Consider the following 72,089-nt stretch of genomic DNA (forward strand, 5'->3'; position numbering starts at 1 on the left):
GGAAAAAGTCACTAAGAAGGTCACTCTCACCAACAAAACGCCCAACGTGGATAAACATCTCTTACACCTCTGGGATGCTAGACGGGGGTTGCTAAAGAGATGAAAAAGGCAGAAGCACAACAGAAAGCTCAAGCTAAAGATCGCCGAGGTCACAAAACAAGCCAAAGAATATGCGATGGAGCTCTCAAAACGGGACTGGGACCAGAAATGCAACGATCTACAGGGGACTCTAGGTTTGGCCAAGACGTGGGCATTGCTAAGGGCTCTCATAGACCCAACTACCCAACCCAACTGGTAGAAGTAACTACCAGTAATGGGATAATGGCTGGCACCGACTTAGCCACAGCTATGAATGAGTTCTTTGTTAACGTTGGCAGCGCAGCTTTCAATAATCCAGTCTCATGTACAACGTACTCAAATTTAATTAATCCTTTACCAAATTCTGTTAACTTTTATTCTGCAACTACAAAAGAAGTCAATGATTTAATTAAAAACTTGAAAGATAACGCATCGGCAGGGCATGATGATATCAAAGCATCGCCACTAAAACACGTATCAATGCTTATATGTGATGTCCTGACGTATATCATTAATCTAATGCTTCAAACTGGAACGTTCCCTAATCAGTTAAAGATAGCTAGAGTATGCCCGGTACATAAAGGTGAAAATAAGAATGAAATTTCTAATTATCGTCCAATTTCCATATTGCCCGTATTATCCAAAGTGTTCGAGGGAGTAATCAATACTAGGCTCGAAAAGTTCTTTCACAAATACAGCATTATAACCAGCTCTCAGTATGGGTTTGTGAAGCAAAGGTGCGCTGAACAAGCATTGTTAACCATAAAAGAAAAAATAATTGATAACATTGAATGTCGGAAATATACCCTTGGCTTATTCCTGGATTTTCGAAAAGCATTTGATTGTGTACAACATGATATTTTATTAAGTAAATTGGCTGATTATGGAGTCCGTGGTGTGCCACTAGATTTATTAAGAAGTTATCTGTGGAACAGGCTACAGTTTGTACGAGTTAATAACTGCTGCTCTACTAACATGGTTATACGGCAAGGTGTTCCCCAAGGATCAATTTTGGGACCATTGTTATTTATAGTGTATATTAATGATATCACAAATATTCCTAACTCACCTGATTTGATCATGTACGCGGATGATACCAATATTTTTTTTACCGACTGTGCCTTGTCTAGATTAGAAATTACGGTCAATGAATATTTAAACAATTTAGAGATTTGGTTGACGGCAAATAAACTCAGTTTGAATCTTAATAAGACTACCTACATTATATTTAGGCCAATCAACACCACTCTTCATTGTAGTATAGTAATTAAATATAACAGCAACGTTATAAAGCAAGTTACGAATCACAAGTTTCTAGGCGTTTGGTTCAATGAAAACCTTTCATGGAATACGCACATTTTAAATTTAGTAAAATACTTGAGTAGAATTGTAGGATGTCTTTACAGAATTTCTAATTTGGTACCCGTTTGGTTAAAAATTTCAATTTATTATGCTCTTTTTTATTCCAAACTAACATACTGTATTCTCATATGGGGAACCACAACTTCTACAAATATTAATAAGTTGCTTGTTCTTCAAAAAAAAGCTCTTCGAGCTATTGAAGGTTATTACGGTATACCGCGCGACTTGCCTACAGAACCCTTATTTAAAAAATATGCCATATTAGCCGCCAGTCAGATTTACTACTTTCGTCTTCTGCAGTACATTCACCATAATAGGCTGTATACTACTCTACCTGATAGATCTACAGTAACGTATGACCTGCGAACACGAAAAAAACTTGTACCTATTACCCGAACCAACTATGGAAAACAGAAATTAACTTTTCAGGTGCCATCCCTAATCAACAACACACCAAATGTGGAATTTTCATTGGCACCTAGGGTATTTAAAAAGAACTTAAAACAATATTTAAATGAATATCCCTTATAATTGCAATGGTGGTAGTAACTGTATTTTTCTCATATGTAATCTTTTTTGTGTAAATATTTTTTGCTTTTAGTGTAAATATTTATGTTATTGACAGCGTGATCTGTTGATTTGTATATATCCAATGAATACTGCATGTATGCATATATTTTACATATCGTATATAAGTGTTGCATAATGTTTTTTTTTATTTTGTATACACTAGAGGTGTGTGCTGTTGCCTGTTGTTATCTGTTTTGGGAGCCAAGGCCCAGTCAGGCTTGCCGCCTTTTGCCTTGGCTTCCCCTTTCTTGTAAAAGAAAGAAAGAAAATAAACTCCAACTCCAACTCCAACTAAGACCAAATGTGAAAACCATAAGACAATCCAAAGGATCGCGCACCAATTCCAAGGTAGAGACTGGGAACTGCTAGAGAACATCAAGGAACGATACATCGGTGACGAAACGAGCGCCGACTACAGCTCGCCGTACACGGGAGAAGCAAATCCCACTCTTGACGAACCCATTACTATAGAAGAAGTCAGACAAGCTGTTATGTCTGCCACAAAAAACACCACCCCATGCAAGGATGGCATTACCAACGCCATGATTAGGAGCTTGGACGAGAATGCAATCCACACACACTGGGAGCAGGGGACCATCCCGAAAGACTGGTCTCATGCGGAAATAGTAATGATTCCTAAATCCGGAAAAACTCCCAGCCTGGAAAATCTACGACCCATTTCATTGACGTTATGTTTGGGAAAGGTATACGAAAGAATTGTGCTTCAGAGGTTGCAGACCCACCTGGAGGACAATGACCTCATGCCGCACACTATGTTCGGATTCCGAAAACATCTATCAACACAGGACATCCTCCTGCAGATCAAGGAGGAGGTGCTTAACACGGTCCCGAAATACGGAGAAAACATCTTGCTCGCGCTCGACCTCAAAGCGGCATTCGACAATGTCAGTCACAGGGCAGTGCTAGACGGGCTCTGCAACTTAGATTGCGGGCAGAGAATACACAGCTACATGAAAGCCTTCTTGAGTAACAGAACCGCCACCATTGGAACAGGCGGCATCAGGACAGACATCTTCCCGACCCCCAAAAAGGGAACACCGCAAGGCTCAGTGATATCCCCTATGCTCTTTAACATTGTTATGATCTGCTTAGCAAAAAAACTCGAAGAAATTGAAGGAGCCAGACATGCTATCTATGCTGATGACATCACGATCTGGGTGACCAGGGGATCTTTAGGAGAAAGCAAGACTGTCTGCAGGGAGCAGCAGACGCTGTCAACGCATACGCTCGACATTGCGGCCTTGAATGTTCCCCGGAGAAATCTGAGGTGCTCAGAGTCCACAGAAGAGGGTACGATCTGCACAACTCCATAGACATCTACATAGGGGAAAAGAAGATCCCGGAAGTGTCGCAAATAAAAATCCTAGGCATGCGGATACAAAGCAACTGCCGTTTAGATCAAACAATCAGGCAACTAGCAAGTACCACCGCGCAGATCACGCGAATGATAGCAAGAATCTCCAACAGAAGACGAGGCATGTCCGAGGAGGACACATGTAGGCTGGTACAGGCCCTCGTTGTAAGCCGAATTGTATATGGCGTCCCCTACCAAACTCCGCGAGAACAGGAAAACGAGCAACTGGAGGCAATCCTGAGGAAAGCCTACAAATGCGCTCTTGGACCACCGGTCAACACCTCGACCGAAAAATTCAATAAACTGGGCATAAACAACACAGTGCAAGAGCACATCGAGGCCCAACTTCTCGCGCAGAAAATAAGACTCATGCAGACGCAAACGGGAAGGAACACGCTAAATATACTGGGCATGAGATGCTTGCACAGAAATAAACAGCACGGGCAGAATACTGAATGAAATAAGAGAGATCATTAAGGTCAACCCGGTTCCGAAAAACATGCATTCGAAAATACACAAGGCCAGAAGAGAGGCAAGATCCGAGGCACACGAAAGAAGCCTCGCAGGGAAAAAAACATATTGTACGTCGACGCGACCACATACAAAGAACAACGCGGAGCGGTAGCCAGTGTGGTTGATCACCAGCTTAAAGAAGTCAACTGCGCCTCGATCAAGAGCAACAACATTCTCGAGGCTGAGGAAGCGGCAATCGCTCTCGCTATCACCCACCAGGGTGAGGAGGCTACCACAAAAATAATTACGGACTCGCAAGAAGCATGCAGAAGGTATAGCAGCGGACGCATATCCACTGTGGCCATCCGCATACTCAAGGCAAGAAAAATCAGCTTTTCGAGATGCTTCATAACGTGGACACCAGGCCATGAGACTGTCAAAGGTAACCAACGTGCCGACGCCAATGCCCGAGCATACGCCAACCGGGGGGCGCACAATGACGGGGAACCGGACGCAGTCACTAGACGCTATGGAGCCATCCTTGAACATCAAAGAGCCTTAAGGAGGATCTGTCCACCTCCCCACGAAGACCTCAATAGAGAGCAGTCGGTTGCCTGGAGACAGCTACAGACTAACACATACCCCAATCTGAGTCTACTCAGTAAAATCCACCCCACTACATAAGAAAATAAATGCCCACTATGCGGAGAACCCCCTTCACTCTACCATGTTACATGGGCCTGTCAAGAAACACAGGTAGCACCAATAAACACCACACCAACATCGGAGCAGTGGGAGGCTGCGCTGTCCTGCTCGGCGCCTGACGACCAGCTCAAGCTGACTGACAGAGCGCGCAAGACGGCAAAGGCCACTGGGGCCCTGGACGCGTATTTGGGTTTGCTCGGCACGGTGGCTCCGCAAGGGACAAAACGACAGAAGAGACGAAGAAAGCGGGCTGTTCCGACTCGCATCTACCGCCCCCAGGAGCCGAGCGGCCTAGCGATTAGCGGCGCATGCTTTTTCAATGGGCGTCATGTTGGACGCGGCACTAGCTTGAGAAAGCCTATACTACTACTACTACTATTATTATTATTATTATTATTATTATTATTATTATTATTATTATTATTATTATTATTAGTAGTAGTAGTAGTAGTAGTAGTAGCAGTAGTAGTAGTAGTAGTAGTAGTAGCAGTAGTAGTAGTAGTAGTAGTAGTAGTAGTATAGAGGAAGACTCGTTTCACTAGTTGGCACTGAATTGTCTGTAGGTAACGGCCAAATAAACTGGCTAAATATTATCTTCACAGTTTTAATTATTAATGATAATAATATTAATTGGTTCACAGGAAGGGAAAGGCGCATAATCTGTCACACGTGTCTGTAGACACCTGAACTACACCGTAGCCCTCCGCTACGGCTCCTCTTTCTCTCCCTCCCTTCTGTCTGCGGACACCTTCATCCCTTGGTGTCCACAGACACAAGTGTGACAGATACTGCACCTTTCCCTTCCTGTGAAAGAATTATTATTATTATTAATTAAAATTGTGAAGATAATATTTAGCCAGTTAATTCGGCCGTTAACTAGACAATTCAGTGCCAACTTCGTGAAACGAGTCTTCCTCTATACTACTACTACTACTAATGATAATAATATAATTAGCAGAGAAATATTACTGTGTAATATTATTATTATTATTATTATTATTATTATTATTATTATTATTATTATTATTATTATTATTATTATTATTATTATTATTATTATTATTATTATTATTATATTTAGTAGTAGTTGTAGTAGTAGTAGTAGTAATAGTATTATAGCCTCTCTCAAGCTAGTGCCGCGTCCAACGTGACGCCTATTGAAAAAGCATGCGCCGCTAATCGCTAGGCTGCTCGGCTCCTGGGGGCGGTAGATGCTAGTCGGAACAGCCCGTTTTCTTCGTCTCTTCTGTTGCTTTGTCCCTTGCGGAGCCACCGTACCGAGCAAACCCAAATACGCGCCCTGGACTGAGGGCCCCACCAACGCCAGAAGAATTCCCTTTGCGTAAATAAAGTTTTTCATTCATTTATTCATTCATTAGAGGTACCCATGGGCAGTCCTAGCGCCTTCGTAACGCATCTTCGGATCAGGCAGTCTAATTTTTCTTTTTCTCTGGCCTTGATGTCAAGGTAGGGCGTGCACCGTAACTGAGTCTGTTTATTACGTACGACTGAATTACTTTTAATAAATTTCTCTCCGCTACCACAGGTCATTCCGTCACCACGTGATTCATGCATATACGAAGCAGACTCCGCCAAGTGTTCGATCCAGGCGTCCGTGCAGCGCCCTTCACTTGCCGCTTCCTCGAACGCCGCACCACACAGCAAACAGAAGTAGACCAAGATGTCTAGGAGGCGTTAGTACATCAGGCAATAGCAGCGTTTGAAATTTATTTACAGGAGAGAAAAGGCGCAGTACCTGTCACAATTCTCCGCGGACAAATGTATCACGCCGTAAAGGAAGGAAGAAAGGTGGGAGTGAAAGAAGAGTGGGAGGTGCCGTAGTTGAGATCTACTATCCTCCGCGCTATAATGGCTCTCGCCTCATCGCAATTTACAGGTCCAAAGTGTACTCTGGAATTCTCACTTTAGCTTTGTCGGCGTCTCTGTCGGCCGCAGGCATAAGGCAACTCAAAGAGAAGAAAATCAATCTCCTTGATCTCCTGCCGCCTCCTGCTAAGCTTATGTTCCCTTGGAACCTAATTTGTTATCCTAAGCGATTATGGACTACCCTCCCTTCGCTCCACATGCCCGGCCCATTCCGAATTTCTTTATTTCTACTAGAATGTCATTGACTCGAATTACTGCTTCGACCCGCTCTAAATGCTTCCTATCTCTTAACGTTACAGCTATCAATATTCCTTCAGTATCTCTCTGCATTGTGCACAAATTAGGTACAGTCCAATCACAAGCTTTACCGAAATAGAATATGGGAGTATGCAGGAGCCAAAATGGGGCATAAAAGACCCATAAGGAAGCATGTAGGAAAAGTAGGAGGACGCTCAGGATATGCATAAAGGTCCTGTTTCTCCTTTGCGGACTCCTTTAACTCCTGTATATCACACATGGGATATATATTAGGAGTCATTGGAGTTGTGAATAGGTACTGTGCGCCATGATACACGAAATGGATGGGCGCCTTAATCAGGATTTGTTTATGCAAGGTTGAAAAGGCAAAGTTTGATATACGCATGCGGTGTCCCAGCTAAATTGTATCAATAATTAATAACAAGAAAGCTTTTTTCAAATTTGAATGAAATGAACATGAAAGGTTATTTTACATTTCGAAATCTGCATGCGCTCCTGTGAGAGCATTCGGTAATTAAAATTAACAATCGCTGCACGTCTTCTGACCTTATGGCGCACGTTCATATCTGTAACTGATGACGAGTCTGAAATACGGAAGTGCAGGGAATAAATTCGCCTTTCCACATTAACATAAGTATGCTCGAGCATAGCTCAAAACACACGTCGCCGCCCATCGAACTATTCATTGATAGCTGCATATCAGAGCGATGTTTATTTAAGGGTTTGCGTATGCAAAAGTCGCGATGGGAAGTGAAATACTGCCGCCGCTGCTCCGCCGGCAGCATGTGAAGTTAAAAGGTGATATATGACAAGCGGCTCCGTACGAGATATCTCGGTAGTTGAAAGAAAAATGCGCTCTAAGACAGCGAAAAAAATAGCCAGTACGTAACATATTCGCATATTCTTAGGTGTACGTGCAAAAAACTGATACGTTTCAATGATAGATGATATTGCGTATCTGCGGTGATAGAAAAGAAAATGGTTCAGCGTGTTTACAGGGCAATTGTCGAAGGACGACCGCACTTGAGAAAAAGATGCAATGCGAAACAGCAAAGTAGCAATACAGAAGGGCGAATACAGGCACACTAACCATCGGTCGCTTTTTACCTATTGGATATGATGATGGGCTACCGCTGGACAGGATCATGGTATTGGGCCTGCACAGTATCTGGCGATCCAGAATGGTTCTCTGGCATGCAGACGTTCATGCGAGGAAAATAAGGCAGTATTTTCTCGAAGCCATTGCGAGTGTTATTGAAGTTCTCAAGACACAAGACGAAGTGCCTGAGTGGCTTCCGAGAATGGAAGTGCTGCTGCAAATGGCTGATTTGGAATGGATCACGCAGCCCAAATCGCGTGGTTTTAACCCATGTAGTGTATTTGTCGCGTAATATTCACTCTCTGTGTGTGTGCGTGTATGTGTGTTAGGTTCTATATGTGTAAAATGTGATAATAAATTAGGCAATAAAGAAAAAAAAGCCTTGGTTCAGGGGTTAGCGTGCTGGGCTGGTATGCGGTGTGGTCCGTGAGATCATGGTTCGATTCCTGGCGCGGCAAGCAGCTTTTTTTACGTACATTTGTTTATTTACATAAATGTCTTTTTAGCCTGCATCCGCATTTTACCCACAACGAGGGGCGTTGACCACATTCTACAACGCACATATCCTGATAGTCCTACCACTCCTACCACTCCCACAACTCCCATGTCCAATAACCCGATATGAATAGGTCATATATATATATAGCTTTTTTCGATAGGAAAACATTTCGAAAAAATCCCAATTAGTGTCCAACGACACAACCGTAGGCTCCTCTCGGAAATTCAAACCTGTCCCGATTGTGGTTTGAACACAGGCCCTCTGCATGCGAGGCGGGTAAGCAATATTTTAGCCATAAAACCGTATTTTATGCATGGCACCTTTTCACGCTTTTAGGTATAAAAATGACTGAACATACGCAATATTTACAAAGCTCTCAGCCTTTGCTGAGCTGCACTTTATTCATAGAAAAGGCAGCTACAAGGGCGGTAAAGATAACTGCTGTTAGATTGTCTTTTTAACAAACTTATTAAGAAAATGCACGCACTCAATTTTCAACTGCACGTTGCTGTTTTGGCCTCAGGTGTTGGCGCTTTCCTTATATTCACCTTAGCATCGTCGGTGTCTCTGTCTGTAGCAGGCATGTGGCAAATCGGTGAGAAAATCTCTGTAATTTCTGTAGAGAAAAAGAGACCGGAAGTCAGGAGAGAAGGCAAGGGGGTGGGATCTAAAGGGTAGGTAACAAGCTTCGTAAGCTTACGCAATTGTGGAGAAGTCAGAATCCGAAGGTTGCTTGGATAGAACTCCAAATGCGGATATTAGGGCGCAGGGCTTTGACGCCCATTCCTGCGCTTCGCGGCGCGCCGAATTGTCCCATAAATAAATAAATAAACTCCTGATTCCACTGGGAATCGAAGCTTTATGCCTTGGATCCCCGGCCGAGCACTTTCATTCACTGCGCCACGGCCGGGACAGTGAAACGCACATCACAATTCTCCTTATCTACCATCAGAATAAGTACAGCGATGACAATGACGCTGAAAATAGTGATAATGATAATGATGACATTAGTAATAATAATTACGGCACATTTAGCTGATAATGGTAATAAGAGCAAACATGATGTCCCTTCTGTACCAGAACATTTAGGCTTTCGCATCTCTGCAGTGTTCTTTTATGCCCATTCCTGCATTTCCCGGCGTCGCCGTTGTGCCTCGTAACCAGCTCTGCAGCCAAAAACGTATAGTACCGTAGGATAGAGCGTTAAGCAAAGGTGTGCATGTCTTTGCCGGTGCTGCGAAAGAGGAACTAGTAACTGACTAGTAACTTGTAACGTAATCGTCAGCATCGCCGTTGTCCCTCGTAACCAGCTCCGCAGCCAAAAAATAATGGTGCCACAGGATAGAGTGTCAAGGGTGCATGACTTTGTCGGCACTGTAAAAGAGGAGATATTTGGTATATAGCAAGAACGCCTAGAAAATTTGTGCTTTTTACAAAATGCTTAATGTGGAATATTTACGTAATTATAGCTAATAACAATAATAATTGGTTCACAGAAAGGGAAGGGCACAATGACTCACACCTGTTCTTGGGGCACCTTAACCGAACCGTAAAGGAAGGGATTGGGCCACCTTAACCGAACCATAAAGGAAGGAATGAAGATTAGAGTGAAAGCGGGAAGATTGAAAAAGGTTCCGTAGTGAAGGGCTCCGTAGTAATTTCGACTATCTAGTGACCTTTAACGGGCACTGACATCCCACAGCATACGGATGCCACTTAGATAATTGGTCTAAATTTCAGCAGTACGCGGATGTCGTACAACTCTGGATTAACCAGGGCACACAATCTCCAGGGATAGGACAAAATATTACAAGTAGAGAAGCCTGGGATACCCTGCTGCGAAGCGCGGACCCTGCGATTCAGCACCGCACCGTCCATCTGGCGGAAGAGGCCTCAACAAGCCAAGGGCTACCTGCCAGCCTCTAGTCCACGGGCGCACGACTCCCCGTCTTCCCCGGCACGCGTGCAGGGGGCGGGGAAGAGGACGCCCATTTCCGATGGAGATAAAAAATTCTGCAGCCAACCAAACAGGGGAACGACACGAGAATACAAGAGTGCTTGCAGGACGTAGCGGACACGGCGCGAGCATAGAAGAGCATTTACAGGAGGCAGCGGACACGGTAGTTGCCGGGGGAGGGGGTGAAGGGTGGCTGTTCCTGGCCCTACGGGACTGGGACTGGTAGGTCAACGCCGCTTGCGGCGGGGCTAGCCTGCCACCGAATTTTTATCTGTTGTAGGCCGTCATTGCGCCGGCCACCGCTTCAGTTGTGCACGACGGCTGTTGTTGCGGCGCGCATCCTTCTCTCCCTCTCCCTCTTCCTTTTCTTTCTTTATTTTCTGTTCTGTCTGCACGAGGGAGCGGAGGTGGCTCAGCTACAGAGCCATTAGGAGGCCCATGCATTTTTTTCCATCTTCCTACAGCCACAACAACAGCTACATAGCCAGTCGCAGGCCCGTGCATTTTTTCTTTCTTCCTACAGCCACAACACGGTAGTTGCATACGCCGCCGATAGGGGCCTCTCGTGCTCATCGCAAACATTGGAACTATTTGTCTAACCTAGATCCCTTATGAGAAACACAGACTCAAAATTCGAAATTAAATTCGAAGGTAAAATCGCTCCTAATGTAGAACAAAGAAGAAAGCGAATGCAATAACATCGTCATAAAAAGCTAGACGACTATGCGTCACAAGTTCTAGGCATCTTTAGGAGAATCTCCCTTGGGGCATAGGTCTTAAAGAGAGAAGCCTATTGAAGCTAGTACAGGCTTACATCTTTGGCCTAGTGTGGTATGTATACACCCTTCCTAAATCTTAGAGCGGATGAAGAGAGGAAATCAGGCTCGCTCATCCGAAGATGTATCAAGAGAGCCCTAGAACTCCCGAGCCCTAGGACTCGGAGAAACTCATTTTCATGGGGGTGTGTAATAACTGGGAAGAATACGCAAATGCAATTCGCATGTCGCAGATAGAGAGACTTAACAGCACCACCACCGGCAGAGCCATCTTGCAGATGGCAGGCTTGCAGTTTGACCGCGGGCTTCACCCTAAAACTAACGTCCCCCTTAAATATATGGAAAAAATAGTGATATCCCCACCCCCGAGGAATATGCGTCCGGAGCATAATACCGAGAGCAGGAATAAGAGAGCCGAATCGCTAACAAGACGCTTCGGAAAAATGGATCCCGGAGAGGTCGCCTACGTGGACGCGGCTAGGGGGAAGTCTGGCGAGGCGATTGCCTCAATAGTCAACGGACTTAGGAGCCCCCAAGTCGGCAGCAAGTCGCAGCCGCAACATGGAGACGGCTGAAGAAGGTTCTATAGCGCTCGCAATTGCGTTGTAACAAAAGCAAAATTTATAGTCAGCGATATTAAAACTGCTAACTGGAATTTCATGAAAGGCAGAATCTCGCCTGAAGCGACGAGGATCCTGGCCGGCGAAGGGTTGACCTGCAAAGTCAGCCTAATATGGACCCCAGTGCATGCGTCCGTTCTCGGCGGTGAAGCGGCCCACGAGTTAGCCCAAGTTTCCGGGTAACCGTAGAATAGGCGGATTGTCAGAAACTGGATGAACGCGCTTAAAGATATTGCCAAATCGTTGAGAATTAAAAATTAAACAGAAAAATACTGCCACCACCGGATATTCCACTAAGTAATAGAGAGGCGACCGCATGATGGCGACTTCTAGCTGTAAATTTCGTAAACCCAGTATTGGCCTTTCACGTATTACCAGGGGAAGAGGAAAATGATCTTTCTAAAGCATGTGGGGAGAGGGGTACTCTTAACCACATTATATGGGAATGCGTCGACTCCCATGGAGTCGAGGAAGATATCGACAGCAGAGAGAGCTGGGAAGCCCTACTGCGGAGCAAAGACCCCGCTCGGCAGCAAAATACCGTCCGCCTGGGGGCCGAGGCCGCGAAGAGACAGACAAAATCTCTGTTAGCCTTTAGTCGCGGACGCTCCAGCCCACATCCCCTAGGCCTGCGTGCCGGTGGTACGGAGTAAGGGGGCTCCATTTAAGGTGGCCACTAAAAGTTGTCTATCTATCTATCTATCTATCTATCTATCTATCTATCTATCTATCTATCTATCTATCTATCTATCTATCTATCTATCTATCTATCTATCTATCTATCTATCTATCTATCTATCTATCTATCTATCTATCTATCTATCTATCTATCTATCTATCTATCTATCTATCTATCTATCTATCTATCTATCTATCTATCTATCTATCTATCTATCTATCTATCTATCTATCTATCTATCTATCTATCTATCTATCTATCTATCTATCTATCTATCTATCTATCTATCTATCTATCTATCTATCTATCTATCTATCTATCTATCTATCTATCTATCTATCTATCTATCTATCTATCTATCTATCTATCTATCTATCTATCTATCTATCTATCTATCTATCTATCTATCTATCTATCTATCTATCTATCTATCTATCTATCTATCTATCTATCTATCTATCTATCTATCTATCTATCTATCTATCTATCTATCTATCTATCTATCTATCTATCTATCTATCTATCTATCTATCTATCTATCTATCTATCTATCTATCTATCTATCTATCTATCTATCTATCTATCTATCTATCTATCTATCTATCTATCTATCTATCTATCTATCTAATCTATCTAATCTATCTAATCTATCTAATCTATCTAATCTATCTATCTATCTATCTATCTATCTATCTATCTATCTATCTATCTATCTATCTGTCTGTCTGTCTGTCTGTCTGTCTGTCTGTCTGTCTGTCTGTCTCTGTCTGTCTATCTCTGTCTGTCTGTCTGTCTGTCTGTCTGTCTGTCTGTCTGTCTGTCTGTCTGTCCGTCCGTCCGTCCGTTCGTCCGTCCGTCCGTCCGTCCGTCCGTCCGTCCGTCCGTCCGTCCGTCCGTCCGTCTGTCTGTCTGTCTGTCTGTCTGTCTGTCTGTCTGTCTGTCTGTCTGTCTGTCTGTCTGCCTGTCTGTCTTTCTATATCGCCTCCATCGAAACTCAATTGAGGCAGCTTAGTGGGTATAGTCAGGCTGATGATAATGATAGTGAAGTGTTTTACAGGAATAAAGGTTCAGTATCCTGTAAGAACTATTTTGTTAGCGGTAAAAACACGGACACAAAGAACACGATACACAAGGGACACCCGCTAGACTATTCTCTATCCATGATAACCTACAAGGTGGCTATCATTAATAGAGGAAGTAAAGAAGAGGGAAGGTATGTGCAAACAATACCGAGAATTTAAACATGTTTTGTGCTGAAAGGTTTTTTAACATAACTGTGTCGCAAATTATTAAACCGATGACAGCAATCAATAAACCCTGGGACCCTATTGACAGGTTTCTACGTTTTTGTCAAATGCCTTTCAAACACGCGCCATTTTGTTTTTCATGTCTGTCTTATTGTTTCAAATTGAGTGCGAGATAAATTTCCGAAGATGAAACTTGTATCCGATATAATCTGAGTACTACTAAACTTGTTGAGGGTATCTTGCAAACGTTCAAAGTTGCGCCACTGTTACAGGAGTTAACTGCCATTAGTTGTATCTAAATAGTCTGCATTACTCATTTCAAAAGGAGGACTATTATGAAGCAATAGTTAGCTACGAAATAAAGCTTAGAACGTTTTACCAATATTGTGGCCGGGAAACGCGTGACCGAAGTGATGTGCTCAGAGGCAACGATGACGACCGAGGAACGCATATGAGCGGCCTCCCGCGTCTGTTAGATGATATCCCACACATACATCATTCCATATACGCCGACGACATCACCATATGGACCAATTCTGGCTCCGATGGAGATATTACAGATTCATTACAACGAGCTATCGACACGGTACAGTCTTATGTGCAGGAAAACGGCCTTACCTGTTCACCGGCTAAATCAGAACTATTAGTTATAAGGAACAAACAAGCTTCACAGGTAAAGCCTGATTCTCGAGAACCTATCCAGTTACACATTGACAACCATCCGATACCCCCGGTAGCCACGATCAGAGTTCTCGGAATGTTGATTCAGAATAATACGCAGAACACAGAAGCTATACGCCGGCTACGCGTCACGGCGCACCAGATAGGTGGGCTGGTGAGACGCATTGCCACACGTCGCAGGGGTATGAGAGAAGCCGACCTGTGCAGGATTATCCAAGCCTTTATGATAAGCAGAATCATGTACGCTTGCCCGTACTATCATCTGCGTCGTAGGAACGAACATGCACTTAATAGCATAATTAGAACAGCATACAAAGCGGCCCTTAGCTTACCAGTATACGCTAACTCAGATCGACTACTGCAGTTAGGAATTTTTAACACACTATCTGAACTAATTGAAGCCCATAAGACAGCACAAGTGACCCGCCTGTCACGCAGCCTTGCGGGACGCGTAATTCTCGACAAGCTCCACATCCACCCCACTGAGGAGGTGTGCGCAACATCCCATTTATCGGCTGACATAACTAGTAGACTAGTTGTTAAACCAATAGCCAAAAACATGCTACCAGGTAGACATGATGCCCGCAGGAAGACAAGGGCACAGACCCTTGAGAAACAGTACGAGGACGATCCACAAGCAGTGTACGTGGATGCAGCTCAGCACATCAAAAACCGAGCATACGTGGCATGTATGGCCACTCCAAAGTCAACCTTCATTAACGCTATAACATTTCATGCAAGCTCCATATGCGAGGCAGAGGAAGTAGCTATCGCACTGGCCATCGCGGATCCCCACACCAAAACTATTCTAAGCGACTCAAAAAGCGCCGTTCAAAATTTCGCCAAAAATTCTGTAAGCGCACTCGCGGCGCGAATTCTGCGCAACCGATCTCTCAATCACAACATCAATCTCGTATGGGTTCCGGCTCACGCGGGTAACTCCGGAAACGAAGGGGTCGACCGTCTAGCCCGAGGCTTAACAAACCGGGAGACGGGAGATCTATCGGGAACGGACGCGCCTGTGGAGGCACCGCGCACATACGCGGAGGTAACAAACTTTTATCGCGAGCTAAGATGCACGTACCCCGCCCCTCACCCCGACCTCGACCGGGCGCAAGCCACGACACTCAGACGCCTACAAACAAAGGCCATTCTTAGCCCCTACCGACTATCGTTAATTACAAACGGAGAATTCAACCCTGCATGCCGGCACTGCGGTGACGGGACGCAGGCCACTCAAGACCATATACTGTGGGAATGCGCCAGCAATCCCCCTCCAAAGACACTCTTGCCAGCTCCCTCAGCGGAGGAATGGGACAAGCTGTTGGCCAGCCCAAGGAAAACTACGCAACTGGCCCTCGTCACGCGAGCTCAAGAGGTCGCTCCCGACTGGAGGCCACCCTAGACTCGCCCCAGCCCGAAATAATTCCTTTCATTTCGTGGCAATAAAAGTTGTTACCACCACCATATGACGAAAAAAACTGATTGATTTACAGGAAGGGAAAGGTGCGGAAACTGTCCCACTTGTTTTAATGTGGACACCTCAACCGAGCCGTAAGAAAGGGAGGAAGGTGGGAGTGAAAGTGGAAAGAGAGAAAGAGGAGCCGTAGTGGAGGGCTTCGGAGTAATTGACCACCTGGGGATCTTTAACGTGCGCCGTATATGACGAAGTGTTCTGAACGACTGGCGGAACTCGGTGCAAAGACTTAAGGACTGTTGATTAATCGAACATTATTTTCGCTTTTGTTAACCTTTAACTGACTTAGTAATATTGCTTTCGCTGTGTTTTCTCCCTTCCCCATACTTATTATATCTAGAATACTTGCTTTATTACCTTATAATCTTGTTTTTATCGCGGCGTTTTGTGAATTGTCGGGTTTTCTTCTTGTGATTTAACTAGTCGTTTTTATCAATATCTAGTCGTGGCGTTTTATTTTATTTTGTTGTACTCTAATGTTATGCAGTGTAATTCGAACTACTATTTATAAACATTCAATTGTTTGTAGAAGAACGTGACCTTTTTGGAACTTAGTCCTCAATAGCACAGCGACACACGTACTTCATGGGTTGACCGGCCTAACTTCTAAATGGGTTCCCAAATATCATAGAGGGACGGTGGGTAACCGTAAAGGGAGTCCCGCGCCTCTTTTGACCGTAAAGGCGGGGGCTTGTGACAATATCCGACTTTTCCCTAATCTCCGACAAACAGCGCTTGGACCCAATCATCGGTTCTCTCATCGACCGGCTCCGCACAGACAGCCGTGGCCCTTCCCTCGCCCTGTTCTTCCGTCATGGCAACACGCTGTACCACCGCAACATGCGACCTGATGGCGCTGAGCGCTTGCTGGTCGTTCCCCAACACCTATGCTCTGCCGCTCTCGAAAAAATGCAGGACGCCCCTAAAGCTGGTCATCTTGGCCTCTCACGCATATACGATCGCGTGAGTCGGCGTTTCTTCTGGCCTGTACTCTACCACTCCGTCCAACGTTATGTAGCCACTTGCGACCTCTGTCAACGCCGGAAGAAATTTCCTGTGCTGCCACCGGGAAACCTGCGGCCGATTACTATCCCGGCTGAGCCGTATTCTCGTGTTGGCCTTGATCTCATAGGGCCCTTCCAGGATTCCTCGTTAGGAAACAAATGGATTGCTGTGGCCACCGACTATGCCACGCGGTACGTGATCACTCGCGCCATTCCAACTATGGCTGTGCCACTGACGTTGCTGACTCTTTTGTACGACGTCGTACGTCACCATGGTACTCCCCGTCAACTACTTACCGACCGTGGCCGCTGTTTCCTTTCCCGAGTTGTTGATGAAATACTTCGTTCTTGCTCTGTTCGGCACAAGTTCATCACGGCGTATCACCCTCAGACGAATGGCCTTACAGAACATCTTAACCGCACACTCACCGACATGCTCGCCATGTATGTATCCGATAGTCACCGTGACTGGGACATTAGTCTGCCATATGTCACCTTTGCATATAACTCTTCGCGGCATGACACTACTGGGTGCACTCCATTCTATCTTCTCTTTGGAATAGACCTCTTACTGCCCTTTGACACTTTGCTTCCCGCCGCTATCCCCGTCACAACTTATGCCCGCAAAACCATTGCCCGAACCGATGCTTCTCGCCAGATTGCTCGTCACAAGCTCTCTAGCTCTCAAGAAGCTCAAAAACGCTGCTACGACGCTTACCACCATGATATTCACTATCATCCCGGATCTCTGGTGTTGCTCTGGCTTCCATGCCGTCGTGTGGGGTTGTGTGAAAAACTTCTGCCGCAATACAAAGGTCCTTATCGTGTACTACGCCCAGTGACCAAGGTCACTTATGAGATTACACCGCTCCGCCCAAGGTCACCGTCCACTACACCCACTTCCGAAATCGTGCATGTGGTCTACCTCAAGCCGTATTATTCCCCCTCCACACCGCATGCTTAATACGCACCGGGACGTTGGCTTTTGCCGAGGGGGATAGTGTTACCGGTAAACGCGTGACCGATGTGCTGTGCTCACAGCCAACAACGACATCCGAGAAACGCGTGAACGACTAAGTGTTCTGAAAGACGACGACGCTGACAATAGATGCTGCACTGCTCCTGAAGTCTGCACACAGTTCCGCCCGTCGCAGCACCAATTACATTAAATACATCCCCGTAAAAATATATTTAAAAACGCTATTACAATTTTTGACCCTTGCGAGCGTAGTTTTAAAAACGCTGTCCCCTATTCTTCTACGGCAGCGTCCAGTTGTCGCTACGAGATAAAGAGTATTTTAAAAGCAACCTTATTCAACGCAATAATTGCCTGGACCCTGGCGATCAACTTGTGCAAATCAGTATGCTAGAATGTTGCACAGATTCTTCAGAATTGAAATGTATTTCGGAATCCTAGACCTGGAAGTCTTATCTTTAGAGGAAACATCAAACGTGGCTACCAAAAAAGTTAGAGGGAGTGGTAAGGGCAGAGCAGTATGGAGGAACGACCCAGGTGGCACAGTCAACCGTCCCGATATTGCCAATGTACTGGCAAAATACGGCCCAAAGGCGGCACATTGTTACCAGTATGTTTCTGATATTGGTCATGCTATTCTATAAGTTGGTTACAACGGGCCAGATATGCCACTGTGCTGATATTGGCACTATGTCTGGAAAACTGTGATAAATATTGTCCAGCTATGCGTGTGGCTTGCCAATATTTCGCATATGCTGGTGTGAGCTCGGCAACATCGTCCTTGAGATCGATCGGTCTTCCAACGTTTCATATAGGTTCATGTGCTTTGGCAAATATTGGTCACTCGTTTAGATTAGAATGCGAACATTTGATATTCGTTCGTGCACGTTTGCAAATATTGTTCGCTAATCTAGGTATATCTGCCAACATGTGATATACATATGTTTATGTATGCTGGCAAATATTGTTTGCTCATTAAGATTGGGCTGCGAACATGAGGTAAATCTTGCCATATATTGATCAACATTACCTGGTTATTTAGTCAGACTGCTGCCGAGCGTTGGCCAACATTTTTGCCTTTGACTGCCAAAACTCACCTATTTTGGCATGTACTTTTTAACAATACTGTTTCGTTGGTTAAGATATGGCTTTTAACAATGAGACCTTCCTCTACGAACTCCGGTGTTCCAAATTAGTCTTTACAGCTTTTCGGTAAACAATAAGCAACACACTGAACTTGCTCGTGTGTGTAGGTTATGCAAAGAGGCGTACACAAACTGCAGAAATAATTCTCGCCCACCTTGTATGAAAGTGGCTCATGAACATTCAGGCAGCATTAGCGAAAGCGCATTGTTATGTTATAAAACAGGAGGCAGTCGCGTCCCTTAGCTACTCGGTCCATTCGATTGCACTCTAAATGTACGTGCGGTTTTCAAGACATACGTCCCGAACTTTACCATTATATTCATGTGAATACGCACGCAAGAGATAGACTGCCCATGAAAAACATCCTTATTGTGGTTAGCGTTTGATCCGAATGTTTCTTCCACTTCGGCGTCCAAAAGAGAAAGGTAAAGACCTGCCTATTATGCCAATGGCACATGGAATGTCGTTAAATACCTCGTCATAGCTGAAGCCGTTTAGGCGGCCATCGGGACACTTACGCATGAATACGAGAACCCAAATTGAATATTTAAAGCTGAATCTCTGGTAAAACACGCACTCTAGAGAAGTTCTGCAAATTGCAGCTGTCTAGAAATGTGACCGTCTCCAAGTTTACATACTAATAATATAAGATGCTAAATATTTTATTACTGCATATATTATTTAAATAAAGGGCTGACAACAGCAATTATAGTTGTTTTCTGTCCGCCTGTCCGCAATAGCTTTGATGTACTTGCCATTATTTATTGTTTAAAACATGCAAACAGTGTAGATGAGGCACACCAAACTGTTTTACAGACAGAGTTGTATGTTTTTACATGCCGATAAACCACAGCAGCCTACATTTGACGACGCACTTCACAAGAATGGCGCTGGACTACACACAGAAAAAATAACACAATGGGCATAGTTTAAAATAGAGGGAAAGTTGACAACGGGAAGTGACTTTAATAAAGATTAAAACCAGCAACGTTCACACAATTTAAAATTTGTGACAACAAATCAGGCAAAAAATATCACTATTTCTGTGCTTTGATTTATGTGGAAAGAGAGCATGTTGGCTTGATTAGGGTGGAAAGTTCGTATCGAACAAGCTCACACGTAACGTCACTCTGATAAAATTTATCAGTTGCATCTCAGCTGCATATCATAAAGAGAAGCGACGCCCGGTTTTCTCTGGGTACATTTGGCTGTGCGCTATCCCGCTTTTCTTTTTTATTTAGCTTGCAAAAAATACAGATTACAATATTGCTGGATGCATCCATATACTTGGGCTGGATAACTTATCAAAATACAGCAAATGTGTTTATATTCATAGGCATATAATTTTCTTTTGCTCACTGCTGCAACCAAGAGCGCAGATAACGATAAGCCCATTCACGAAAATTTTGTCAAGGAATTTTATTCTTGTCACTCGTTAGCAGATAGGTGCATGTAAAATGAAACGACGAAGTGCACTAAACCGGGCTCTAGCCCATTGCTTTATATCTAAGCCTCACAATTTCGCGGAAATTATATAGAGCGCAAATTTTCTACGTTAACTTAATGCGCTCTACAGCGGTAATGTAACAGCGTCCCAGTCTTCAATTATTTTGATAAATATATTTCTAATTCGCCAGCACGATGGAACCAAGAAGCTTGCCCGGTTCCGGGCGCACTGTGTTGGCCATCTCAAGCATAAGCTGTGCCAAGACACATGCGACGCATGCACTTGAAATTGCCACATGAAAAATATTGTTGTGCATGCTCAGAAAAGACTGGGTGCAAACAATTTACTCGTCGCCAATGCGCGATGGACACCTTCTTCTTCTCTGCACCCCCCCTCCCCCCTTATTCAACCTCAAGCTGTTGAATGTTGAAGCAATGAAGACACTTGACAGCAGTACTGGCTCCCCGAAACCCCCTGCTTTGTCCGTGTTACTCCTTACGGAATGCGCTTGCCTCGTTCGACGGTTTACTGACCCTCGCTGCATTCTTTGCTCCGTTCACCCCTCTCATCCTCTACAACGATCCCCACGCTGCGCTCTCCCCGCGCCAGCCCTCGTGCACGCCGCGGCCGACTGAAAAAATGGACGGTGGAAGACCCATGTGCCTTTTCGACCCAAGACTTTCTTCTCTCAGCACGACAAATGTTCACATTCCATCAATACACTTATCAGCATTAGCTTGCAAACGAGTGAGTATATTTCCTGGTTCTGTTCTAAATGTTTCATTTTGTACGCACATTTATGGCCTTAAGTTATGCGAGCTGCAGAATGCAAAACAAAAATAAAATAATTTATCCCTGCTTAGTCTCCAAGGCTACCCAAAAGGTCGCTTATTATTTCAGCAGCTGAAACACTCATATCTAACTATTTAGTTCTGCTTTTCATCAGCACTTTGCCTGATTGGAACATGTTTCTTTTTTTTTTTTAAGATCCCGAGCATACCTTTTTTTTCCATGTGCGCGTAGATATGCTCTTAAGCTGGAATAGTTGAAATTTTCCCAGGGAAGACCCCCATATATATTTGCTTGTACTAAATTTTCGTGCTGCACGCTCTTTTACACCCTTCCTGAGGGGCCACATACAAAAGCAAGCGATATCTAAGTTAACATGGAGCAGTTTTTCATTTTGACGCCATTGCCGTAAAGGCCATCGCTAACGATGCTCGACAGAGCTGCTTTTCGCTGAGCCTCAGCCGACTTAAGTTCGGTGTATTCAACTTTTGAAGCCAAAATTAGGGCTCTATTTGCGGTACACAATAGTATTGTTTGTTATAATAATTTGCGTTCTTGACAGACGCAGAAATGAGCAGATTTTATTGAATGAACATTATGATATTCTGGAATAAAATGCTGTAATGGCAGTAGAATTTCCCAGCCTCATGGCTGTTCTGTGCGACATTTGTTTTCACGTCTGCTTTGCAAAAGAAAACTACTCCTACTATTCTAATCAGACTCGAAGCGTACACATAAGCGAAGTGTTGCTGCTTCGCACTCTTGATCAATCAGTATATATTTGACGAACGCATAGAATGCTGTTAGCTCCATCCTCATTTTTCATGACCAGAAATATTTAGTCTGATCCGTTTCTGCATGAAAGTTATATTTCTTTTTGCTTGCAATGTATATCTAATCTTAAATTCTACTTTAATGATCAGCAACATTTGCAATTGCGCTGACCATCCTTCCGGCGATCGCAATACAATACCTTGAGTATCATCAGCATCGATGTTGTAATGAAGCATGGAGAGAAAGAAAACAAGCATATAGGCACTTGGAAGCTGTCTGAAGCGGGAGCGGGTAATGCATTATATAAGCTAGCTTATAGCAGTCCTGATATTTTTTTTTATTGGCCAGCGCTTAATACCTTCCATTAGCCCTTTTTCTCTTCTTTAAAGCATAACAGGTGTCCAATGCCTCTTACCAGTCGAGCTGTCTCAGTGTATCTCTTTTCCATGAAACTACGCAATATTATGGATCTCTTCCCATTTTTATGGCCGTAAATTCCTTTGCTGGACACGAACTTTGCCATGCGCATGAAAGAAATTACGTCAATCGATCCTGCATTTTGTTCCCACTAAATGTCTGGTGTTGCACGACGTTCGATATGGCTTGTTCTCGAGCCGGAAAGCCCTCCGCTTTCTGAATTAGTGGAAATAAAGCAGGAATGTAACCTGCCGCATAAATTCGCAGGCGCATGACTTTAATATGAAGCGCAAGAGGCCATTTTTTGCAAGAAGAGAGCTTTCCTTGATGCTTACTGTATTACGAGCTTCCCATATCTCGATCATTGTTCCCATGCAGGCCTGGCTTATAACGCCAAAACGCAAAAAAAAAAAATTCCTGGTAGTATGGTTAAAAACTTAGAAACGTCGCTGCAAAAGAAAATGATTAAGCAAATATTACCCGCCTACAAGGCTGTGACAGGTAGACTGCTGCTGAGATCTCCCCGACGGAGCTATAACACACGATAACTGTGCCTGAGGAGCAGCGCTAACAGTGTATTTCTTTTGATTTTCTCTGTTTCTGCAGACGTCAGATCTATTAATTGGACGACATCGACATCGCGGAAATGCAGGTGTTCATTATCAGATGGAGTACCGGAGAAATCAACCAAAGGAGAGGCTGGAGGAGCTCTGGTTGAGGTTTCTCAGGCGGCATCTGAAGCTACCAACCGTTTCGTGCCTTGCCCTGCTCTTGGACAATACCGGCGCCGCCTTTCGGAAATTTCACCAGCGACCTAAACACAGATGCTTCTTCCCTTACATCGCCACTGGGCCTTCCAGTGAGCCTGGAACCGGTCACAACTTCTGCACCCGATCTTACTCGAACCTCTGGGCCACATGCACGCTCGTTTATTACTAAATAAAGAAATCTCATCCACAATATATATTTCTGGTTTTGCTTCAGTGCATTTTCCCAATGAGTTGCAAAAAACAGCTCTATGCATGTGAATGGCTACAAGCAGCGTATTGGCAAAACAACAACAACATGAAACAAATATATAAATCCCGATACTAACAGTATGCATGTCAGTAGGTAGGCTTGGCTTAAAAATATTGCGGTGCCATTGAGTATGAGAGCATGAAAATATTCAGAAGCCAATGAAGAACATCCGATGCTAAATATTAGACAGCCGACAAATATGGTTGGGTTGCCAATATAGAACAGCCAGTGAATAAGAATATATATATTTATAGGTTTGAAACTGGAAAACCAGCATCGTAGGCATGCCGGCTTTTTCAATGGCTTAATATAGGCCCTCCATCTATTTTTAGCCCGGCTATATATTTGCTCGGGTTGCATTTGGGTCGAACGCCGATAAAGGTACGACATCTGCGCCAGTCTTTTTTTTCCAATGCTGAGCCGGTATTGGTCCAATGCTGTTGTGCTACTTAGAGGATACCCATCATGCACAAAATAAAGCAAATGGCAAATCTCACTGCTATAAGCTAATTTTCGAACGAGATTATCTTCATCATATTATTGCTGGCATGGCCCAAGGTACATTATCCTACATCGTGCGATTTCACTGAAATCAGGAAGCACAATTTTCAAACACTATTGTAAATTTTGGTAAAGCACAGTTCCCAATTAAACACACAAATTGTTAAGTCGTATTGATGATTTTGCCTTCAATATCTTTGTCTTCAATATCTCAAGAAGCTGACACCATTGACAGAGAGCTGATTGTTTCGTTTTGCTTTGTGTTTCTTTTCTAGGAGGACATACAGAGGGCTCTCCGGGTAAGCATTTAAACCCCACGTTTAGGAAATATAGGATGGACCTTCTTCAATAAATATCCTTTTCAAGAAAATAACTAAGCAAGATGTCGTTTAAACATGCTATTGAAATTTCCAATCCTCAGAGCTACATTGAATTCGTTTACTGTTATTCATTTACTGCTCTTTCTTCCAGGCTACTCTTATGAGCCTATTACAGGTAAGTTTATTTTCCTTGTGAGTAATTGAGAGCATGTGAGCAATGAAAGAGGTTACATATAGTAAGGTATATTCAGTATCATAACAAGCAGACTACAATCTGTCGTTTCACAGTGTGCATAAGATGTATTCTACTGGCGTAAAAAAAGACGCCATTGAGGATAACATAGAATAGGGCAATTCTATAGTGACATCTTCCATTGCGAACAAATAATATATTAAAAGCTAGAATAAGCGGATATATGAATATGTTTGAGTAAGTATTAATGAATGAGGCCTTAAGGATTTGTAGAATATAATGATATTGTTTATCTCCCATTTTATTCGCAAGTTTAAAAATTTTATTCATATGCTGTGAGAACGATATACACCTTTATTGCCCTTTTTAGTATTTTTTACTTTTGAGAAGATGAATTTGGATTGTAGGCGTTGGACTCTTGCTGTGGTCAGTTTAGCAGTTCACCTGTTACTTAAAAATTGTCTTTTAGGCAATATGCGTTACTAAGCCATAAAAACCAGAAGTGCTAAGCAGAATATCTGAATTGCTTGAAGAAACGTACTTACGGCATAAAGCTGATAAGATTTGTCCCTTATCTCACGACATGTACTGACATGTAGTTACTTCGATCTAACTATTTATGTTGAAGTCATTTGGGTAAAAAAGAAAATATTTTTTTAATAAAATTCAGTTGTGTTTCTATCTAATTATTAAAATGAAGCGCAAACGACAGGAGAAAGAAGACAAAAGGACAAGCGCTTGCAGTCAACTGAGGTGTTTACTTCAAACGGTAGAAAGATATAGGCTTGAAGGTTTGAGATCACTAGAGAGAAGCACACTTGCCGCAATCGCATCTACAGGGACGGCTCATGCTCAGCACAGCTGCTAAAAACGGGGCGGGTGGGCGAGAGGGTGTGAGTGGTAATGAAAAGTAGCGGAAAAGGTTTATAACAACACAAAAATAGTGGCTGCACAGCAACCATAGTTCTGCATAAAGAAAGTAACAAAATTCCCATAAAGAAAGGTGTTAGGCAAGGAGACACAATCTCCCCAGTACTATTCACAGCTTGTTTAGAGGAAGTATTCAGAGACTTGGAATGGGAGTAGTTAGGGATAAGGGTAGATGGAGAATACCTCAGTAATCTGCGATTTGCTGATGACATTGCCTTGCTGAGCAACTCGGGAGATGAACTGCAAATAATGATTGATGACCTAGACAGACAAAGTAGAAAGGTAGGCTTGAAAATCAATATGCAGAAGACTAAGGTAATGTTCAACAGCCTCGGGAAGGAACAGCAGTTTGCATTAGGTAGCGAAATACTGGAAGTAGTGGACGAATATGTCTACTTAGGACAGTTAGTAACCGCAGATCCGGACCATGAAAAGGAAATAACAAGAATAAGATTGGGATGGAGCGCATTTGGCAAGCACTCGCAGATTATGACTAGCAGCTTACCGGTATCGCAACGTGGAGGCGAAGCAAGAGAGTTATACTTAAGTTGAGGACAACCCAGAGGGCTATGGAACGAAAAATGGTAGGGGTAACATTAAGAGAAAGAAAGCGTGCAGAGTGGGTCAGAGAAATAACTCAAGTTACCGACATTCTAGTAGAAATTAAGAAGAAGAAATGGACATGGGCAGGACATATAGTGCGAAGAGATGATAACCGATGGTCGCTGACCGTAACAAACTGGATTCCAAGGGAAGAAAAGCGTAGCAGGGGGCGGCAGAAAGTTAGGTGGGCGGATGAGATTAAGAAGTTCGCAGGGGTCAAGTGGATGCAGCTAGCACAGAACCGGGTTAATTGGAGAAATATGGGAGAGGCCTTCGCCCTGCAGTGGGTATAATCAGGCTGATGATGATGATGAATTAAACAAAATGGCTTGTAAAAGGCGATAAAGCTAACGTGCTGTCTAGCGCATCCAGAAGGGCAGGTGACAAAGAAGCATTTGCTCGATAACGGCAAATGCTTTAGATCGACAACAGGTTGTAACCTCGCCATTCATTGCATCAAACGTAGATTGTTATCCTCTGCTCATATTGCCACGTGCCTAGCGCCGATCTGCCCAGAGGGGCAGCGTTTCCGCAGTGTGCACAACTACCTCAGGTGGAATGTAAGGCGAAGGAGTAGGAAGCAGGGCTGGGCGACGGATGACGCTGGCCGAAGAAGCCGCGCCAGAGGGAGATGTTCAGTGAAGTTGCTGCAGCTCTTCGCGAACGACGGTGCGAATGAGGTCGCCAAGAGAGCTCAGATCTGCCCCGGGATTGTAGCCGGTGCGGTCAGTCGGTGGTAGGGGGGAGAGGGAACTCAGTGGCTTAGAGTACTGGCTGCATCGCTGCTGTAGCAGTTTCTCCATAATCACAGCTTCAGCTAGAAACACCGCGACGGTGGTGGGCGGGTTTCGCGCGAGGCCTGAAAAAGCTGGTATTTGGCTCCGTGCATCAGGTACCGCACCTTCTCCTCTTCACTCTTGGATGGGTCGGCGCGATGGCAAAGTCGCATGACGTCTTCAACGTACATTGCGACCCCTTCGTTCGGAAGCTAGACTCGAGAAGTCAGGGCACGCTCTGCGTTCTCTTGGCGGTCACTGTTGGCGTACGTACCGATAAGCTGGTTTCGGAAGGCCGGCTACGTAGAGAATGTGGCCTCGCGGTTTTCGAGCCACGTCCGAACAGTGTCTTCAAGGCTGAAGTAGACGTTGAGCATTTTTGCAGCATCATCTCAGGCATAAAACGTCGCGATCTTTTCGTAGTGAGCTAGACAGTCCTCAGCGTCTTCAAACTGCTCACCGTGAAAGGGCTTAGGGGTACGTGGGGTCTGAAGGATGAGACAGGACGAAGGGGTGGAAGGGACAGTCGTGGTATGGCCGGGCGGTGTCGTTCCTCGGAGCAGTCCGTACGTCCGACCTCGTTCCAAACAGCATGCCGACGCTGACCGGTGACTGATCACGGACCGTTTCGAAGGTAGGCACCCTAATACCACGGTACCTTGCTCGGGGGCTGTCATCGTTCTGCCTCCGCAATGGGGTGCTTTACAGGAAGAATTCTACTTCGAGTGCAAAACATATTTGCTAGTCATACCGGCTGATGTAAGGCACGAGATCCTCCTGGCCTACCACTATGAACCAACTTCCGGTCATCTTGGCTTTACACGCACCCTAAGCCGAGTCCGGCAGAGCTATTTCTGGCCACATCTTACTCCGAGCGGTAAACGTTACGTCCAGACGTCGACAATGCCAGTGGAGAAAAAAACCCGCGCTCAAGCGTCCCGCATGTTGTAATCTATTGAGCCAACCCTCACACCATTCGAGCAAGTTGGCATGGACCTTGTAGGCCCGTTTCTTTTATCCTCGAACGGACACAAGTGGATCGTAGTCGCCGCAGACTACTTGACACGCTACGCAAAACAAGGTCATTGCCCGAGGTACTGTCGGCGAAGCTTCCCTCTTCTTTATGAACGACATTGTGCTTAGACACGGTGCACCGTCGAAAAGCATTACTGGCCGAGGCAAGGCGTTTACAGCTTGGCTACTGCGGGACACCTTAACTCTCAGCCATACCGATAATCGCACAACAGTGTATCACCCTCAAACAAATGGCCTAACGGAATGGCTCAACAAAACATTGGCGTACATGATCTCAATGTACGTGTATGTTGAACATAAAATGTGGGATGAGATCATGTCGTATGTCACCTTCGCCTACAATACGGTGCTGCAGGAAACCACGCAGTTTACACCGTTCTGTCTCGTCTTGGCAGGGAGGCCCGCACAATGTTCGACGTAATGCTTCCGTGCGGGGATGAAGCGGTCAAACCCGATGCCGCCCACTTCGCGGAACAAGCAGAGCAAGCCCGTCCGCTGGACGCTTGCACATCAAGGAGCACCATGCCACCGGCGCTCGACACTATGATCTTCGGCACAGGGAACTTCAAACCAGGGAACCAAGTATAGGTGTGGGCCCCCGTGCGCCACAAAAACTTGTGCGAAGAGCTTCTACACCGGTATTTCGGACCCTATAAAGTCCTGCGCTGCTTAAACAGCGTTAATTACGAAGTTGTTACAAATGGAAGTGTGGCCATCAGTGTTCGGTGTCAGCGGCCTGAAATTGTGCACGCGGTGCGCCTAAAGCCGTACTTTTCGCAATGTCGTGTTTCGTAACCTTGATGCGTCTTGCAAGTGACACCTTGGCTTATTCTACAGTTCACCTCACGTCTAACGTTTTTTTCTCCCTCTCACCTCGTCACCGGGACGATGCATTCTTTTCGCGGGGGGGGGGGGGGGGGGGTTGATAATGCCACGTTTCCGGGACTTCGCGACCGCCGTGCTTGGTGACGACGACGACGACGAAGTGGTGGTTTGTTCCAGAGGCGCGTTAGTGCTGGACTCTGCTATCGGAGCTTGAAGCCGACCTCATTCTCGGGCTCTCGCCTACGTGTACCTTCCCAGCTCCCTGATGCTTGAGTCGGGACAATATAAACACGTATCCCGAAGATATATCACGGCCAGCGCGCAAGCGAAGTTGGGATGCTTTACATAATAAAGATCAAGCGTGTGTCAACATATTATCGCTCATCCCCCTGCTTCCAAAGCATATTCCAAAGAAACTTCCAAAGAAACCAGCTCCTTGACACGTGGTAGGGCGCAAGCTAGTGTTTTGTTACCGTCTTTTACAAACCCTTTTGAAAGCCTGTCTCGTTATTCATCACCTATTCCTTGACACGCACAAGACCGCACATTAGCTTTTTATTAACTCTTTTTACAAACACTTTTTGTTGAACCGCCTTGTAATAAAACATTCTTGCTGTTTATTTATCCCGGGTAATAGCGCTCGAGCGCTGAAATTCAACTGATGATTGTGTGTGCTAGCATCCTCGTATTTTTTTCGCGCTGTTAAATAATGGATAACAACCAGCTCGCCCAGCTTTCTGTTCTTCTTTCTCGAAGACATGTAATCCTCATCATATCGTTATGTTGCTTTTTCTTCCCCGGTCTTATGCTCATATATAAGGTCTATCCTGAAAGTAATGAGAATAGCCGTGGCCTTACGCGCGTATCAGCGTGGTTTTGAAACCAATTTCGGGGGATGTAGATGGGAGCTTTCTAAATTACATTGTGACGAGTTCAGTTGGCTTAGAAGAGGTTAAGTGAGTGGGCAGCCATGATCGTGTACCCCGTGTCTCTAGCTGCGTCCAGAAAACGAGTGAACGCCGGAACTGCGGTACGCAGTGAAGCTTTGCAATAAACTGAGGAAGTCGCCTACAGAGGTACTCGTCATGATCAAGGCAATGATGCGGTGTGCTGACTGCGACTGTTTATATGGCAAAATATTTACAGCCGGCTGTGAAGTCGTGGAGCCTAGCAGGGGTCCGGGTGCGTTCGACAACAATACGGACGCTGATAACGACTGTCAGCGCATCTTATTGAAAATGAATTTGCGTGCCATCCTTATGATTGCAGAAGAGTGAGAGATCATAGAATCATGATGACACTTATACGCAGATACCTTTTTAGTAAAATACGCACTCAATCATTATCGGCGTCCTCAGTCGCATCAACTGGCAGGAGTACTGTTCTTGGGCTGGACCTCCTTATTGCAGTATAAAAATGCTTTATGCCATTTGAGCAACCGCAATTCGTACAACGCATCATTGCCTTCATCAGGTGAGCGTCTCAATAGGTGAGTTCTTCAGTGTATGGAAACCTTCAACGCGTGTCGCTGCTGCGAGGTCCGGTCCAGTTTCTTCGATGCAGCTACCAAAAGAGGATAGGAAAACAAAACAGCGCACTTCTGACGCATGGACAAAGAGAGAGACTACAACACAGCGCTGACTTCAACTGCTTATTTTATTGCAGACAGATCACAATATACATGTTCGAAAATTGGGTGGGAAAGCATGGGTAACAAATGCTGAGTTAGCACGGGACAGAAAGATAAGGTACCAAATGTTAAAAAGATGCGAGATAAGAAAGCTTAACATAACAAAGCGAGACAACAAGCTGGACAAAATAAAGGAATTGCGATAAAATTATGAAGCCAAAAGGAAAAACGAATAGCAAATAACAATATGCGATGACACGGAAACAAGACGCAGAAAAAGCCAAAAAGGTAAATAAAGGAATGAAAATTGAAACCGATAATAGCTAATAGGGGCATTAAAAGCCGAATACCTAAAACAACCAATGCCAAAAGGCCACTAAGAGCAAAAATATGTAAAATCCAGAATCCTAACACAGCAGCTACTCTGTGCATGGCTCAAATAGTCTAACTCACATTTTGTTATTACAATCGAGGGTGTGCGAACGCAATCTTGACCCAACTTTAGAATGTGGTCGGTTTCTATTAATTCCCGTGTGATCTGATGGGCATTTCTCGAAATGACAGTGCATGCGCACAGGACGGAGAGGGGCACTGTAGGCAGTGGCACCCAACTTGGTTTACAGTGTTGTACACATTATTTGAGATTTCCCTAAGACGTTCGTAGAGGCAGCGTCAGTTTTCCCCACGTAGGCCGCGCCACACCTCAGAGTAATTTTACAAACCACACCAACGTCTCATGGAACGAAAGGTGTCTGGTGCCTAACAGGATAGTCTGTATCTCGCACAGCTGGAGCATTCACTCTGCGACAAAGTTTGGATAGCTTGTCGGGCGCCGAGAACAAAACACGGACACCTGCCTTCTGTCCCATCTTTTTGAGCCTGTGAGAAATAGAATGCAGGTAAGGCACCACAGCAAGCTTGTGTTGGTGTCAGGAGCAGAACGCACTTGACTTCCTTTGAGTTTTTTTGACAAGGAGCCAGCTACTGAGATCAGCAAATGCTCAACGTAGCCAGTTTTTATCAGACGCGGAGTGTGCTCTTCGAGGCTATGGTCCATAGAGTGGACATGGACATCATTCGGGCATTTGCGAAACATTTATTCACAATGCCTCTCTTAACATTCTTAGAGTGGGCTGAGCTGTAATCAACAAGGACTTGCCCCCTCTCGGCTCATACCATCAGACAGGTGGTTTTCTGGCCTGGATAGCCTTACATCGAGAAAGCGTAAGGACCCCTTATCGAGTAAGTCATGGGTAAAAACGAGGGGCGCAAGGCACTGTTCAAAGGAAGAAAGCACTTCTGAAACTGAGCCCTGGAAGCACATTCCTTACTGGCTAAAAGGATTAAATAATCGTCGACGAATCTGAAAACCTTTACAGCAGCTGACGAAGATACCTCCTGTTCTAAAGGTCGTTCATGATGGGCGAGACAGATATTGCTTAGGATTGGAGCAATGCCTCTTCCGATGCCCACACACCGCTGTTTTGAATAAAATTACTTTCATCACATGAAATGAAAGGGAAGCTAAGACAAACAGTGGTGCTCTTACGCCTTTTTCGGTCTAAATTAAGGGCCTTTTACTTATCTCCACATGAAAGCTCCATTTGTGCGTTGAAAGTTGCATTGACGCGCTCGGATCCGTCACTTTTCAGAATTCTTGTGGCATATCGGTGGGCGGCTTCTTAAGAAACAGATCCCTGAGGAACACCCTCGATTAATAGGCTTATCTAGAGAAGTGCTTCCATTGATTGATGATATTTTTTCCAGTTGTAGATGTAAAGCACTGTATAGTGAAACCAAAAATCTGTGGTGTAGCCTATTACTGAAAAAGCAATATTTTTTATGAACTGCTCCCTGAATTTATTGTTTTAAGCCCTTCCTACGACTCACTTTTTCTTCAGGCAAATGCATTCTTCTTTGGCGTGATTTATCGAATCAAATCAAATCAACATTATTCAGCATTTTTACACTGAACAGGAGATGAAATGCCAGGGTAAGAACAAAAAGCTACAAACACAGCTTGACGAGGCTCCTACCTTTATTTAGCATGCGTCACAGACTGCCATATTATTACATATCATCATCAGCAGCAGCAGCCTGACTATACCCATAGCAGGGCGAAGGCCTCTCCCATATTTCTCAAATTAACCCAGTTCTGTGCTAGCTGCATCCACTTGACCCCTGCGAACTTCTTAACCTAATCCTCCCACCTAACTTTCTGCCGCCCCCTGCTACCCTTTCCTTCCCTTGGAATCCAGTTTGTTACCCTAAGCGACCATCGGTTATTCTCTCTTCGCCCTACATGTCCTGCCCATGCCCATTTCTTCTTAATTTCCACTAGAATGTCGGTAACTTGAGTTATTTCTCTGACCCACTCTGCACGCTTCCTATCTCTTCATGTTACCCCTAACATTTTTCGTTCCATAGCTTTCTGGGTAGTCCTCAACTTAAGTAGAACTATCTTGGTTAGCCTCCACGTTTCAGCCCCATAGGTGAGTACAGGTAAGATGCAACTGTTGTATACTTTCCTCTTGAGTGATACCGGTAAGCTGCTAGTCATAATCTGCGAGTGCTTGCCAAATGCGCTCCATCCCAATCTTATTCTTCTTGTTATTTCCTTTTCATGGTCCGGATCTGCGGTTACTACCTGTCCTAAGCAGACATATTCGCCTACTACTTCCAGTACTTCGCTACCTAATGTAAACTGCTGTTCCTTCCCTAGGCTGTTGAACATTACCTTAGTCTTCTGCATATTGATTTTCAAGCCTACCTTTCTACATTTCCTACTTTTTATTACATATATTTGCAAGTAAAAACAAACGAAACTGCACGCAAAACTTCGTACAATGTAACCATGTGCTATGCCTCAAATATTGTTATTGGGGAACGCGTGGCCGACGAAGTGGTGCGGTCGCCGCCGACGACGACGACCGAGGAGCACGTGAAAGATGAAGGGCTGTTCCAGAAGACGACGACGCTGTCAGTATGGATGCTCGAGGACCCTTGAAGACCATGCACTGAGTTATGCTCCTCGCAGCGCAAGTCTTAACAAATACATCCTGGTAACATCTTTGGTGGAGGTCACGGGTTTGAGATGACTCCACGCTGGATCTCTGCAGCGGTAATCACCTCGGAACCGTCACAATGACTACCGATGCGGCTCTGTCTCTACCTCTGCAACGCCCACTGTCGCCATGGCCCACTTCCGAGACTCTGGCCCATTCGTCAGTAAAGATGAGGTGGATGTCGAGGACTGGCTGTCGCTTTATGAGCGTGTTAGCGAGCACAACAGGTGGGACGCCGCGCTGGGGCTGATCAATGTCACTTTCTACCTCAACGGCACCGCACGCGTGCAGTCCGAAACACACGAAACAGATATTCCCTCCTCTGATGTTTGCAAGGGAAGACTGCATGACCTGTTCGGAAAACCTCTAGGCCGTCACCTCGCCGCCAAGAGGGACCTTGCCACTCGCACCCAGACATCTACCGAGTCTTACATCACCAATATCCAAAACGTTTTCGCCCTGTGCCGTAAGGTTGATAAAGACATGACCGAAGCTGATAAGGTACTGCACACCATCAAAGGCATAGCCCACGATGCATTTAACCTACTACTCTGTCGGGAATGCTCCACGGTTGACTACGTTCTACAGGTTTGTTCCCACTTAAGCAGGCCAAGCACCGACGCATTACGCACAGCTTCGACCGTCTCCCAAACACCGCCGCAAACTTCATATGCGATGATCTTCCGACCCTGCGGCAGCTTTCATATCCTGAAAACGTCACTCACATTATGCGTCATGAACTGAAAGCTCTCGCTCCTGCTACATACAACCCCCCCTTCTTGGACATCAATATGGCAACTATACCTCTTATTCACACCGTCCTCCGTCAGGAGGCTACCAACTTGGGCCTCCCCTGTAGCCGCACCGTGGAAAACCAGAGTTCGAGGCCCGTCCCTCCCATGGCCGCTTCCGCTACACCCCAAAACACCTACAGACAACGTTACCGTTATCGCAATCTGGATGAGAGGCGTACCCCTAGCGATAAGCCGATCTGTTTATTTATTTATTTGATCATACTGCAGACCCAGTGAAGGGTCCTGGCAGGAGGGGCAACAATTCCAAAAGAAAACAGAAAAGCATGAAGTGCAAAAACATGAACATAAAATTTACACAAGTACAAGCAAGACAGCAAATCATTGCACGGCCTTTTCTAAGGAATCAAGGTCCTGAAGGGATGATAATGGCAGGTTATTCAATTCGGTTATGGTGCGCGGGAAAAAAGAAAATTTGAAAATGTTAGTTCTGGCAAAGTAAGGTGTTAGTGATTCGGTGTGCGTATTTCTTGTTGCCCTAGACGATGCCGGTTTAAGATACAAATCAGGAGCCATTGATAATTTATTATTTTTTAGTAGAATGAGAAATTTTAGCCTGTGTATTCTGCGCCGAGATTCAAGGGACTGTATGTTATGTTTAAGCATTAGGGTAGATTGTGAGTCAGTGCTGCGATATTTAGAAAATATAAACCGAACAGCCTTGCGTTAAATTCTTTCGAGAACATTAATGTTAGTTTTAGTGTGCGGATCCCAAACAGTGCACGCGTACTTAAGTTTAGGTTCAATCATGGTGTTATATGCTAGCTGTTTGATGTCGGAAGGAGCTTGTTTTAACTTATGTCTAAGAAAACAAAGGTTACGGAAAGAAGATGAGCATACAGTGTCAATATGTTTGTTCCAGCTAAGTTTATTCGTTAGTGTTACACCGAGGTATCTGTAAACTTCGACTTCTGAAAGGTTCCGGGTGGGAAGACTGTATGATAAAGAATGGCATTTCTTTTTGTTCGTAACCTGCATAAATACTGTCTTGTCAGCATTTAATTCCATTCCCCATTTATTACACCATTCGCTAATAGTATATAAGTTAGAAGATCACATCAGATCACATCTAACGGCACTGCCACAGTTCCGGTCCTCACCACCTTGACCTTTCCCCTACATTTTTCTCTATTCCGACTATGGCCCCGCCGTTTCTCGCCTCATTATGAGCCGCCCCGCACCGAGATCACTCCGCCTCCTTCTACACCCAGCCGCTCTTCCTCGCCGCCAGCCCGCCGTTCCCGTTCGCCACTTCCTCGTCGCAGTTACTCACCGTCCTCCGCAGGTCGCTTCATGGGGAACTAATACACCTCCTGGAGGGGACGCTGTTTTGAAACCCCGACCTGGAAATCCTCTCCTGCCCATTGCTTCACCCTGTAATCGCCTTTCCCTTTTTGTAGTATGTGTTCTTGTCTCTGTCCTCATTGACGCTGGTGCCCAAGTACCGATCATGAGCTCATATTTTCGCCACCGCTTCAAAATATGCGGACCCCCGCCGCTTCGCTCATCGTTTCTGTTGCCGATGGCAGTATTGCTGCTGTCACTGGCGTGTGCACTGCCCGAGTAACCCTTTCCGGTCATCACATCCCAGTTTTGGCCCCGTCCTCAACCAGTGTTCTCGAAATGTGATCCTCGGTCTTGATTGTTTAAAGGCCTACTCTGCCCTTATCGACTGCTCCAGCGACCGTCTTCGTTTGGACCTCCCTGTCTGCTCAGAAGATCCTTAATCTGCATTCCGCCTTCGCTTCACCGAGTTCGCTCACCTGCTACAGTAATGACCGGTCTACTTCTCCGCTTCCAGCCCCGTGAGTGCCATCACGGTGGGCAACTTGGTGATCGTGCATAAAAAAATGCGCCGAATTATATGCGGAAGCCTGCTCGCGTTGTTGAGGTCTTTAGGGGTCGAGATGTACATGTGCGGTCGTGCACCGTTAAGGTACCATCCAGTACCATTTAAAGGAACTACAGTATCACCAGGGTTAACTCAACACTCAACCTTCTACCACTTGAGAACCTTCAAAAAGTCTCACGACTTTGCCTCTTTCATAAATTATATTACAACTTTCCTGACCTTTGCAACTCATTACTTCTACCTCCCATCAGAACATCGCTTAGCCTCTTTAATTCCTTGAGTGTTCAGTGTTTACATGGTTAAACAACAGCCTTCAATAAATAATTTCTACCTTCAGCAATAAAATATTGTGGTCAGTACCAGACTACATTGTAAACAAGCATGAGGCTACTAAATTTAGAGATGCACTAATCGAACATTACAGAAAATGAAAGATCAACCCAGTGCTTTGACCTTTACCATTGTATTTCTCTTGTTACTCCTGTCTCTTTTAGCCTATGTATTGATTAGAAGTAGGTATTTGATGATAGTATGATATTACCTTGATATTACTATGTATTTATTAGAACTGCATCGTAACATTTCTCACTGTATTCCAGCTTTTTATTGTAGTGTGATGTAATTAATTGTGGTAACATTGCGTCATTGTCTTCACATTGCATTTCAACTGTTCCCACCTCCTTATGTATTGCCTCAAAAGGGCTTTAAGGGTACAATAAATGAATCAATGAATGAATAAATGCGACCTTGCAGCTCTTCTGTACCTTGGTAGCGCGCATAAAACGAGTTACACTAAAATGTTTTGTTTGGGGGGGGGGGGGGGGCTGTAAAGAATATACAACGAACAAACAGCAACCCCGGAGCTCAACTTCGGAAACAAAAAACGGGGCCGGCGAGGACGAAGCTGTGCGCAAATGCGGATCGCGAGTTAAGCAGAGGAATGTCGATCGGGCAGAGAGAGAGTAAGAAACGCTTGCGGGATGGTGCAGAAAGAGATTTCGTCCGAGAAAGACGTTTGTAATCCTGTCTGAATATATCCAGTGTTAGTTACCAATAAACAGTTTTTGTCCGAGTGTGATTTCGTCATTCAATCGAAGTTGTAGCAAGCAAAGTTGAGTTCTAAAATATACTACATCGTGTACGCGGCAGGGAAAGGCCTCTGCTGCTGCACATCTATTAAAGGCTCCACCGTACCAAAATGTTGCTTACATGGCCCCTGCAATGTTGCTTGGGGTAAACTTCTAAAGCCTACAATTAATAGAGATGGTCTTTTGGACTTTTCCAGTAAAATTTGAAAGCTTTTCTCGGAGCCAAGCATTTACAAATAATACTTAAAATATGCTCCTGGTGACCTGTCGCCGCCAATTTGGGCAACATCTCCACGCACAAGCCTCCTCACAGACGTCTGTGGGCTGCGGGGAGCGCGCGCTCATTGGGTGATCCCAAGTTACACAGGTAGGACAGGGCGTGGCGGGGCGCCATCGAGACTTATTTTCTTGTTTTTTTCTTGCAATAGAAGGACACACAAGGCTGGGCTGACAACCGAAAAAATATTGAATGAAATAAGGAAAGCAGTGAAAGAAATGAAATTAGAATAATCGAGTCACTATCGTACTGGTGAATCACCTGAACAAGCACAGGTTTTACAGTATAGTTTCACTTACAGAAACTGCTCAACCAATGGCTGCCAGGCGCCACCTGTGGCGGCACAGGGGCCGCTTGGCGCTATCGCCACACTCACAATGGGTATTAGACAACAGAATTTGTTAGGTTGGCCTGCCCGTGTAGTGTTCACGTGTGTCGGTGCATTACTTGCTGCGAAAGCACTAGGTAAGAATTAAAAGGAACAAGAATAAGATACAAAGCACGCCCCGCCGGGGTGGTGCAGTGGTAAGACGCCTGACTACTGTGCCGGAGTACCCGGGTTCGAACCCGACCTCGGCGGCTACGTTTCGATGGAGGCGAAACGAAGTGGCGTCCGTGTGCTGTGCGATGTCAGGTGGTCAAAATTTCCGGAGACCTTCACTACGGCGTCTCTCATAGCCTTAGTCGCTTTGGGACGTTAAACCCCAAAAACCAAACCAAACGTGCAAACACAAAACGCAACAAGGAGTGTAAACAAAAAAGCAGGCTTATCCAACAAGCCAAGTAATCAAAGAGCACAATCCATGACATCCTGCAAGATGCAAGAGCAAAATGAAAAGCATGGCGACAGTCAAACACAGTGAAAGATGGTCATCGACAAGTCCCAGGCTGAAAGGCATCGTTGAAGGCCAGCACCAGGCGCCTGCAATTCCGTTCATCGCGCGCCGGACGACCACGCACACCAACTTGCACTGCGTGTTTCTAAACGAATGTGTTCGGTGTGCCCGCATTGTTCACGTGCACAGAACAGCACTGAACGATCGGAAGCGGAGGGGACTCTGATCGCTGTAAGGCACCCCCCTTCCGGGCCTTATGGTGCACCAAACGTGTGTGCTTCGCCTTGAGCACACACGTGTAACTCTGGCACATGGCGCCAGATTAACGTTTCGGCGGTTGCCACTGAATTCACCAAGGGGTTAGCCATGCACTTTATGCAGCAGCAGCTATTCCAGCGGAAATAGTGAACAGCAACCAGGCCCCGTCCCTAAAATAGTCTGCTCTTCAAAAGATGACGTTGGGATATCACGAAACCCTGCCAGGTGGTTATCTGAGCGGCACCTGCATGTCCGGCTGAGAATAAAAAAAAACATTTTGCCGATCTTTCAATCGATATATGCGGAGGCCACATGACCACAAGTCGGCTACAAAACGTACGGACACTACCGACCTGCTGACGTTCACCAGCAGCAGGGGCAGCAACCAGAACATTTCCCGAAACATCTCCGCTCATCTTCACATGAAGCGGCTGGGATATCATGGAACCCTGCTGGCTGATCATCCGACCTTCACTCGCACGTCCGGCAGATACTCGGAGGGCATTATGTCGATCTTTCAATCGATATCTGCGGACAGGCTACATGCCCACAAGTCGGTTCCAAAAGCACAAATACTACCGACCTGCTGCCATTCACATTGCAGTAGTGGGCAGCAACAAGAACGCGTCCCAAAATACTCTGCACTTGTTAACAAGGAGCCGCTGGGATATCAAAGAACCCGGCTCGATAATCACGTGAGCTGCACCTGCACGTCCGGCTCAGAATCAGAAGACCACCGTGCCGATCTTTCATTCGATGTCTGCCGACGGGACGTCACAACGTTCGAACGAACTTTCTCTACTAGCAACTCGCTTTTGTCGTTCGCCTCTACCAGCTACCTAGTTGTCTTTGTTCTTTTTCTTCTTTATACACCCACTACGCGGTTATATGTCGTCTTCTTTTTCTTCTTCTTTGGCATCTGCTTTTTCTTCTTTTTTTCCTTCTATTTCATCTTTGTTTTCTTCTTGTAACGTACAGGCACGGCGAAATGGTGAGACAGTGGCCAATGTACTTCTCGCTACAAACAACTGTCCCACGACAATGTTGCCATCAATCATTTTAAAGCCTCACACACTAAAGAATTCTGGACCATGCACTTCGTAGAAAATGTGTGAAAGCGATCAAAAACGCTTTTCGGAAAAAGTGTTCGTTGCACAGGCATAGTGTTTGAAGCATCGCAGCCGTTGAACATCACGAGCATGTCTCTGTCAGATAGTAGTTCGCATATTTGAAACAGTCACTCTTCTTCCCTGCTTGACGCGCTCCAGTCTTGAAAAATAATAAGCTAGACAGGCTATACATATCGGGTCACACACCTGCCACAGATAGATAAGAAGTGCAGTAGACGTCAACACTCATATGTTTCGCTCCTGAAAATTGCCAGACGTGTTGTTATTAACGGCGAGTCAGGAGACTGGATCGGATGTTTGAACTGAAAGAAGCTAACAATTAAGACACCTGTTTTCGTATAAATTGGCTGAAAGGCATCGTTGAAGGCCAGCACCAGGCGCCTGCAATTCCGTTCATCGCGCGCCGGACGACCACGCACACCAACTTGCACTGCGTGTTTCTAAACGAATGTGTTCGGTGTGCCCGCATTGTTCACGTGCACAGAACAGCACTGAACGACCGGAAGCGGAGGGGACTCTGATCGCTGTAAGGCACCCCCCTTCCGGGCCTTATGGTGCACCAAACGTGTGTGCTTCGCCTTGAGCACACACGTGTAACTCTGGCACATGGCGCCAGATTAACGTTTCGGCGGTTGCCACTGAATTCACCAAGGGGTTAGCCATGCACTTTATGCAGCAGCAGCTATTCCAGCGGAAATAGTGAACAGCAACCAGGCCCCGTCCCTAAAATAGTCTGCTCTTCAAAAGATGACGTTGGGATATCACGAAACCCTGCCAGGTGGTTATCTGAGCGGCACCTGCATGTCCGGCTGAGAATAAAAAAAAAACATTTTGCCGATCTTTCAATCGATATATGCGGAGGCCACATGACCACAAGTCGGCTACAAAACGTACGGACACTACCGACCTGCTGACGTTCACCAGCAGCAGGGGCAGCAACCAGAACATTTCCCGAAACATCTCCGCTCATCTTCACATGAAGCGGCTGGGATATCATGGAACCCTGCTGGCTGATCATCCGACCTTCACTCGCACGTCCGGCAGATACTCGGAGGGCATTATGTCGATCTTTCAATCGATATCTGCGGACAGGCTACATGCCCACAAGTCGGTTCCAAAAGCACAAATACTACCGACCTGCTGCCATTCACATTGCAGTAGTGGGCAGCAACAAGAACGCGTCCCAAAATACTCTGCACTTGTTAACAAGGAGCCGCTGGGATATCAAAGAACCCGGCTCGATAATCACGTGAGCTGCACCTGCACGTCCGGCTCAGAATCAGAAGACCACCGTGCCGATCTTTCATTCGATGTCTGCCGACGGGACGTCACAACGTTCGAACGAACTTTCTCTACTAGCAACTCGCTTTTGTCGTTCGCCTCTACCAGCTACCTAGTTGTCTTTGTTCTTTTTCTTCTTTATACACCCACTACGCGGTTATATGTCGTCTTCTTTTTCTTCTTCTTTGGCATCTGCTTTTTCTTCTTTTTTTCCTTCTATTTCATCTTTGTTTTCTTCTTGTAACGTACAGGCACGGCGAAATGGTGAGACAGTGGCCAATGTACCTCTCGCTACAAACAACTGTCCCACGACAATGTTGCCATCAATCATTTTAAAGCCTCACACACTAAAGAATTCTGGACCATGCACTTCGTAGAAAATGTGTGAAAGCGATCAAAAACGCTTTTCGGAAAAAGTGTTCGTTGCACAGGCATAGTGTTTGAAGCATCGCAGCCGTTGAACATCACGAGCATGTCTCTGTCAGATAGTAGTTCGCATATTTGAAACAGTCACTCTTCTTCCCTGCTTGACGCGCTCCAGTCTTGAAAAATAATAAGCTAGACAGGCTATACATATCGGGTCACACACCTGCCACAGATAGATAAGAAGTGCAGTAGACGTCAACACTCATATGTTTCGCTCCTGAAAATTGCCAGACGTGTTGTTATTAACGGCGAGTCAGGAGACTGGATCGGATGTTTGAACTGAAAGAAGCTAACAATTAAGACACCTGTTTTCGTATAAATTGGCGGGATGAAAATCGCGCAAATGGCAGCCAAAAACTCCCGTTTGATTGCTCAGAATATCGAAAACTCCATAACATGAAGGTACGATGTTGCACGGAAATGTCCTCTTCGTTAACCACAAGGATTCTCTGACCTCTTTGAGCAAGAAACATTCGTCTCAAGCAAGGTTGAAGCGCTCGGCACTATTTATAGCAGAATAGACATTTGAGCTCGTGGGGTCATTTTCGGAAACTGTACCAGCGCTGCGACAAGGGACCAATAAAGAAGAAAGGACAACCGTTAACAACTGAAGTTTATTCGAAAAATACACGGGTAATATTCTTGCAAATGACAACCGGAAGCGCATGTGCTCCCCTTCCTCTTTAAAATAGAAGGAAGATATTAGTTAGGAATCCAGATACGAAATTTCAGTCATGTATATTTACTGAAAGGCTGCTTACGCACGTGTTGCTGTTCTTATGAATATAACAGGCTTTACACAATTCGCTAGTCAATTGATCTTGATGTCTAAACACAACTTTTCTCCGGTTAAAAAGAGGAGAGCATGCTTTTTTATTTTACACATTAGACACACTTGGATTATTCAGACTATAATCTAGGGCTAAATTCGATGAAGGAGCCCCAATCAAAGACGTTTTGCATTGAAGGAAGCACGTGTTAACGGATCTCGCTGTTTGGCCGATGTAGATCTTGCCGCATTTAAAGTTATGTCATAGACCACTCCCTGGCCAAAAACGCAACTATATTCCACATGGCAGACATCTTCTTTTATTGCGAAAGCAATACTACGCAGGTTTCGAGCTACCGACGTGCTACTGACGTCATACCAGAGCGAGAGCTGGGCTACCAAGTCGTTGTTGCTGTTGTGGCTGTAGGAAGAAGGGACAGATGCACGGGACTGCTACTGGCTCTGTAGCTGAGCCACCTCCGCTGCCTCGTGTGGACAGAAGAAAGTAGAGAAAAAAAAAGAGGGTGCAGAAAGACGCGCGCGGCGACAGCCCTTGTCCACCACCTAAGCGGTGGCGGGAGCAATGACGGCCTAAACAGATAACAATTGGTGACAGGCTAGCCCCCGCCGCAAGCGTCGTTGACTTACCGTCCCAACCGTCCCAGCTCCGTAGGGCCAGGAACAGCCACCCTTCACCACTTCGCTCTCCCGCTACCAAGTCGGCTCTTCAGCGTAGCGTGGCTCGTAGCCATGCCGGGCGTTTCGCGCTTCTCCAACTAGGTGCGCTGTGGTGTGTAACAGGTGGAAGAATGGTGGCTTAAAAGCAGAAAAGTGACATAGTGTTTGTAATGTAGAAACAAATATTCAGTAAATAGAATGATGGTATAGTTAACTAATCTAAAACAATAATCAAGATATAAGGGGAAAAATGAGCATGATAGCAACTGCTACCACCCCGTTTCAAAGGGGATGATCCTATACTCCATCCATCTATTCATTATAGGGTGCCTCGATGCGCGCGCCCCCATCCGCCGCTCCGGATGGTGGGGACATTCTTTGAAAGGGTCAGTGCCGCGGGGGTGGTGAGGGGTGGCAGTTCCTGGCTGGGACGGTGGGTCAACGCCGCTTGCGGCGGGGGCTAGCCAGCCACCGAATTTTAGCTGTTGTAGGCCGTCATTGCACCCGCCACTGCTTCGATGGTGGACGACGGCTGTTGTGGCGGCGCGCGTCTTTTTCTTCCTCTTCTTTTTCATTCTTCACTATTTTCTCTTCTGTCCGCACGAGGCAGTGGAGGTGGCTCAGATACAGAGCCAGTAGCAGGCCCGTGCATTTACCCCGCCGGGGTGGCGCAGTTTCTACTTCCGGCTACCATTTGGTGCGGAAGCAGGATCATGAGCTCCCAAGGAGCGGCGATAGCGGCCGTGTCTGGCCGCGGTAACAGGTTCACCAGTGAAGACAAGGAATATGAGATAGCTCGGCCTACCCTGCCCACCGGACGTGTTGTTTTAAACACGGTGTTTTTGCACGGCGACGTGCGTGTTAGGCCCTACAGGGTCGAAGACTTCAGAGACGCCCTGGCCAATGTTGCTGTGCTTCCCGACGTCGTGTCGTTGGGGGCGTACCAGATTAATCATGTGTGGGCTGTGATCTTCGGCAGTGCGGAAGCGGCAAGGAAACTGGCTGCCCTTAAGGAGATCGAGGTCGAGGGACGCCGCTGCATCGTCATTGACCCAGAAAAACAGCAAGTTAAACTGCGTCTGCATTGGATGCTGCACGGCGTTCTCGACGAGTACATCCGCAACACTATCGCGGCGTTTGGCGCCGTGACCAATGTGACCCGTGAACGTTAGTGCGTTGCTGGCATGAAGGAGAAAGGATCCACTACGAGGACTGTGCTGCTAAAACTGAAGTCAGGTATGAAGGTAGAAGACCATCAGGTTCGAGTGGTTGGCTAGTTGGCCCTCGTGGTGGTGCCCGGGCGGCCTATGCAGTGCCTGCGTTGCGGTGAAACAGGCCACGTTCGCCCTGACTGTAAGGTGCCCAGATGCTCCCAGTGCCGGCGCTATGGACACGCGGAGGCGGACTGCGTCCGTACCTACGCGTCGGCTATCGGGCGTGTAGCGGCGGCTAGCGACTCTGCGGAGCTCATGGATGTCATCGAGGCGGAAGAAGCAGCAAGTGGAGCTGAAGACGTGGCTAACCGTCAGAGGCGGTTATTGAGGCAGCGGGTTCGATCAGCAACATCGTCACCGCTGTCGCACTAGGAAGAGGTACCATTCGATTTAATTATGCTCATTGGCTCCACTGTATATGGCGCTCAAGAATGGCGGGTTACCATTGCGATAAAGATGCACGGCCTGCAGAATTTATTTTCGGGAAAGCGTGGACAGGTATTTGGTAATCCAGAAAGCTACAGCAGAACCTCCCGAGTGGCTCTCAAGGCTAGAGCCTTTGTTGTGTCTGCGTGAATTTTAGTGTGTCATATGTAAATAGCGTCTGTAAATAGCATTTGAGTGTGAGTGATTTTTGCTGATTTTGTTTTGGTGTCAAGACCAGGCAATAAAGAAAAAAAAAATGCCGGGGTGGCGCAGTGGTTACAGCGCTCGAATACTGTTCCCAAGGACGCGGGATCGAATCCCGGCCTCAGCGGCAGCTTTCAGGTGGAGACGAAAATCAAGGCGCCCGTGTGCTGTACGATGTCAGTGCACGTTAAAATCCCCAGGTGGTCAAAATTTCCGAAGTCCTCCACTACGGCGTCTCTCATAGCCTGAGTCGCTTTGGGACTTTAAACCCCACAAAGCACAAAGCACGCCCCCATATTTGAGCCCACGCAAGTGTGTCTCGCGTTTGCGGCGGCTGTCGCGCGGCGTTCCTTGGCGCTGTGCAGATTGCAGGAACGCTCATGAAGCGCTATGAAAAGAGCTGGCCAAAATATGGCAGAGTTGTCTTCACCCTTCGAGGGCGCGAGGGCGCACGCATCGAGGCACCCTAACAGGTGGTGTCGTCTTCCATTGGAGACACTTCGCCTCTCTTGCTTTCGCAATCTCCTAAGCTTAACTACAGCTAAGCCACTGTGAATTTTTTTTCTTTTCGTTCTCTGTCTCTTCTGTTAGCAATAGCTCAAATTGTTCCTATTTATTAGGAGCCAAAAACACCACATTAAACCCACATTTAGTGCCAACATGTTTACGCCTATGGGATAACTGACTGATGCATGGTATATATGCATACTTCTTTTTATCTTTACTGGAATGCCTCCGTAGATCGTGCTTGCAAATGACCATTTTTCAGCGCTTGTCCTTTCTTCTTTTTTTTGTCCCCTGTCGCCGCCCTGGTAAAGTGTTCTGGGACTCTCCATGTGGTCTACATCAACTGAAATGAAGTTGCTACTGTATTAACAATGATTCAGAGCATAACATTGCTTCTTCTTTTTACACTTGGGATATTAAAATAATTATGGGACATGATTTAGAAAAGTAACGCACAGGCGCATATGTTCTACGAATCTCATTGATTATCTGTCAATTTTTGTCGGTAGAGTTGTCCGGCACAGGGGCTCGAATCACTGTCCTCTCTCACGAAGTACGGATGCGGTTCTCCGCAGCCAACAGTGCCTTTATTAGTAAAAAAAGAAAAACGAGAGCTGGTGACGAAGCCCGCTCAAGCAGACACCAGGAAAACATCAGCTGAAGCCAATCCGGCATTCAACCACCGATGCGGCATTATATATTTTATACCTTTCAAGATCAGAGAATCCGCGCAGACATACAAAGGCTTTATGTCTGGGTGAAGCCTTCACGCTAGCACAATAAAGCGATATATTTACTTGTGACGTTTAATATGTGCTTATTAAGCTGTACAAATAATTGTTAATGTAGCAAGCAACGCTGGTGGTTCCTATGCAGCCTGTAAAAGAGCTCTTTTCATTTTCGTATACGCGGAGGAGCGAAAGTCCACCTTATATTTCTGCAGAAATAGAAGAAAGCAGCTTTTGAATTTTTGAGGCGGGAGCAACAAAAAATTGGAGGCTTATCAAGATTAAGCCCAGTGGATGCGAAGCATGTTAAGCAGCTGCCTCAGTGTGGATGGGGCTAAGTAACGGAGACGTGGTTTTAGGTTAATCGTCGTACTTTATTCTTTGCAGCCCGACAAACACACTCTTATGGTCCGTAAATGCATGACTCTTGGTTTGCACGTCACTTATTCTGTATTGTCTTTGAGCATTTCTACACAACACCAAGTCTAAACTGTTTCCCCATCTTGACCGCATACACGCCCGGCGCAAAGACGCTGGCGCGGTTGCAGGCACAGAGATTGACGCGACGGCGGGCGCGCGCCGCTTCATCCCTTCACATATCACGTGATGCAGCGGTGGTGGCGCCGCCGCCGCGTCGCGCGCGACGGCGCGAACCGAAGCCTGAAGGAGGCCGCCGGGCTAAAGTCCCTTGATACGCCGGGCGACTTCCGACGGCGCGATATGAGGCCCCATCTGCAGCCGGTGTGACGTCATCACGTGACGTCATGTCACGTGACCCCACTTCAGGGTCAATGGTGGCCACCGCCGGGCGTCGCGCGAAGGCCGGAAACCTACGTTAATATGCTTCGCATAAAACAAAGCTCTGCATTTATGTACACATACCGCGTTTTGGGACATTAATGCGCCACCATTTATACGTTCTATACGTCTCCTCTTGAGCTGCAGTAACTGTTCGAAAGAAGCTTCAATACAGGTCGTATAGTTTAATGCACATACAGCTTCAACTATCTGTAATAAAGACAATTTTGTTGCGCTTATGGGTGAGTGACTGGTTTCTCCATCGGATTTCCGTAATTCCTCCTCGTCCGGCAGAAGCCCAGATGTGGCCCTTTTCTTGATAATACATTTTTGTCCATGGTTTTTATTCCCAAGCATTTCACACCAGAAAAGGCGAGCACCAGGCCGAGGGAAATACTGCACTCATTGGAAACCGCTCGGCACTCGGCGGCACCGGGGATCCAACCTGATACCTCCCGAATGCGAGGCGGATGCTCTTTCACAAGGCCACTGCTATAAGACAACTCCCAAAATTGAGTAAATGACTTGTCCTTTAGTGCCCACCCTTAAGGAGGTTATTTGTGTTCCATATTAAAGGAGTACTTTATTTACTTCCCATTCAAAGGCAGGTATTTTAGAGTAAAAGAGGGCAAAACGTTTACTCCATTCTCAATTTGGTGTTTTTAGGTGCTTTCAAAGAGCTTTTTTACAAGCCTGTGGGAGTTTTTACTAGGAGCACGGGGAGAACCTAATGCTGAATTAAGGTTAATAAAGAAATGTAAGGGCTACTTGTTCACATTTGTGAAGTTTCTATGGTCAGCATAAAGGGCCTATGAAAAGCTATTTACTAAAATTATAAATGCGCACGAGCAATAAGTATCGAAACAATACTTTCCGCAACGTTAAAATTTTTAACCTAGCTTCATTTGTGCCGAACATATGGGTGGTCGAAAAAGATGATCCTCCTCTCCCCCCCTGAAATGAAGCCGCGCCTGCGCGCAAGAAAAAAACAAGAAAATAAGCCTCGATGGCGCCCCGCCACGCCCTGTCCTACCTGCGTAACTTGAAATCATCCAATGAGCGCGCGCTACCCGGAGCCCACAGAAGTCTATGGGGAGGCTTGCGTGTGGAGATATGTCGGCCAAATCGGCTGCGAGAGGTCACCAGGAGCGAGCATATTTTAAGTATTATTTGTAAATGATTGGCTCCGAGCAAAGCTTTCAAATTTTATTCGAAAAGTTTAAAAGACTGTCTCTATTAATTGTATGCTTTAGATGTTTACCCCAAGCAACATTTCAGGTGCCATGTACGCAACCTTTTGGGCTGGGTGGAGCCTTTAATAGATGTGCAGCAGCAGGCCTTTCCCTGCCGCATACACGATGTAGTATATATTAGAACTCAACGTTGCTTACTACAACTTCGATTGAATGACGAACTCACACGCCGAAAAAAACTGTTAAGGATAGTTAAGCGGGCGAGTTGATGATACATTATCATAAAAAGCAGCGGGAACAAACGGGGACGAAAGGAAGAAACCCAAGGAACAAGCGCTGACTCTCAACTAAAGTTTAATCACAGGAAACACTGCAATCGCAAGATTGACACAACCTTGCAGAAGCTCCGCAAGATTGGAGACCAGGTGGGCCGCATGGTCCATCGGGTATCTAACAAGCGGGGGGGGGGGGGGGGGTGAGGTACGATGCAAAAACGCCCTGAGGCTGGCCAATGCATTCGTGACCAGCCGGATACTGTATGCGGCACCCTACCTCCACTTGCGGAAGTGCGATGAGAGCGCCCTAGAGGTGATCCTTCGCAAAATTTATAAGCGCGCCCTCGACCTCCCCATAACGACGTCCAATCAAAGGCTCATTACTCTAGGAATGACCAACACGTTTTCAGAGTTGCAGGAGGCGCACTTAAGCAACCAATACTTGCGGTTAAGCAAATCACCTGCAGGCAAACGCCTCCTAGACCGCCTGCACGTTGCTTACAATGCGCGAACAGAGGAACGAACCGAAGTTCCAGAGGACTGGCGCTACGCTCTCAAGGTTCGACCTCTGCCACAAAACAATGCAAAGGAGACTCACGAGGGGCTTCGCATAGCGCGTGCGGCGAACCTAAAAGAGCTCTACGGCTCTCGTCACGGAGTCCTCTACACGGATGCTGCTGGCCCACACCATGGAGGGTGGTACACGGCCGCGGTCATCCACCAGAACACATACATTCAGGGACATTTTCCGCGCCCAAAACATCACACACGCAGAGGAGGTCGCTATAGCGTTGGCCGCTGCAGAGCATGACTCCAGGGTTATCATCACTGACTCCCGGGGAGCTTTCGAAATTTAGAGCAAGGGCGCATTTCGCAACGCGCCGCCGAAATCGTCCGCAGATGCGAGTACCGGGATCACCCGGACACACGTGTCGTCATTTGGGCCCCAGCACATGCGGGACTCGAGGGGAACGAGGCCGCAGACGCCTCAGCCCGCGCGCTTAACCACCGGGCATCGCCTCAACTCCCGCCGCTTGAGGAACTGGAACCCAATCCGGCCATTACATACAAAGAAATTACTGACTTGTACAAAACTCGACACTGTCTTTTTCGCCCCCCCCTCCCCCCTCTAAAGGACTAACTAAAACTGAGGAGCGCTGGCTCATCCGTCTATACACCAATACAGTTCTGTGCCCGGCAGTACTGCAGTATTTCAATCCGGCTTTTAATGGCGAATGCCCGCACTGTGGGTGCACATTTTCAGATGTGTACCATATGGTGTCGGCTTGCCCCTCTAACCCCGCTTACTCCCCTTTCCCTTCACCCACCCGAGAGAGCTGGGAGGCTGCCCTGCTCGGCTGCTCTACCTTGGAGAGCCAACGTGCTCTCGTGGCTAGGGCCCGAGCTGCCGCGGAAGCCACACGAGTCCCGGACTAGGGGCCCCTCCTAAACTTTGTAAGAGGCTGGCTTAAGGCTCGCCTCCCACCTTTTTTTTTTCTCTCTCATGTAAATATCTAATAAATGTTTTTCACTACAACCACCACCTATATAAGGAAACAGAAGACAATAAAACGCCAAAACCAGAACGCACGTGTTACTATGTGATATCCAGATATGCAACCCCACAGTCGGCGCTTGTTCCTGTAATTTCCTCCTTTCGTCCCCATTAGTTCGCGCGGTTTTTTTGGATAAAAATTGTTTAGTGGTAACGAACACTGGATATATTCAGACATGGGCGCTTCTTACTATTTCTCTTTCCGTCGTTCCTGTGCTTAACTCGCACTCCGCACGTACGCACGATCTCGTCCTCGCCGGCCCCTTGTTCCGAAGTTGAGCTCCGGGGTTGCTGTTTATTCTTTATATATTCTTTACATCCTCTCCCCCGCCCCCCCCCCCAAAAAAAAAAAAGAAAGAAATGAGTGAAACTCGTTTTATGCGCGCTTCCAAGGTACAGAAGAGCTGCACCGGTTACATTAATTCATTCATTCATTTATTGTACCCTTAAAGGCCGTTTTGGGGCATTGCATAAGGGGGGGGGGAGAAAACAGTTGAAATACAACGTGAAGAGTAATACTCAATGTTACACAATTAAATACATCGCACTACAATAAGAAAAGATGGAGTAAACTGTGAAATGTTACGATGCAATTCTAATCAATACATGGTAATACCAAGTAGTATCATAGTAATATCATCAAATACATGCTTCTAATCAATACATGGGCTAAAGGAGGCAGGACGAACTACAGAAATACAATGGTACAAGTCAATGCACTGGATTGATCTTTCATTTTCTGTAATGTTCGATTAGTGCATCTCTAAATTTAGTAGCGTCATGCTTGTTTACAATGCAGTGTGGTAGCTGATTCCAATATTCTATTGCTGTAGGTAGAGATGATACATTGAAGGCTGTCGTAGAACCATGTAACCGTTGAACACTCAAGGAATTAAAGAGGCGACGCGATGTTCTGATGGGAGGTAGAAGTAATGAGTCACGGAGGTCGAGAAAGTTGCAATATAATTTATGAAAGAGGCAAAGTTGTGAGACTTTTCGACGGTTCTCAAGTGGTAGAAAGTTGAGTGTTGATTTAATCCAGGTGATACTATAGTTTCTTTAAATGGCACCGGATGGCCTCTTAACTGTGCACGCCCGCGCTTGTCCATCTCGACCCCGAAATACCTCCACAAAGCGAGCAGTCTTCCACATATGCTTCGGCGCATTTTTTTATGCACGATCACCAAGTTGCCCACCGTGATGGCACTCACGGGGCTGGAAGCAAGAAGTGGACCGAGCATAACTGTAGCCGGTACTCTAAACCATTGCTTCCAAGACGAGTCCATTAGCGTTTGTCGGTATTTCCACCGCTGACCTAAGTCAGCTGCCGTTGCCGAAGGAACGGACGCTGTTTTCTCTTCGGGCAAGGGGATCAACCATTTTCCTGTGAGATGGGAGGGCGAGAGGACCTATGGCTCTTCTGCTTCTACGGAGGCGTAGGCCAGTTACCGAGAATTATTTGTAGCCTCTACGTCTGCAAGCACTGTGGCTAGCTCCTCGAATGAGAGGCTTTGGTGTCCGAAGATTTTCCAAGGCTTTCTGCAGCGTTTCTTTGATTGATTGAATGTCCTTTATTGAATGGAAAGGCTCAAGGCCATGGATGGGGATAAAGGGGAGTAGACATAATCTTCATGGTTTAGGCCGTCACTCCAATCACATTGCTCTAACCAGGTCACTAAGCGAGCCATACTTGGCAAATATCATCTGTGTGTTAGCATCAGTTTCTAGAAGGGAACGGTAGTTCAGGCGGTAGGGTTTCATCTCGGAGCGTCCAGTAGAAAAAGCAGGGCAATCCCAGAGTAGATGAGATATGCCGCCGCGAGTTAGAGTCGTACAGTGGGGGCACGTAATCATTTTCTCCGTATACTGACGCCAGCGGGCCATAATACGTGGCGTGTAAGCCGCACGGGCGATGAGTTTATTCAAAAAGACTTCTTGACTTCGGGTGAGGTGGGTTTTTCTCGTAAAAGGTGGGTCTGGTGTGGCCACCTGCATGCAATGCTGACTGAGGCTATGAATACTGGTCCGAGTATAGTGCATAAGGGCAAAAGAAGGGGTGAGTTGCCCGCCTAAGGTCGAGCAAGGATGAAGCAAGGGGGTGGGGAAGTAAATGTGGACATTCCACCTGCCAAGGCAGCCGCGGCATGTGCCGCTGCATTGCCCCTGATTCGTCCGAGTGACCTGAGGTCCAGTGAATAGGACAGTTCTGGTCGCGAGTTGGTGCCGTTTAAGGAGGCGCTGTATGGCCGTAGCTGTTGCATCTTGAAAACCCGGAGTAGCGGTTTTCTTACAAGCTTCATAGGAATCAGTAAAAATATGTATTGAACCAGTTCCGGTGCAAGGCACTCCTGACAAGGCTCCCCAAATCGCGAAGAGTTCAGCATGAAGAGGGATACCTTGAGGTAGGTGGCAGGCATAAGCGCCTGAAAGGGAAGGGTTGTCATCGCATACCCAGCCCATAGATGCAAATTCGCTTGTAATCGGTGCGTCGGTGTATATGTCAGCCGTATCAGGGATTCGGTCTTGTCGGTGATGGGCAGCGAGGAGCTCCCGGGGAATGACAAAATCGCGGTTTATAGGTCGGCGATGGAGGCGTGTGACTGCTGGAATCTCCCAAGGTGGAAAATATGGATATAGGGCTGGCGTTTTGTCGTTACGCTGTTCATCCCAAGCCAGCAGGCGACAACTCGCTCTCAAGGCGGAGTGCGTTGCTGCGCGTTTATTTGTGTTTTCGCCATTCGTTCGCATCAGCCTCTCCATTTCGCTTCCAAATCGCTCGACAACTGGTCATCCCACTGGATACCTTTCACCCATAGCCTTTGAAAAATGACCTAGCACGCACTACGACCGATGCGGCGAGGCCCAAGGGGTTGAAGATTCTTGCCGACGCCTGCCGCACCTAGCGCTTCGATGCAACACCGCTCGTTAATTTACCTGGTCACACTGGCCAGGGATACGGCCATCTTGTTATCTGCGTTCCACTTTATCCCCACGATCTGTTCACCGTTCGTGGATGTGGCTTCTTCGTCTCCAAACGCCACGCTTACTGCATTGGAATTTGAGGACCATTTCCTTACATGCATGTCGACGTCGTTCATTATGTCGGTAGCTTTTGTGGCTATTCACAACGCCTAGTTTACTGTAGATGCTCTCGTCATCAGATAATTTACGTAAAAGGACTCCTTCATGAGGCTCGCCGTTTTCATAACTTTCATTGTCATAATCCGAGTCATCATTCATACTTCGATGACGGCAATGCTGACGGGATAAGCGGTGGGCTACTGCACACGAAGAACCACAGCGCATCTCTATCTTCAGGCCGCACGGTTATCTGGAAAAATTCTTTCTCTATATCTGCTACGAGATGAACCTTGTGTAGGCGGAACCGCACAAGAATTCACCAAATCACTCACGAGGTTAGGTGTTTTTCCAAGTGGTCGTTGACTGGCCGTTTTCCCGGAGCGTGTGACCATACCCCGAACACGACTCGCAGTTTCATCGTGATTGCCTCACTACGTAGGACGGGCTGATGTGGCATGTAGTAAACGTTGCCATGCAGTACATCTTCGTTCACCCGGTCCGCATGCCCAGCCTCCAAATAACTCCTGATGGCTTTGTTGAACCGTTCAGCGAGTTCTGGGTTGTGGCATAGTCACTTTGTCAGGTTATCGAGTCGCAGCATTGCCATATTTTTGTTGTCATTCAGTCCTTCATATGCGTCTTTCCATGTCAAGGCAGCTTCATAGCACTGGCTTTTCTTTTCCAACTTTACTTTGCTCAGTGCTCTTTCGTTGGGTGTCTCTAGGGAATCATGTATGTCTATTACGTCTATTTCGCAGAATTTCGGTATCGTAGTGTGGACCTGGTCTGCCATTTCCAAGTCTATTCTTAGTATGTGAGGTTAGAAGTCACACTGAACGGCGCATGGATGGTCTAACCTAACTTTGTGTTCGCCGCTGATAATACTTCGCTTTCGTTGCATCTTTGCACCTCTCCCGTCTGAAATTTTCAGAGGTGGTCGGCTCCAGTTAGCAGTCCAGTACCTGGGACTGATGCCATGCCCGGATGGATCAGTTTATCTGCGAACAGTGCCCCTAGAACTTCCATCTTTTGAACAAACCTGTGATCTGCCGGCGCCTGCCTGACGTTAACGCATATGAAAGGCACGTCAATACCCCCTATTGCTGTTTTGTGGTCTCCGTCCCGGCTCCGAAGGCGAAGTTCTACTAGCCAGTACCTTTAGACTTGCGCAGCCGCCGTCCCAAAAGTTTTAAGATGGAAGTCGCCTTTCTAAAATGTTCAAATCAAATCTGTTTGATAAATCCGCTCGAATGAATGTTTTTTTTTTACTTCCACCGTCCATTGGGCGAGGATGTAGCCATATTTGGTCTTCGTTTTTGACGGCTGCATGCACGTTAGTGTCGGTGACCTCTGCTAAGTCGGTTTTACTTCCTGCTCAATTGGGGTTATACATTGGGGTAGCATGTCTTTTTCGGCAATGATCGCATCTTATCTTCCGCCTGCAGTCTTTAAATTGGGTCCACACCCTGGCATTGAAAGCTCCTTTTCGCCATGATTCGCGGTCTTTTCTTCGTTCGTCAGTCAAGCTGTGCAGATCTCTGTGCTGTGCTTGTTCGAATCGCAGAATGCGCATTTCTCTCTCTTCTCTGTTTGTGCATAAAAAACAGCGGCACTCGGAGTCGGCTGCTTGACACGTTTTCGAGGTTTTCCCTGTAATAAGGCTTCTCAAAGATGGGATCTTAACTACGTCGCTATCTACATTCTGTTTCTACCAGCATAAGCTGTAGGACCTGATCTAGCCTTCTCTCTGGTTTGTCAGCTGCCTGCGTCGAGGCAGAGGAGTGCTGCGCTGGCAACGCCGGACTACCACCGGACGGCGAAACTACCATAGTGCCGAGAACGAAGCCTATGAATGAGCGGGTGCTATGTCGCACTGACTCCCCTCTCAAGCTGTTATTCTCTACTATTAAGTATCTTGGCAGTGCCGTCAAGATATGTCGCATTGCATTGCACAATGAGCATGCTTGGTCACTCCTAGAGCCGTTATTCCGGATATGTGTATTTGAATATAATCGTAACGCCGGCGCAGTCCTCTGACATCTCCTGACGAGAGACACTGGCGGTAGCTTCTTTAATTTGGCAAGGTGGTCCTGAACGATAAGCCCTTCGTCGCCGAAACGTGTCAGCAGTATCTATACAGCGTCGTCATAGTAGGCCTCATTTGCTTGTAATCGTTTACGTGCCGACAAGGCAGGTCCAGTGAGCATGCTCATTAGGTGTATGGAACTTCTCCGCTTTAGATAAGTCACGATTCTCAGGCACAGCTTCGCGGAAACATTCTCAAAAGGACTGCCAGTTGGCAAGCTCATCGTTGAAAGACTGGAGCTGCTGCTTCGGAAGCCTGATTCTAGTGTGTCTGGGCGTCGGCACCGACGCTTGCGTCGATTCTTCGTTGTGTACTTCGGGCGTTTGTTGTGAAGCTGCGATCCGAGCCTTCAGTTGGCCGATTATGTTTACGACACAGTCGTCGTATTCTACGCTTTCGGTAAACTCGGTCTCGAAATCTTTCCCGGTAGATAATTCTCCAGCTCATCGTTGATCTTTCGCAGTTCATCATTGTTGATTTCCAGTCTGCGAATGAGAACTGTCAACTGTTGGACGTTGGCTTTCGGCAGTGCTGCTGCAGCTTCGTTGATTATGGTCGTATTCTGCCCTCGTCTACTTCGGCTCTAGGACTATAGCTTTTCCATTTGGAGTCCGTCGCGGTCTTTTCGAATTTCATCACTATCTTCGCAACTTTCGGCACCATGTAGTAAACTTTAAAACTGAAATTTGCTTACTGCAACTTTAAACTTTTGGCAAATCACACGCGGATAGAACCTTTCTAAGGGTAACGGACACTGATATATTCAGACAAGGTTACAAACGGCTTTCTCGGACGAATTTTCTTTCTGCACCGTCCCGTCCGCGCTTTTCCTTACTCTTTCTCTCCACGACGTTCCTCTGCAGAATCCTCACCCCACACGTGCACACAGTTTCGTCGTCGCTGGTCCCTTTTAGTTCCGAAGTTGAGCTCTGGAGTTACCGATTGTTATTTTTACATTCTTTACACATAATGCATGAGTTCTGTTTCAGTGCCTCCGTGAGAAAAATAGCATGCTCCTTGAGAGTTTGAAAGGAAGAGCGTGAATTTCAATCTTAAATACCACTGTATTGCTTCATGCAAGTAAGCGCGATACAGAGCGATACGTACAGAACGACTCAGTGTTTTTGTCGCCCCAGCTCATCGGCTGGCGGTGACGACCCGCGCCATGATCAATTTATAAATGTTTTTTTTTTCTCTCCTAATGTCTACTAAGAATAACTAATTCCCTTTTATTTATACCAGCTAGGAGGCACTTTCAAACTGCCACAGTGAGCTGCCGGTGTTATATGCGAAATAATATTTTAAACGAAAAGAAAAGCACATTTCTTAAGAACTGCAGAACTGACAATTCTGGCCACCTTCGACGCGTGAAAACGAAACCTAGCAGACGAAGTGCGCAATTATGCACGCCCACGAGTGGCGCAGCCGTGACGCCAGCGAGAAAACCCAGCCGTCAGGAGGCGACCACTGCCGCTCGTGAAGTTCGCGCCCGGCGCTGCGTCATGGTCTGGTACGATCTTGAAATATCACCAACGCATTGCGAGCGAAGCTTGTCATTGTCCGGGCGTAGCGCCGATGGTATGGGCACATCAGCTCTTCCACCTAACTTCAAGCTTTGGCTGCCAGAGCGGCAAACAAAAAGAAAAATAGCTGCAAGCACAGATATCGCGCAACTGGATGTTTCAAGTTTTCGTTTTATTACTTGGTAATGAGCAGCGCTTTTCATGTCTCACTTCTGCTCTTTCGCTAATATGTTTGGATGCATCTTCTGTTACCGCCACAGCAGCAACTGAGAAATGTCGTGGACAGTGAAGTGCAACGTTTCAACCGCTGAAAAGGTAAATATTGTTATTGCCTGCATCAGTGCAAACGAAAACAGCAGGTTAGCAGCAGAGTTATACAAGGCCAAGCGGCCTGCCTCACGTGTGCCTGCACAACCAACTTTCAAGAACATCTTCAATAGATACCGTACGATGGATCTGTATAGCCGCAAAGAAGGAAACGGAAAGCACCAGCAGCCGAATCACATGAGACCGCTGTGATGACGTAGTACGTTGTGGAGAAGCCAGAGGCTAGCGTGAGAGAAATTGCTCAAGAGACCGGTGCCAGTACCTCCACGGTTTGGCGGCTGCTGTCAGCGTGCAGATACCACCCTTACCACAGGTGTCTGCCTCAGGAATTTATGGCGAGTGACCACCAAAAAAGGTTGGACTTTTGTAACTGGTGCCTCATTCAATGTGATCAGAACCCTAACATCTTGCAAAATGTCTTGTGGACTGACGAGGCCTAATTCGGCAGGAACGGGGTGATCAATGTGCATAACGCACACTACTGGTCCCAGGCGAACCCACATTGTCTGCGCCCACACCACCATCAGGTTCGGTGGTCGGCAAACGCATGGTGCGGTATTTTCTGGGGTTGCATCGTTGGCCCTTATTTTATTGATGGTAATATCACTGGCAAGAGTTACGTAGGTGAGATTTTAAAGAATTGAGTGGGGGGTCGAATTTTGTTTCTGATTTGCCACTAAATGCTTTGAGGTCAATGCGGCTTCAGCATGACGAAGGGCCTTCACATTCGGCGACATAAGCAACTCCTTCCCCGAACAGTGGAATTGGCGCGGCTGACCAATTGCCTGGCCTTCGCATTCGCCGGACTTAAACCCACTCAATTTTTTTTTGTGGGGTTACTTAAAGAGCTAGGTGTAGGAATCAGAACCGGTGAGCCTTAATGTTGCAAATCAAAGAGCAAAGCGCGGGAACAAAAACGGGGACGATGACATGACAGGGCAAGTGCTGTTACCGTCTCCGTTTCTGTTCCCGCGCTATGCTATTTGATTCACAATTGCTAACCAACACGCCCAGTCTTATTCAGTTCTGAAGAGCCTTGACGAAAAAATCACTTGAGAATATTTCTCAAGAAGTGATCATGCGAGCTGTGAATTCAGTGAAACATCGCCTAATGGCGTGCATTGCAATTCAAGGAGGTCACTTCGAACACGTACTTTAAAGAGGGATGTGCAAGGAATGTTCCTGTATAGTCGACCTTGAGATACACAACTGATCAATAAACTATTTTTTAAAACGTCTCTGCATTTACCGTTCCGATACTGGTTCTCACTTGTCATCGAAACTGGGTGGTGTATTAAGAGCAAATTTGTGTGCAGTGATCAAAAGGTTCCACACTAACTCTTGTTGAACACAAGCAGCAACTAAATTTATTGGAAAGAGAAACTAACCACAGCATCCAAGAACTTGGAGAAGTTTTCTCGCTCTCGAGTGTATCTCCAGAAAGAATTGAGATCCTGTCCGAAATTATCGGCACCTGCGCTCGAACAAACTTGTCAGCGAGCTACGAGCAGCCCTTCACGCAGTGCAATACAAAAGGAAGTAACAATTGGATGGCGCCAAAGAAAATACCCCGACGACAAACTTCGATTAAGCGCAGTCAGAGAGCCGAAGAATCGCGGCATGGATAGGATGACGCAGCGCCAAACGAGCATTTCGGGAATGGCAGCAGCCGCCTCCAGGTGGCTCGATTAGTCAGGCGACGTCACGACCGCGTCACTCATGGGCGAGCATAATTGCACGCCTCGTCTGCTAGGTTTCGTTTTCGCGCGTCGAAGGTGGCCAGAATTTCCAGTGCTCTAGTGCTTAAGAAATGCGCTTTTCGTATCGTTTAAAATTCTATTTGGCCTTCTCCCACCGCCAGCTCACTGTGACAGTTTGAATGTGTCTCCTAGCTGATATAAATAAAAGGTTAAATAGTTATTCTGCGTGAATTAAAAATTTAATTAGTAGCTTTTAGAGCTCCTAATTTTCATCGACACTTAATACATTAGTTAAAAAACATCGACACTAAAATTATTTTCTTATTTTTTTAAATACGTAAAGACTTAGGTGAAGCCCTCTCTCTCTATACATATATATAGAGAGAGAGAGACAGAGAGGGAGAGAGAGAGCGAAGTGTACGCTTTATTCAAAGAAACATTTTATTTTACTGGACGTTTCGGCCAGAAGATGGCCTTCATCAGGAGTGCGAATGTAAACGGCGCGGGTAGGTTATAAAGGCGAACAGCTGAAAAGAAACAGGTGGTGGAGAGGAAAAGAGGACTTAGCAGGAGGGAAGTACAATTGTATTGTAGTGGTGGTTGGGGTAAAAAGCAAAACATAAAGAAGCAGATGCAGGTGGGGAGGGCCAAATAGCGCAGGTAAAGTGCAGGTGAGGCGTACAAAAATGAGAGAACGAAAGAGGACACATGGAAGGAAGCAAGGTAACAGGTATGACCACAGACGACAACAGCAGAAGGGGCTGTTGGGGGAGGCTGACATTCCTTGGAGCTGATGTCTTGTTAGTTTTGGTGAGTTTGAAGGAAGAATTTAGGGGGTAACTGAACTTTGAAGTGGAGAAAGAATGCCAGGGCTCTCATTTATACCGGCCTGTAGGGCATTAAATGTAAATATAAAGTACGATTCTCGTTGTTCCCGTTCGCGGTTGCTATGGAAGCAGCACTGGAGCAGGATAACTTTGAGTTTGTCGAATTCGTGACTTTTCTGTTGAAAGTGTTTGGACAGGGGAAGGTAGGGGGAGATTTAGTGTACGATGGTTGTTGAATCGAATTCGGAACGAGTTCTCGGTCTGCCCTATGTATTGCATTTGACACTCGCCACACTCGAGCATATATACCACGTTCCTGGAGTCAAAATTCAAGTTTCCGCGGATGGAATGTTTGAAATCAGAGTGTGTGCTCTTTTTCCGTTGTCGTTGTTTGCATGTGTTTGCAAACTTGGCATCTAGTTTTTCCGCACGGCGAGCAACCCACAGGATCTGCTTTATCGAAACTGGAGTGAACTATAGAGTTTTGTAAATTTTTGGTCGTCTGTATGTAACTCGCGAAACCACAGGATAAATTTTGGAGAGGCGATCACATTGTTCGATAAAGTTAAAGTATTTTTTTAGTATTTTGTTAATCTTCGGAAGGTAGTTTGGGCTTCAGTAGTTTGGGACCCATACACGAAAAAAGATTCAATGCTTCTTGAAAAAGTCAACAGGAAAGCTGTTAGGTTTATATTCGGAAAATATAGAAGGGAGGACTCCCCTACACAGTTAATGAATTTACATAACATTCATACACTGGAAACCCGCAGAAAGATTGCCCGATTGACATTCCTCTTTACAGTTTAACAGGAAAAAATAAACTCAAGCTTCCAGAATGCCTTAAGCGCCCACTAGTAAGAAGGACTCGCGGTGTTAATGAGCATTCACTTACTCCCATTTTTGCCAAAACTAACAGTTTTAAATTCAGTTTTTTCCGTAGAACAGTGGAAGATTGAAATTCGTTACCAGCACCTGTTTTATCCTCACATAATTTGTCTGATGCATTACAACGTCTTAATACCTGCTAATATTGTTTTATGTATATTTTGTATCTTTTGTGGTGCTAATATTGTATAATTTTATTCTTTTCATTATGTAACAATGTGAAGTCACTCCTGCTCGGGCCAAGCAATGGCCTGCAGTATTTTCAAATAAATAAATAATAAGGTTGTTTGGGAAAGTTAAGATCAGATTTGAGCGGTGTTCATATTTTGCTTCCGGCCGGCCTTCCCCAAACGCTCCACTGCGATCAATTAATCCCGCTTTTCGAATGGGATCATCAGTAATAAGGGGCGGATAGTGCTGGTGTTTCAGAACCTCCCGCATGCGGTTGGAAGTTTCCGCAAAATCTTCTCATCGTGAGCAGTTTGGTTTTAATCTTATTGCCTGAGAGTAAGGAATTGATGTTTTGCAGTGGCAGCTTTTAAAATGAAAGTATTAGAGACGTTTAGTATAGCGTACACAGATACACAGAGAGGAATAGCGCACGCCAAACATATCGTGACACGCACTGCGCATGCGCTATACGATACCCGAGACCAAGCTCTTTCGTACGATCGGCCAGTGTACGCCGAAACTCGACTTTATCATGCCCGGCTCTGACGTACGATGGGAGATCAGCGTTGACAAGATGGCGACGTCCAGGTCGCCCGCTTCAGAGTGAATTCGGCTTCGTTACCGCGTTTTTGAGAGCGCTGCCGCCTATAAATGGCATGCGGGGTCTTCGTTTTGCCTTGTGTAGCATTCAGTTCAAATATTTAGTGAATAATTTGCTTTGTTTTTTGTTTTTCATGTAGGCAGTGCAGTCCCTAAGCCTGACGAGTAGCGTTGTTGTGTTGGCATGGCAGCGCCATGAAGTGGATCGCCTTGGCTTGATTGCTTACACGCGTGTATCCATAACAACATGCTTACAAGTCAGGTAATGTGATTGGCCACAACCAAGACTTGTCGCAGGGTCTTAAAAAATTTGAGCATTTGCTTTCCACGACAAGTGGCTCAGAGGCAAGATATACCTCAAGAGTGGAAGAACAAATTCCTTACGCTTCCGCTCCCCAAAAACATGCACCCGAGCATCATCATACTAGACGAGTGGCGAGAAGCAAGAAGATGAACGATTCTTATTCAAGAGAAGAAGGAGCCTTCTTCGCGGATGCTGCGGGTCCTGTAGCAGGGATATCAGCAATATCAGTGGTGCACCAAATGCAGGTCGTGGACGGGCTTTTAGTTCGTAACGGGGATACGCAGGCTATGGAGGAAGTGGCGATAGCCCCAGCCGCAACGCACTCCTCATCGAAATACATAGTTACAGATTCCCAGGCAGCTTATAGAAACTATATGCGCAGCAGAATCACGTCGCTAGCCTGCAAAATTCTGAGTCAATGCTGCACAGAAGGAGCTAATATGGGTACCAGGTCACCAGGGAGTTTAAGGAGCTTTTCTTCCCCGGAATCTTTCTACGTCCTCCCTTGATGATTTAGGCTCCCCCTCTCCGTTAACAACATATTCAGAGACATTACAGCATTTGCGCCTTAAAAGGCAGACATTCCCGAAGCCCACTAAGGGTCTTAGTAAATCGTAAGAGTGTCACCTTCGAAGGTTACAAACGATGTCATTTAATAATACAGCAACACTTCACGCCATTGAGCCCGAATCCTTTTCGGCGCAGTGCACATTTTGCGGCCAGAAGGCAAACTTATACCATATGGTATGGGCTTGTCAACAAAATACCAGTATTGATATAAAAAATCAGCCAACGTGGGAAGGCTGGGAGGCGGCGCTGTCCAGCTCGGACCTCAAGGAACAACGAGCCCTAGTCGAAAGAGCACGGGCAGCGGCTTTTACCAACGGTGTCCCGGACTAGGGACCCGACCAGCCTTCCCTTAATCATAGCCTATGTCAATAAATGTTTTCATCATCATCAACACGGGATTACCAACGTTGGGGAGTACAACTAAACTGCCGCAGCAAAGAAACTGGCTAAAGTCCAGGTGCAACTTGACTAGTTTTGGTTTGCGAGTAAAAACAAAAAAAAAAGCCTGAATGTGTTTTCTTATTTTAAATCTAGATGTCGCCTTCGTAGTTGGCGTTCGCGCTTTCGTACGGCTAACTAAAAGTGCCGAAGCAACGCAGGAGTAACGTCCCATAATTTGCTGGCGTTTATCGTAAGAAAGCGTCCACACGCTATACTAAAAAATTTTATTGTTGTCTTTCCGTCGGTTTTATGTTGACATCGGGGATTAGTGCACCCACTTCAAATTGAATAATATGTCCAGGAAGTTAATTTGAGTGGATGAGCAGGTATGTGTGAATGAGATGTTCTGATGTATGTAGTTAATGAGGCTGTGTCTGCTGGAGTGGGTGTGTTCACGTCATTTCGGATGTCCCCCATGGTGGGTGAAGCTTGCTGGGATCCAAGTGTTGTAGCTGAGACTGGGCCCATCCGTGATCGGGACCTCATCGACGTGGAAACCAGTGAGGTACCGCCTTGCACAGTGGGCGTCGGTAGTATGGACGGACGGTATGATGATGGGCAGGTCTGGTTATCCGATCACTTCCGACTTGCGGTGCCGACTACCACTAATACTACACAGATGGTTTTTCAACCGACCGAGCTGCATAAGTCATCGTTAAGAGCTAAGCATCAGACCGAATTATAAGATCAGGAATTTTATGTCTGGATTTGTTTGGGATCGATAGCACTAACAGACGGGGAGAAAGAAGGTATAGTAACACGGACAAGCGCCACACGGAATAGCGCCAGGCAGTGTTGCATCGTTCTTTTTGGTCCCTGTCTGCAGGCACTGTTGACTCAAAACTATGAATAACCAACTTGCACAATTTGCCGTCCTACTTTGCTCTTTGTCTTGTGTGTTAAGACCAACATCGTTTTTACAAGCAAAGGGGACGCCCGCGCACGCTGCCGCAGACTGGGTGTGAAAAATAGGCTGTGCAGCCATAGGAATACATTGAAGTATTTTGAGTTCAGTTTTCTGATTTTACATGGCGCCTATGATGTTGCCAGTTATTGCAAGGAAACCACGAACAGCACAGCACATATTGCTGAAGCGGAAAACATAATTTACAAGGAGAAGTAATTTTAAAGTAACATGTAACGCACAAGTATGAGTTCGGATGGCGGCTCGCGGAAAAGCCAATAAGCAAAATGTACCGTTTCTCTCGTTTTACAATATTTCTCGTTTCACAGAGCATCAATGGGGACGGCCGGTGACTAGAAGTTGGCGAGAGCTTTATAACAGTCAGTCACAATATATGCGCATGTCACTGCTAATGCTATCTACACTTACAACCTCCGAAAAGTGGGCATTGAGAAACTAGACATACCATTGTATCCGCTGGTCGTTTCTGAGAATTACGCAAAGTTGTCAAGTAGTCCTAAATGCTCACGTATATGCCTTAACGTGCTTACTAACACTCTCGTTCAAACTACACAGATTATACCTTCCAAATGCCACAGCAAAGGAACGAAAGGGAACGGCGCACTATAGGACTACAAATGGCGGCACACGATACACTTTATTCTAGCGCAGACGGCTCCAATAGAGTTACTATATATTGTCACGGACAGCAGGGCTAGACGGGACTAAAACGACGGGGTGAAGCTGTATCAGCAGACAGAAATTCCGCACACAGCGCGCGAGGCCACTTCGGCGCCATTTTCTTCCAGGCGCCGCCTAAGAACATCAGGGAGACCAGGTGGCAATATAGTAGCTCCGGACTCCATCATCAACGAGCGCCACCTGTGTGTGTGTAAACATAGTGTAGATTGTCTGGCTCGGTGTGCGGTTCTTTATCGTGTTGTATGAGGACTACCTTTATTTTTTATTCTACTGCTTATTGTTTGTTCAGAGAGTAATATCCCTCGTAAGATAGCCCATAGTTGCCAAATGCTGTTTTTAGATTGCATCCTACAGCAATGACTTTAGAGAAACAGCCTTTTTACTCTATTTCGCTACAGTTGGAATATTTGGCCCAATTAGCTACAGTTTATAACGGGAGTAAAACCACGCGATTCCATTATGCTTGATTTCATTATTCACTGAATTGGTTAAAATGGCGGAACGTCCTTGTCTTAACTCCATATTGATGGAATAAATGTTTCCGCACATAGAGTTGAAGGAGTGGCGTCAAGCATTTAAACTCCGCTTTGGGTTGATTACTGTTTACAGTGTAGCAACATATGTATGACCATTACCATTTTGTAATGTCATTTTGGTGATGCCCAGATATTCATTGTACATTATCAAAGTCTGGCCATGCAACTAGCGCATACAATGCTTCATGCTAAGGTTGAATATAACAACAAAGTGCTGACCCAGAGGTCTTGTCAGTGCAGATGGTGAACTTCGGGTGATACGGGACGGGGTAGCCCTTACTCCTGCTGTTAATGGGACATGACCGCAACTTTTGCACTTATATCTGAGGTCACGGTGTCCTGTCTGCCACTCTGAAAATAATGAGGTAGATATTCACTTTTTGTTAATAGTTTTCCCGTTGGTCAAGCCAACAAACTGCCCATTGTCATATATTGCCTGGATGCACGGGCGTCATCCTTCCTCGACATCCTTCGATCGCTAACATTTTCTCAATTATGTAAAGACCACCTAATATTTTCTTTTCGGTCTCCCTTTATGCCGTGAAGATATAAACAAGGTCACTAAAAAAAAGAGCGTACACTCCACTTAGCATATCTTGTAAATGGCCGGGTTAATATGCTTTAAATGATGCTCCTAGTTTTTTATTCTTATACTTCTTGTTTCTGCATTTGCTTTCTTTGGTCGTCAATAAAGCCAAATGTCTTAGACAGAAAAGGCGAGAAAACCTCCGGTGATCTCACCGTAAGGGCACAATAGTTCAACATTTTGCGAAAGCTTACACATGTAACGGCCGCGGCACAAAATAACGGTCTTATTGGAATTGAACAACCATGTGCCATATACCTATACCACTTACCCGTCATTTGTTCATGTCAGATAATCCTCCTATCTTCCAGATCATCAATACTATTTTACTGGATATTACTCTGGTAAGCACTATTCTATAAATTACATCTCATCTTGCGTTGCTTTTATTTCAGGTTTATCAGTCATGGGATATGTGTTACTATTGCATACTGTCACCCGTTAATAATTAGAAGGGATTATTAACGATGCGCCCTTAACGGTGTGCACACTCCCAGACACCCTTAGAGTGAGTGGGGGTAGCTGTTCCGGTCGCAAAGGAGATGCCCTCGACCTGCGTGGCAAGCTCAGCCGGAATTCAACTACCTTGTAGTGACAGAAGGCGGTGGTCGTTTGGTGCCCAGCTTTCGCCGGTTCAAGCCAGAGTAAGGGTCGGTGTCAGAAGTAACAAACCAAACAAACTTTATGCACAGCAAGAGACGATACAAAGGAATACACAAGAACACTTGAAATGCACAGACGAGAGGTTCACAGAATACAGACGCTAAGCATGAAACTACAAAGGTATTCAAATATACAGAGGCTTTACAACACAGATGAAACGCGAGAGAGTTACATAAACAAACACCAAATTGTTCACCCGGGACTGTTGCAGTCCGACGCCTGGAGAGTCACGATGTGGCCGCCATACGAGACGAGCGCCGCTCCCTCGCAGGTCAGTGGGCTTGCCAGCAGCAGGTGATCCCCGGGAGTCCAGTTGTCGCACTTGCGAGCACGCCACAACCACTGAGTGAGTGACTGACTGACTGCACAAGCGGCGCGGCCTCAATAAATAGGGCGCGCCGCGTCTGTCTGTTAAGGCGCGCTAAGGCTAGCGCGCACACACACTTAGCTTCGCCGGTTAGAGCGCCCCCTTTTCCTCTCGTAGAGCCGTGCGTCGTCATTGGCTAGGACCCGTAGAAAATTCTGGAGAGCTCTGGCATATTCCAGACTGATGATTCACCTTCATCGCCGGGTGATGAGAAAGAGGGCGACGGCGGCGCGTACAGAGCTACGCGCTCTCTCGCGCGGGGAAGGAGGCTTTTCTCGCATTGTGGAAGCTACCATGCGGCGACGCGCGGGCCTCGTGCCGCGCTGGCTTGATAAAAATGTTCGCCGATTTCGTAACACTGCCCCTCCCTTAAAGAATACTGTCCTACAATATTCACAACGACCACGAACATCGCGCGCTCATGCATGCGCTCACAAACTACATTTGGCAAATGTCCACGTCACTTACAGACATTGCACAAATTGCAACCACATATTACAATTCACACATCAGAGTCTCACAAGTTTCTCAGACTCTGATGACAAATTTTTTCACACATTCCTACATGATGTTCACAAACATAGCAACACACTGTTGTCGGATACCCATGGGAATCAACAACACAGAAACACACAGCTTTTCAAATGCGAAGCGCACAACCCTAAATTTCCGAGCGTAATTCCAACCTGCGATCAGCGCGTGACACGCTTCGGTCCGCCAGGGATTCTGCCTTCGCTATAAGCTTTCGCATTTGAGGTGTTTCCATGTTCCCAGATCGGGCCACTGCAAATTCCTTAAGGCATGACTCATAGTCACCTTGCAAATCACACAACCAATGTGTGCCCCTACAACCCGTAACGCCGATGGATACACGGGAACTGCGCCAACGGGCACAGACCAACAAAAAGAATCACTGTAATCGTGTTCTTTGCTAGGCACCGGTTTTCCTTCCGCTGAAGGTGAAATATTCCAAGTAATGCCCCCATAAGCAGGAAAAACACATGGGCTACCTGCATCAACGACGGCCTAGGCATTCCTGTCTTCATTTCCTGTGTCGCCTCTTTCTTTTTGGTTTCCTCCTGAGGTGCTTCCTTTTCTTCATTTTTTTTTCTCGGGGCTTTTCCTCCGGCTTCACATGGCCTTGCTTGCCTCTAAGCAACACTTGCTGTTGGGCTAGTTGGTTCAAATCTATATTTGGGAACACAGCGCGGAACAGGACGCAACACAAGAGAACACAAGAGAATCAGCACTCCGTCCTGTCTGCTTCGTTCTCTTGTTTGTCGTCCTGTTCCGGGCTGCGTTCCCAAATATAAAGTTGCTTGCCTCGCCTTCCATTTTTCTTTTTAGATTCACTGCAGCGCACAGGCGCGCAACTTCGATCAGGATTCTCGGGAAATGTTGCGTCCTTGATATTTCCCAACACAAAACCGTAGATAGGACGTTCCATGCACAGGTCTGTCAGTTTTCCAGAATAATATGGCGTTTTCACTTCTAATTTTGCCTCAGCTAGGTAGCAACTTAATTGAGCCGTCAATTAGCCTCACAGGGCATTTATCACCGTCGACCAACAAGTTCGCATCGTTACGAAATTTAAGCAGGGATAAAACAACCCCAAATCGTAAACGCGACTGACAGACAGCCCGGAATGTTGGGGAGAGCCATGGCATCATAATGAAGGATGGACTCTTCAATTATTGTATGTACGTTATAAGAGACAAGGTCTCCTATATGCCATTGATATCAATGAAGAATCAGAAAAGACACTTGTCAGAAAACAATTTCATACAATTAACAAGTTCCTCTGAAATTCCTATAGAAAATGGGTCGCGGATGGTAAAATATTTATTTATTGCTTTTAAAAACAAAGAATGATTTCAACCCGGAGTCTTACTTAAAAGTGGTAATGCTAAATGTAGAACCTTTTGAGTTACTCTGCAGAAAGCACCTCTAAATAGAGATGCCTATTATTTTTAATGCATTTAGCCACTTTTTTAGGATTCAGCTTAACGCAGCTTCAAGGATTATGCGTTAACGCTGAGAATGGGGACTTTAATGCGAACCTTGAAAGTGTGTGGTAGCATTGCGGTCTTTGCGGAAATAACAGCTAAACCTCGCTCATCAATAGATGACGGTAAAAACCGACTGCTTGGCAAAAAAGGCATGATGCCATTCACACAGACTTTCTAAGGGCGAGTCTTACATTGGGCGAACACGTACACACATTCGGCGATACACTGGATTTGGGCCTCCTTGTGGGCGAGGCAGCATGCATGTCCCACAAAGGTATTTTAGAATTTTTGCGTTACCAAATCAGAGAAGGTGTATAACTGTGGCCAGTTTAGCCTCGTAAAATGAGGCATTATTTACGTTTGCATGAACAACCCCCGTACAATTATGCCCTCACAAAACATATCTATGTTCCACATACAGCGTAAAAGGTTCCTCGAATTAGGGTACCCTAATAACATTGTAGTATTGAAGAACCGAAGTTAGCTGAAAAAGAAGGTCCAGTGACGGCGAGAGGTCACTGAAAAAACAAAAAACTGGTCTCTGTCTATTCTTACATCCTTTGGCTCTCACGCTATCTCAAGAAAGCAGCTAAAGAGGCAAATGTGTGAGTGCTTTTTTCAGCACTTGAAAAATGCGTGCCTTAGTGTGCCTTATGCGTTCCTTATGTGGACCCTAATTCCTTGCTGTACAACTAACAAAAATGTGCAGTATACCATCCGCCATAGGAATCGTTTGCTCGGCTTATGGAGTTTAGACTTCAAAAGCAACGATGATTATTAGAGACGCCGTAGTTGAGGGTTATGGAAATTTCGACCAGCTAGGCTTCTTTAACATGCACTAACATCGCAAGCACAGGGGTGCCTTGATTTTCGCCTCCATCGAAAAGCGGCTGCCGCCGCTACGATTCCATCGCGCATTCTCGGCCACAGTAGTCGACCAGCCTAAACATTGCACGACCACAGCGGGGCGGCAGAGAAATAAATTCGTTAAATTCACGCATTATTTAGAACATCTCACTTTGCTGTGGCAAACAATTTGTGCGACAATCCGGCAGGAGCATAAACGATTCATGAGCGTGATTTTTATATTGCAAGGAGTTGGAATACGTGCTTCTTCTGGACAAATGCTTAGTCCCTGTAAAATGTATATACTGTATTATTTGCGATCTTGAAAGATGCGCACACTGTTATACAACAATGTATCTACGTTAGCACACGTTTCATTTTCTTGTCCGAAAGAGAACTGCCATCCCTGAGTGATGAAAGCAGGTGATCCCTTCATTGATGAGCGTTTCTTTTTTATTTTGCAAAGAGAATATCCCAGAACAGAGAAAAGCCCAAATAGAATAAAACGGTGCCTCCTTCCGTCCACCCCGATTAGCAGCTGGCCTCTACGCTATTGAAATACTGTAACAATAGGGGGCGAGACAAATTTCGATATCGTGTTCCAGCAATAGATAAAAACCTTTTTCAAAAAAAAAAAAAATAGAATAAAAGCACTGCACTGTGCAGATTCCGCACAGCACGCCACAAATGACAGGGCACTTACTCTGTGTCCTGTACATAACAATTCCGAGGCATTCTTCTGAATACTCAAATAAGCTAATAAGCATATAAGCTAATAAGCTAATATTCTAGCCAGCATCCATGTACTAAAAGAAGCACATGTGTTAGCGTCGCAGAAATTGCGCCTTGTCATGTCTCCTGTTCAACTAGAGGAAAACTCGCCCATCCGCGGCAACAAGCGGAGTGGTGGGAATAATGTCACGAAATCGGCGCACATTTCTATTATGCCGGCGCGGCGCGAGGCCCGTGCGGCGCCGCATCGAAACTTCCACAAAGTTCTAGAAAAAAAAAAAACCTCCTTCCCCGCGCGAGAGAGCGTGTAGCTTAGTACGCGTCGTCGTCACCCTCTTTCTCATCACCTGGCGATGACGGTGATTCATCAGTCCAGAAAACATCCCACGTCTCCAGACCATTCAACAGGTCCTAGCCAGTGACGACCTGCGGCTCGACGGGAGGAAAAGGGAGCGCTTTAACCAGCGAAGCCAAGTGTTTGTGCGCGCTAGCTTTAGCGCGCCTTAACAGACAGACGGGGCGCGCCTGTTTATTGAGGCCGCGCCGCTTGTGTAGTCAGTCAGACAGTCAGTGATTGCAGCGTGTTCGCAAGTGCTTCGGCTGGACTCCCGGGTATCACTCGCTGCTGGCAAGCCCACGGACCTGCGAGGGAGCGGCGCTCGTCTTGCATGGCGTCTACATCGTGACTCTCGAGGCGTTTGACTGCAACAGTGCCCGGTGAACAATTTGGTGTTTGTTTATACAACTCTCTCGTGTTTGATCTGTGCTGTAAAGCCTCTGTGTTATTGAATACCTCTGGAGTTGCATGCTTAGTGTTTGTTTTCCTGTGAACCTCTCGTCTGTGCAATTTTAGTGCTTGTATATTCCTCTCTATCCTCTCTTGCTGTGCATAAAGTGTGTTTTGTTTGTTACTTCTGACTTCGATCCTTGCTCTGGCTTGAACCGGCGACAGCTGGGCACCAAACGGCTACCCCCCTCTGTCTCTACAAGGTAGTTGAATTCCGGCTGAGCTTGCCACGCAGGTCGAGGGCACCTCCTTTGCGACCGGAACAGCTACCCCCCTCACTCTAAGAATGTCTGGAAGTGTGCGCACCGTTAAAAGCGCATTGTTAATAATCCCCCTAATTATTAACGGGCGACAAATAATGCCAGTTCGAAGAGGACCGGTTTAAGCGGGTGCCACGCGAGCTTTCCTCGCTTCAATAAAACTTTGGTTGGGCCTAGTTGGTTCATGATTTTCTACGGAACTGAATAGCGCAAACAGAAGACAATCTACAGAGAAGAAAACACAAGAACAGGCGCTTAACCGCGAAAATGCCGCGATAAAGCTATACAGTACAAGCTCACTGCTGAGACCTGTCCCCAGTAGCACAAAGTGGGCTATGAAGGGGGTCCCCGGTGGGTCCGATGTAGGCAATGGAGGACAGCGCCGGTGGGCTCAATGTGGGTGCTGTAAGAGGGGCCGACGTAGGCTTGAAGGGGGCTGTCAACAAAGCTCCGATGGGTCCCACTAGGGACCAATGCAGGCAGCCCGTGCGGGGCTGCTCCCATTTTTCCCGCATTGCCAAAAAGGCACATCTCGCCAACTCCCCCCGATGGTCCTACTTTAGACAGATTCGGGCAGCCTCTCTGGATGAAAATTTATTTTTTATTACGGTTAGCGCCTCAGATAATAGCATAGGACCGATGTAGGTTCTAAAGCGCAAGGCGCACTTGGGCTTGCCCACATTATTCTCATAGGTGTCCCACGCAGGTAATTGATGGGAAGCCCTAGTCCTAGTTCTCCCAATCAATATTTATGCACATAATTAAGGAATTATTTTATGCATGTCTGCCATGTCTAAACAGACACAATATTAAATTTTACAATTTATAACATTAATCTGGCCTAGTGACTTCATCTACATCTTGTCCAGGCTATGGAGATGTGTGTTCTGAACAGTAGTATTGTACTGAGAGTTGCACGCTGTCCACAGCAACCACATAAGAAGCAACAGTTAGCAATCAGTATGTTTTAGTATTTTTAGCGCAATTTGCATGAGCGCGAGAACTACAGCCATGTAATATTTCTAACCGACTAGAAATAGCAACAACTGTTATACAAATAATCTATAATAGTAATTTAGGGCAACGTCTAATACAAATAAAGGTTGGAAAGAATGATTACACAATTGCACGCACGCCTTCTAGCCCCTATACGGCCGATGTGGGACCTACAGTGGTTTTGTGTGGGCAACCCCAATTGGACTGGGTGTTGTTTTTGAGCCTAAAGCCCACTGGTTGCACGCGTCTTCAAGTTCCCCACAAGGGACTGATTTTATTGGTGGTGGGGATGGTAAAAACTTTATTTAGTGAAGGCCAAAAAAATAAATAAAATTATGTTGCCGCCGTTCAGTGAGTGGCCTTCCGGCTTCTGGTCGTGACCTCCAGGTCACGCCTGGCGGCGACTTCCGCTGCCCGGGTCGTAAGCCGCTGTTGAATATGCGGCTCCGAGCTGGCCAAAGCAGCCTCTTACAGCTGCGGGTTGTTTATTTGCCAGGAGACGGCGGGAAAGTGCGCCGGACTAGAGTACAGAATGTGAGCATTGTCTACTCGGGGAGAGCTGCAAAGCGTGCATTTGGGCGAGAAGGAACCGGGGTCAATAATGGCAAGGCGTGTAGGGGAGTGGAAAGTGTGGGCTAGTAAATGGCTCCACGTATTCTGTTCGATTTTAGATAGGGACTTGTGAGGGGGAGGGAGGGATAAGCG

Source organism: Amblyomma maculatum, chromosome 5 (genome assembly GCF_055883805.1).
Source record: "Amblyomma maculatum isolate TAMU_Amacu chromosome 5, ASM5588380v1, whole genome shotgun sequence".
Lineage (NCBI taxonomy): Eukaryota > Metazoa > Arthropoda > Arachnida > Ixodida > Ixodidae > Amblyomma > Amblyomma maculatum.